This window comes from Indicator indicator, chromosome 1 (assembly GCF_027791375.1).
Source record: "Indicator indicator isolate 239-I01 chromosome 1, UM_Iind_1.1, whole genome shotgun sequence".
In the NCBI taxonomy this organism is placed as follows: Eukaryota; Metazoa; Chordata; class Aves; order Piciformes; family Indicatoridae; genus Indicator; species Indicator indicator.
The window spans coordinates 116,826,484-116,898,267 of NC_072010.1; the positions used below are offsets into that span (position 1 = coordinate 116,826,484).

The window sequence follows — 71,784 nt, forward strand, 5'->3', positions numbered from 1 at the left end:
CATGTGTGTGCAAGGGTTGTAACCTCAGTAGAGCTGAGAGATCTAGACAAGGCCCAGCGGCCAGGGTCAGTGCACCCTCCTAGCGCCTTCTGAATACAAGAAAAGAAAAACTGCAAGTTGCCTGACGGTGAAAAGTGTTTTGTGACAGTTTTGAGAACCAAATACAAACTTGGCCAATGTCTTCCTTAAACCCTTAAAAGCATATTTTAGAAGTGCTTTAGGAAGCTTGCACTTTAAGCAAAATATGAACCGGACATTCGTTGCTTTTTCTTCTACTTAGGTAAAAGGCTGCACTGTTGAGAAACAGAGTTGCTCACTAGTTTTGATGCAAAACAGGGCAAAATCATTGTAATGATAAATCTACTAAGCCAACAGCAGAAAAAACAATCCCAAATCTGATGGTCTCACAGGTCTTCATAATGCACCTCACCCTCAAAAAAAAAAAAAAAAAAAAAAAAAAAAACAAACAGAAAAAAAACAAAACAACAACAAAACCCCCCACTGAAATTTTAAATAAACATGCTGTAATTTTCACTTAATTCTTCCTGAATTTTGTTTTTGAAACTTGTTACTTGGTCTCCTTTACAAATTATATCTATTTTATGTATAAAAATTATTCTTTTACTTATTTAAAAAAGAAAAAAGCAAGGTGAGTTAAGTTGCATTATGCTTGGCTCCTGCAGCTTTCTTTTTTGTGCATGTGAACTTTGTCAATGTAATGTTTGCATTCCCCATATGAATGAGATGTTGGAATAATTGTCAATATTCTTTTAGTGCAGGTTTGCACTACAAGTAAGTGTAGAGTGGGACATTTCTCTTAGACTGAGGTAATAATTGGGAAATTTGTTTCTCTGAAGATCTGTTATATCTTTCCCAATCATTTGAAAATACAGCATGTTTCCCATGGTATCTCCCTTATAGTCACACAAATACAAGCACAATTCCTAAGTACACTGACACATAGCATTGGTTTATTGTCGTCGTGTTGTGTCCCCTCCCCTATTTTTTTCTTTCTTGTTTATGGATGCGGGAAATGAGAAACTGGGATTTTTTTTTTTTTTTTTTTTTTTTACAGAAAGGTTAAAGTATGACTGTTCTTCATTTAGGGAAGATGATTGAGAGGGCCCCTTATTACTTTTGTTGTAATTATAAAGAAAGGGGAGTTTAGATGGTTGTATTGCTCAGTGTTAGCTTTACTAGTCTGTGTTTGCTGTAGTGTTTTGTTAGACTTTTTATTTTTAAAGCTAAATAGAATGCAGGAATGACTGCCTGCACAAATACAGTATAGGGAGTAGCTAAAGAGGTAAAATTCTTTGCTGGAAGAATGATCTGGTCTTTATGGTACATTATTAACAGAAGCTAGATCAATGAATTTAGTCCTAATACCAAAAAAAAAAAAAAAAGGCACCAAACTTCCTTCTAACTTGAATAACCAGAAGTAGAGCCGTCAGAACAGGTGTTTTAGTCTAGCATGTCCATTTTGCATTTGGACAGAAATCACAGGAGAGTGATGCGACCTGCAAAAACGGGACCCGAGGAGAACAACTGAACAATTTGGGTTTAATTCTGGAGAAGGGATAGGGCAGAAAATATTTATAAAAGGCAGTTCCAAGAAGAAAAGTAATGTTGTCTTGAGTTCAAACTGTTATAAGGGAGATTTATTCTAGATAATACACAATATTTTCTAGAAGGTTGGCAAAGTGAACATACTGGATATTGTTGGACATTGGTTCTGCTGCACTTGTTTTTTGGGACTATGAGAATAAAAATTTGTCTTTTTCATTGTTACAGATATTTATGTTCAAGGATATGTTTCTTTACAGATCAGGAAATACCTCATGATGTCAAAACATACGTTTCACAATTGCACTTTGATATTTCCTTGTTTAGCACCATAAAGCTAAATAGTACATTTCTTCTAGAACAGAAACTCATGTTAGTGTTTCTGTTGAGCAAGAGGAGATACCCAGTACTAAGTTTATTTCTGTTTTTTCACAATCAGGAGAATTGTGCATCCTGTTGATCTCATAGTGTGTAGATGTGCTGCTAATACCATCTATGGAAACTGTGATATAACTGAGAGAAGGTGAAACAGTCACTTTAGTCATGTTTGAACACAGACAGAGCTCATTGTGTGAATGAGATGATAAGGGCCTTCTGCACTTCTTTTTATCCAGCATGTCAAAAGGGTGGGTGGAGGGAATTCCCTGTAAGATCAGCATTTAAAACCATTCCTGTAGTGCCTGCCTATATCAGAAAATCAGTAATAACTGCCTACTAACTGTATAATTGTGTGTAGTAGCTGGTACTTAACTTTTCAGAGTCAAAATTCTACTAGGATTAAGTTGAACTTTCTTTTGGGTATTATGGATGTGGTTTGAGGTGAGTCTTAGGGGGAGTTTTCTGCTTGAAGATCAAATTTTAAAAACAAAAGGGACTGTCAGAGATGGGAATGCAACAAATACTGTCTTGCCACATCTCTGAAGACTGTTGTTAACACAGAGTCTCGGAAATAAAATTGCCAATTTGTATAGCAATGACAGAGAAAATGTAAGATTTTATGTGTTGCTATGAAAACATCTTTATATCCCTGTGGGTTCTTTTCTTCCTCTGCAGATTTTGTGAAGTTTGCAGGGCTGCTGTTGGCATCGTCAGCTAGTTTGTACCTGGGATACTTAGTTGCTGATCTTGTACCCAGAGAGACGGTAGCGAGATCTCTTGCTAATCTTCAAGACATTGGAAAGAAACCAGTGTTGAGGGGTATGTAGTTGTATTCCTTTCCTTTTTTTCTCCTGTTGTACTCTATCTAGTGTTGCATATTTATGTGCCAAATGACAAATGGCTTATAATCTAGTAAATTAGTTGGTATGTGCTATCGTAAGAATGAAGTTGGTTATGTAAAGTGAATTAGTGAAACTCTGAGCTATTTCCTAGATGCTGTCTTTGAAGAAAGAGAATGTTGGCCTATATTTGATAGTATGCAAATAAATTGATTGAATAATAATGGAAGAAAACTGTTTGTTTGCTGGTGTATAAACAAAGGTGCAGCTGCAGCCTGGTTCTGTCACATGTACTTTGCAGTTAAATTGTTTAATGACTAACCAAACTCTGTGATTACATCCTTGTTATTTCATTTCTCTGATCTGACTAGGTGGCTCAGTATATGCATTTTTCTCAAATCTATTTTCTCATTTATTCATTGACTATGTTATCATCATGAAAAAGGCTTAAAATTAGAATGATAGCCAGTAACTTTAACCTATTGGTAGGCATCTTCATGTCTTGAGCCCTTGTTTCCTCTTATGAAATAGCACAACGTAATCATAGAATCATTGTGGTTGGAAAAGACCTCTAAAATCCTTGAGTCCAATCATCAACCTCAGAGCACCATGGCCATTAAACCATGTCTCAAAGTGCCATGTCCACACATTTCTTGAACACCTCCAGGGATGCTGACTCCACCACCTCCATGGGCAGCTTATTCCAAAACCTGACCGCTTTCCATTCTAAACCTTCCAAGGCACAATTTCAGGCTATTTTCTCTCGTTCTATCACCTGATACTATTGAGAAGTGACCTTTCAGGTAGTTGTAGAGAGCCATGAGGTCTCCACATCTCAGCCTCCCCCAGACTAAACAATCCCAATTCCCTCAGCGGTCTCTCATAAGACTTGCTCTCTAGTCTCTTTACCAGCTTTGTTGCCCTTCTCTGGACATTGTCCAGCAATAGTATCTCTAGGTTGAAATCGGATCATACCATATGGGGCGTTTTCTCCTATATAAACCTTCTCTTAGTCCCAGCAGCTGTTTGTAAGTCAATGATAATTCAGCTCAGGCACATTTGGGATACTGTCACCAGAATACTTGAAATCTGGCAGGGTTGGCTTCTGTGTATATATGAGCTTACCATGTCGATGTTAAGTGATTCTTTCCATGGAGAAATTGTTTATGCAGCATCCAAGAAAACATTTTCTCATCTTTGTTATTGTAGCCCCAGTCCCAAAAAGGCAGAAGTGTGATCACTGGTCTCCCTGCCCACCTGGGAGCTATGCCTATCGGATTCTTAGTGGTGTTGGCAGAGAAAAGCCGCCTAAAATTTGTTTTGAGGATGAGCTGTGAGTACCAGTCTAACTTTAAATCTAAGCAAGTGCTTTGTAGTGTGAAGAAAGGTGTTGCATTTTGGTTCACTGTTGGCAAGTAAGCTCCTACCAAAGGGATTCTATTCTGGTGATAAACTTCAGAATATCTGACAGTATTTTAATTCTTTTTTTACCTTTTTTTTTTTTTTTTTTTTTGTAAATACTGAATCTCAGGTTATTTAATTTGTTCCTCTACATAAGCTGCATTCAGCTGCTAGTTTCAAGTACAATTTCTAGTTTTCATAGTACAGAATAGCCTATTTTTAGTATGTTCAATGGTCAACACCTTCTGAAAGTCAGGTTCTTTCATGGCTTTTCAAACTGGACAGTGTGACTCAAAGCCTTGCAGTGATCGTTTTGTTTAGTATGGTCTATGCACAACACTGCCACAAACACACATTTTGTCTTAGTTTGTTACTATTGTATCTTTCTAGCTGCATTTCTATTAAGTATTTTCTTGACCTAGCTCATTTTGAAAGGCTCATTGTGTATCATTGAAGGACTGATATAATGTGCAGGATTTTTAAGCTATAGCTCTTGTTTACTAAAGTCTTGAATTAAATAGCTGAAGAAAACATGAGCATCAGAAAGTGACTTAGCATTGGTAAATATAATTTTTGCTAAGAGTTCTGGACAGATGCATTCTGCTGATACTGTATTTATTTTAATTCCAGACTCATAAGCAGAGAGAAGGGTAATGCTGGAAGAGGTATAAATATTGCCATTGTGAATTGTAAGTAAGAAAAAAAAATTTACAGAGAGACATACTTTTGTACTGCAGTAATTTACAAAGGTCCTTAGGCGGACTGAGTTTTCTCTTTTTGTTGGTTGGTTGTTTGTTTGTTTTCCAGTATTCCAGTATTTTTTATTAGCTAAATATGGAAGGAAAAGGAAGGGGAAAAAGTTCTAAATTTAATTCATGTTATATGTAAGAAAAACAAATCTGTGTTTGAGGGAAATAGTCCTGGATAAACAAAAGAAATGTGTTCATAACCAGTATAAGAAAATAAAAAATGTGTACATGGAAACATATGTATATTTTATTAGATGAAAGAACTGCTTCTTATGTAGCATAGCAAAAAATATCTCTGATCTCCAGCAGAAAGACTGGAATTTCAGGTTCAGTGCTTGATAAAAGGTATCTACTACCCTACAGATAAGGAGCAGGCAGTAACTGAGGATTGCAGTTCTGCCCCAAGATACAGCCAAGGTACAAATTCCTTTTCCAGACTTTGTCAGTACAGAGAAAGACAAACTTAAAGCTTGATCAATATTAAATTGCCATTATATGTCTTTACTTACAGTAGGAGCTATTGGAAAGGTGATGGTGCAGTTTATTCCAGATTTGGAGGCACCATTATAATTTAGATGAATGGGAACAGTGATGAAGTTCAGTGTATTCAATAATGAAGCCTGAGAAAAATCAATGCCTAAATGTTGTGGGGGGAGGGGAAGAAAGTGAGTTCAAATGCATAGTCAGGTTGACTTTGATCACAAAACAGTTACATTCCATTTCTTTGTCTCAGTATTGCTAAGCAAGATCTTGACATTGTCTAAGCCTGCATGCTGGGTTAGGTTAGTTTAGACAGGAATTTGTTCCATGTTTTTCCCCAGTTATCTACTGCATTTTTTTTCCAACAAGGAATCATGACAACTTTACTGATTACAACAGATAAACAGTTAAAAATGAGTTTTCACCATACAGTTGTAGAATAAGAGGACAAATACTCATCCTGGATGCATAAGCAAGGCTGTAGCAAATAGGAGCAGGGAACTAGCATTGTCTTTGCATATTAATGAGGAAAAAGAAGTGGTAAATCAAAATTTACACAATTTTAAACAGCCATTTCCTTTATCACACATAGTCATTTTAGCTACACTTTCATCTCCACCTGCAAGTAAATGTGTCCATGATCTCAGACTAATTTGTAGTGAGACATATTTTCTACATGTTCTCTAATCAGATCAATCAAGCTAATGACTGTGCCCAATAAGTTTACCCTGTTTTATTCCACAACTCTTTCTTTGAATGAATGAATACAATCTTCTGTAAAAAGGAAGACAGAACTATTAAGCCCAAAATAACAACATCAAGGGAGAAAAAAAGAATTTTGGTGACTTCTGCAGTCCTCACCACAGTCTTTGCCATCTCTTTGTGATCATTGCTCAGAAGAAGACCCATTCTAGAATGTTGTTTTACCACTAACAGGTGTTTGCCACCTTTTCCACTCAGCAGTATGATAAACGTGCCATTTAGAATACTATGCTCAAAAGATTTTTTTCTTCATAATTTTTCCATATGTGTATCAAAGATAAGCCAGAAATGAACCAGGAACTGGTGAATCTTTCGGTACAAACAAGCTGATGCACTGTAAATTGAAAAGATACACTCACATAGCAGGGATATGGGTCTTGGATAATGAAAATCATTAATTAATGTTAATGTAGTTGCCATGGGTTCAGAAATTTGAAAAGCATACCCAGTTGTGCATGGCTTGTTTAAACAAAGATAGCCAGCTAAACAGCTGCAAAATTGATGAGGAGTATTAACCAAAATGTTTTGGAATGACTGTCTGTTTCTGATGTAGTAATGATGAGTGTTGAGTTTCTGTCCACTGAGATTCAAGTGGTATGAAAGCTTGCACAGAATGGTGTTGAGCTCGTTCAAATAGCCTTAGGCTTAGCCAGTTTCCCTGTTTGTGGTTGTGACCTGTTATAGTATATATAGATACAAAAACGTGGAAGCACAGAGGAAATTGAATTCCTACTTTAAAATAAAAAATAATAAAAATGTTTAGGTCACATTTGACAATTCAGAGACTATATGAAAGAAAACATTCTCCCCAAATCTTAAACTTACATTATTTCATATTCTTTCCAATTAAAAAAATCAAACAAAAGAAAACTCAGAAACCAAACAATACACAAAATTAAGAGATACCTAGCTTTAGTTGAAAATGCTGTATATGGTGATTTAATCATTTTGCTCATATTTACACAACTTTTTCTTTTATTACAGATAAAACAGGAAAAGTTACATCAACGAAACATTTTGACATGTGGGAAGGAGGTAGGGAAAAGAGTGCAACAGAGCTTTTCTTAGTGTTTCAGCATTAAGAAAGGACTTATGTCTATATAATTATTCTGTTCTTTCTAATTACTATGCTTGTATTACTGACAGGGATCAACTAGAAACAAACAGTTGTCTTCATAAAATATGCTCTGGCCAAATCTGATGACAGATTTTGACAGAAAAACTGAATTTCTCCTGTTTTTTTAGATAATTGTCTCGTTTGTTGGTCTTGTTTCAGTTTTTACTTTAAATTTCTTGCTGCCTTTTTTTAATTTGAGGGTGGAGGGGGGTCTGGGGTTTTGTCATCATTATTTCAGTCTTGTAGGAGTAGCACTTAAACAGGTACCACATCCAGATACTTTACTCAGCAAAATTCCTTTTCCTGACATGAGTTGAGTTGAGTTCAGTTGTAAAATCATCATAGGAAATACGCCAGTCTGTCTCTTACCATCCTTCCCTATAGCTACTTTAAGAGAATAGTTTTTAACACACTTTTCAAACTTTGAACAATAACGGTTTCCTTGCATGTTAGTAAGGAGAAACAAAATGCCATAAGGCACTGGAAGCCAGTTCTCTGACCACTTAAGAATGCTTGTGAGCTTACACACATGAATGGAAATCACATTGGGTCTAATCATGGGGCTAGAAATACACTAGGTTATGTACACTGTAATGTCTCCAGGGTGCCTGCTACATTTTTTTTTTAATGCGGAAAGCCAGTGTCTTCTGTAACTTCAGCAACTGTGAAAACAATAAACAGCTTAGTGCTGCAAATAGGCTGCTACTTCATGAAAGTAGGTGCACAGTGGAGTGTGCAACTCAGCTCTGCAGTTGTCATGGTAGTAGGAAACCTACAGAATGACAATGACTTATGCTGGGCTATTTCATGCTTTGCTTGCATGTATAATACTACGTTAGGTAAACATAAGAAACCCTATACATGCTTATTCTGGGTGTAAATAGTTTTGTAGAAATTCAGAAGTATCTATTTACTACTGAGAAGTACAGATCAATCCCTGCTGTCCTAGCTTTCAGGGAGAGGTAACAATTTTCTGCCCTCTTCAGAATGAGGTACTCAGCCTGCAAACGGAACAATCACCCAGTCAGACCTCGTTCTGAATAGACAAGGCAAAAAAAAAGTGGAAACAAATTGAAGTAGGTGGTATGTGATCTGTGTTTAATGAATAATCAGTTGTGTAACTAATTCAACAGACCACTCAAGAGAGATGATGACTTTCATTAAAAAAGCACCAGAAGGATCCCTTCTTTTGATGACAACTTACTATGATGGAAGCGTCAGGTAAGCAAGTCAGTCATGATAGGCTGAGGAACAGAGACAATGAAAAGCTTGCAAATCACTGCTGCATAATGGGGTAAAGGAATGATTTCCTGCCTACAAAGATTTTGCTTCCACATTCATTTGGTGCTTGCTCACATCATGTGTGTCAGTGCTTCCCAAGATGGGTACATGGTGTTGTATTTGTTTAAAAGCACCAGTTGTCATTATAAAGGGCACTGCTGTTACCACTGGGTCACAACCTTCTATTAAGAAAGTATCCATTCCTCCATTTATAATTTATCTAGCTTGCATTCTTTGTTATATGTTAACCTGATTCTTTAAGTGCTTTTAAATCTTAGGGGCTTTTTTTAAGCTGAATTCATGGTATGATAATTAGACAGGGAAATTTAATTCAGCTGGTAAACATTTTATGTCCTTGTCCATATTTAGGAAGGGTTGAAACATCAGATAGCATTTGAGACACATTTTTCTTTCTGCTGTGCTGTTGCAAACAGGTTTTATTAACATCAGGAATGTAGAAAGAAAAAGAATTTTGCCCTGTGAGTTTAATGGCATGCTACTAAGCAGCTCTCTGAATTTTTTTAACTTCTCATTTTTGTTTCTGCTGAGTTACTAATGAAAAGCATGAATCAGTTGTGTTCTTTTTCAGCATTTTTCACCTACTGAACTTTTAACACATTTTTTTTAACTACATTTTTCTAGGCTAAAGAATGACACCAAAAAATTAGTGAAAGAGCTGGGAAGTAAAGAAATATGGAACATGAAGTTCAGGTCAAGCTGGGCTTTTATAGCTGCCAAAGGCTTCAAGCTGCCAGATAATATCCAAAAAGAAAAGGTCAGGTTCATTTTACTTTCACTTTATATTTGTCTGTGTATCAGATACAACCTCCAGGTGCAGCTTTTGTGCATTAGGTATGATAACCATAGTCTGTTCAGTAAGCATCAGTTGCACAAAGCTAGTTCTGTAATGTATCATCATTCTTTACTTTGGAATTGGGCTGCAAACAGTACTGAATTCTACCACACCAGCACTGAATCATCTCTAGACAAATTTCAGAAGGTACCAGTGACTCTAGAGAGTCTGTTTTGCAAGGTCCAACCTGACATGCATTTTCTTCTGCAGGCCAAATTCCAGCGTCTTCCTAAAACTAAAAACTGGTTTTATATGAAAATTGGGCTGTGCCAAATAGGCCATGCAAATACAGAAATGGTTACATCACAGACCTTTTCTGAATAACTCTCTCTCAGGCTTCAGGAGAACTAAAGCTACCATTTTTGTATCAGATTTCTGTTTCATCTGTGACCTTGTATTCACTATCTGTAAAGCCCAGTAGTGCTCATCTGTATGACAGACAGAAATCAGAAAACCCAATACAGAGATCAGTTCCCTTGGTAATACCAACCCTCTCCAAAGGCATGTGAAACTTCCATCATTTTGGGGGTTTGTACTCACTCCAGAATATTGTTGAAATCTTCCTTCACATTACACAGCTTCTACAGAAAAAAGTTACTCAGTTTGGTGTATGTTATGACAGACATCTGGAAAATAAATAGAGCACTCTGTGTAAGAAACTGATGGAATCTTCACCCATTTTGTTAATAAGCAAGATGTGTAATATGCTACTTAGCTTCCCAGTCCTTTCCCATTGCTCCCTCTGTTGTATGAGGTTTGACAAAACCAGTTTGTAAATGGAGAAGCAAATACTGATTTTTTAATTATTTTTTTTTAAAACAGATAAATCACTCTGACAAGAAAACCAACAGATATGATGGCTGGCCAGCTGAAATCCAAATAGAAGGCTGTATCCCAAGAAACCTTATCTAAGCAAATGCATACCTCATTAATAAAGATGGATCTATATTTTTATTTATTTAGTAAATTTTCTCCAGAACCAAATAAGCATCTGACCACTAATTGTGAAATAAATAATTTGCAATTTTTAACCTTTCTTTCCTTTGTGAGGTTTTACTGTAATCAGTAAAATAGATAATATAGGATGACAAGTGGAAATAAAATACTCTGGTTTGGAATTACAGTGTTCAGGAAGTCAGTCATAAAATACCAGGATTTTTGAAAGTGAGCATACATTGTCTTTAGTAACTTTAGGGGGGTTGGTTCATTTATTTTTAGTATGTGTTGTCTTTTGTTGCCTCTAAAGACTGATTTGGAAATAGAACTTCGTCGAAATTGTAGTTTAAAAGCACTAGCAATGAAGCAAATTATTTTGCTGACAAAATGGAGTAGCAATAACTTATAAAGATCAAGTTGCTATAATTACTGAAGACAAGCTGCAGTTTTTCGTGGCTTGTTATAATTATTTTTAATTCCTGTAAGTTTAACTTACTTCAAAAAATGTCATGACTTCATGCAAGCTAAGTGTTATTCGTGCAGAATGTAGAATCAGAGAGTGATAGGGGTTGGAGGGGACCTCTGGACATCATCTATCCAGGCAGGTTCTGAATTACTCAAGAGATGGAGACTGCATCACCTCTCTGGGCAGCCTGTTCCAGTGCTCTAGCACTCTCATGTTTAGATGGAACTTGCTATGTTAAATTTTGTGCCTGTTACCTTTTGTCCTGTCACTGGGCACAATCAAACACATGATTATAAGGAAACTGTAGAAGCCATTTTGTCAATTTTCCTTTTCTGAAGCACATCAAGTATGTTGGGACCTTTTTTAGTTGGTGTTTATTCTCCTGTTGTCCCCATGTGGCTTAGTTGCTTCTTGTAGCATTTTACTGGTAACTTTAGTTATTCCCCAAAAATTGAATTAACCTAAAAGGACCAAGCTGAGAGAATAACTACTCATGCCAGTCTGTTATGTATCTGAAGACTGTCCTCATCAGCTCATCCCTGGTCTGAACTTAACTTCATATATTTTAATCTTCCATTACATTTTTCTTGACATTAAACACTTGTTTAGCATCAACTTACCCTAACATGCTGTGCCTTTAATGGGTCACAGCACTCTATGCAGCTACTTAGGAGTGGCCTGGTCTCTAGACTTTGGTCAGGAGAAAATTAGAAGTTTGTCTGACAACAGTCAGGTTCAATTTGCTCTTGCTCTCTGTGTTGCCTGGTTAAAACCCTCTCAGTGGTGCTTAAAACATTCACCCTTGTCACAGCTGCTACTATCACTCCTAGTTGATGCTGTGATCCCAGCAGCTTTCTGGTATCAAGTCTCCCACCAGTCCCTAAAGCTAGTTTCCAGCTACCGTTTTGCAAGTGTCCCTGTAGCCCAGGGATGCTGCCTAAGAAAGCAGCTAAATTAGTTTGACTCAGTTTGACTTTGGCAGTCATACAATGATTGCTCTTTGTAAGTCACCTTGCTACTGATGAGGTGGCTACAAATTGAGTCCTTAAGGAGCTGTTTTGATTCTTTTCCACATTCTTTTGTTCGTTTTGCTTGTTTATCGCACAGGTTGTGTAGGTCAGGGGGCTTATTTTGGTATTGTACACATCTAGCAGTAAATCATGTGAACTGAACTTGGCCTCATTCTTGAAACCTAGGGAAGACCCAAGGTTTGATAGTAGTTGCAGGCTACATTGCAGTTAAAGAAACTCTGCACCTCCCTCTGTTCCTTACACGTGTTTTTGTAAATGAGTGGAGCTGTCACAGACATCTATCTTCCCTATGTGCCTGTGATGGAACACGGGTTTTTTTGAAGATACTTCAGTGCTTATTCCATGAGAGGTTTGAAGCAGTGGGTTCCAGCTGCCTTGTATCATAAAATCATAGGATGGTCCAGGCCAGTAGGGACCTCCAAAGGTCATCCTGCCTCGACATCCCCACAGTCAGCAGGGACATCCCTGTCTAGATCAGGTTGCCCAGGGCCTCGTCAAGCCTCACCTCAAATATCTCCAGGGCAAGGGCCTCAACCACCTCCCTGGGCAACCTGTTCCAGTGTCCAGCATGCTTGCTAGAAGAACTTCTTCCTGATATCTAATCTAAATCTGCCCTTCTCTAGTTTGAAGCCATTGCCCCTCGTCCTGTCACTGCAGGCCCTTGTAAACAGACTCTCCCCAACCTTCCTGTAGGCTCCCCTCAGGTACTGGAAGGCTGCTATCAGGTCTCCCTGGAGCCTCCACTTCAGGCTGAACAATCCCAGCTCCCTTACAGCACTGCAGGAAAGTCAAACCTCTTGTGTGCTTTGGATAAAGTGACCTAACTAATTATACATTAGCATTCCTGTCATCCAGATCAATACCAGGACATTATGACTTGTGTGTGTCTATTTTCTTAAGGGTACAGCTTCATGTCACCAATAATTTACCCAGGCAGTGTGCATGCTAGTGGCAGAGCATTTCTTTCTTCACATTGTAATTACCTTTTGTTACATGTCTGAATTATAAGAATAGCATCATTAACAGCACATAACGGTTTGCAGCCCTCAGAGTGCCAAGCTCCGAGACAGTCCTCCAGCTCTGTGTGGTTGGGCAATCACTTCCTTCTACTCTAGGCCACAATTACTCTTATATAATTTGCATTTAAAGTTTACATCAATTTCTGTTTAGCAGTTACCATGAAATGTACAAGTACTCCACGTACTCCATGCTCTGCATGCATGTGCTCCATTCTTCGCGTTCGTTTCGTTTGCTCTGTTTTTCTTCACGGTCTGTGCAAGCATTCTGTGCTTCACAAGTTGTCAGCTGTAAAAAGGTGCACACCCCTGAGGTGAATCAAAGGTCAAACCACCCCAGAACCTTTCATGGCACAAGTCCCTGCAAAACGTTCTTTAACTCCCTTGTGTTTTCACTTTTTCAGAGATACCATTGAGTCATCCTGACAAGAGTGTTAGTCAGTGGTACTGAAAAGCTACCCTCAGGTTTGTTTTCCTTTGTTCATGCCACAGTGTTTAAATATAGTAGGCAGAGGAGCCTCGAGTACTTTGATCTCAAGAAATCGTGGAAATGTGGTTGCTTGAGCCAGAAGATGCCACTTCTCCAATAATTTTTTAGATTAGAAGCACTTTTACAGGCAGTTTGAAAGTGGGATTTTAACTTTGCTCGCAGAACCTAAACACTGTTAAATGAACTGCTTTTTAAGGAGCCTTGAAAAGCTTTTTTCCTGAAACTGTAGCTCTGAAAAATTGATCTAGGGAAATGTTAATTAGCTTTGGATTTTAAAATAAGCAAAATATCATGATGTTAAACATGTAATGTTTTTGGGGGGGGCAAGGCCATAAAGTGTATGATCCCTGCTGTAAATCTCTTTCCTTACCCTCTTTGGTCATGTGTTCTAGACCACAGGCAGATTCCAGCCATGGAGGTCAGTGCTGTCAATGCCAGCATTGGTGTAAAAATCCCTGGATCCCTGGCAGTCCAAATTGATAGCAGCAATAAGAAATATTGATCAAATTAGTAACATTTTCAGTTTCTCACTGGTAGCTGTTTCTTTAGGTTCTTTGTTTGATGTTATCTACCTCAAAGTGGGAAGTTTCAAGGAATAACACAAGAAAGGAGAAGTTCTTCAGTGCCCTTTCGCAGGCAGGCTGCGCTTAACATAAAATTCCTACTGACTGCAATCCACTCCGATGAGCAAAGTGAGGTTTAATTGGACATAATGCCTGCTGGGGAGTAATGTGTGAGTATCGTCTCTCTGATGTCTACAAGTGAAATGCTGAATGATGACTAGAATTCAGGTGATTAAGATGGGTTGTTTCAATAATGTTTAGCAATAGCACTTCCTTATTTCCTGGGACCTCAAGTTTTGATTTCACTTCTCTGCTGGGTTTGGTTCTTTGTGGATTTGCAGTGGTGCAAGAAATGTAAATACTCCACTTTCAAACGCAAACTTTACACTAGCAAACCAAATATTACTGTTTCCTTCTTCCAAACATGAGAGCATAGAGACAGATGCTTTATTCTGCCCCAGTCTTCATTGCAGGGCTCTTTTTTTTTTTTTTAATTTATTAGTCATGTGTCAGCCAAAAGCAATACACATTGCAGCCTTGTACCCCTCGTATACATCTTTTGTCGTTATGCTTTATACAGCTGCTTTCTATTTCCTGGGCATTGCCTACCAGAGTTCTCAACAATGAGACTGAATTTCTGCCTTCTCCCCCAGGGTCAGGATATTTATGACAACCTGGACTGGAAAAGAGGAATGACACCTTGAATTAAGACTTTCCAAAGGGTTATTAGTTCTTTGAAGTCACATCTGACTATAAATTCTGGGTTTCTTCCCATCCTGATTCACTGAATAGCATTATGCTACCTGTTCAGATTTTGTTGCCTTCCAGGACTAGAAGTGGGAGAGTTAGACCTCAGAAATCACTGGATTTTGGAGTTAGAACAGAAAACAGCAGTTTCTGATTCTCCTTTTGATAACATATAGGATAGAAATGAAGCCCAGTAGCAATGGTCTACTTTCTTAAAGAGTTGTGACCTTCACAAAGATTCAAATCTCTGGATGTTTAGCTAATTGATGAAGCCTCTACTTGCCCAGTTTCCACTCACCACTAAGCAGGCATTCCTTGCAGCAGAAGAACCCAAGCTCAACAGCCACAAATCAGCAGTCTTTGGACTGCTAATTGCAGAAAATACCCATTGTAACAGAAGTGAAAGAGAGAGACTCTGTCCTCACCTCCTCCACATTCATGAGGCATATTTCCCTGTTATGTGAGCTATTCCTGCCCACTGCAGGCACAATGTGGTTTTCATGGATTCCTTCCTTCCTTCCACAAGAAACCTTCAGCTGTAAGGGCAAGTCCCTTCTTCAGGGACTGCTCTGCTGGGGCTTCAGTAATTTCCTTGCAAATAAAATTTAGAAACCCAACATTTTTCAATTAAAAGGAAAGGGACATAAAAGACAAAGGATTCTACAATTTACAAATTGATTTCTACTTAGAAACTTTACAAGCCATTGGGTGGAGATACAAAAGCATAGCTAACAAAGATAAACTGCTGCTATCCATTCACTTTCAGCTCTAAGCTAACCAATTTGGGCAGGTTGCAGAAACCAGCTATAGCAAAATGGAGCTTGGCAGGCTGATGTAGGCAATGCTTGAATCTCATGCTGCTCCAGATCAGCTGCCAAAGTTGATTTCAAGTCAGCCCCTGGATTTTCTCATCTGCTAGTGGCTTTTTGGCATTGCAGCACAGCAAAGCTCCCAGCAGTAGCATAGCACCCTGCAACTAGCTTTGCAGTTTACTAAAGAATCATAGAATCACCCAGGTTGGAAGGAACCTCTAAAGGTCATCTAGTCCACACCCCACCCTGCAGTGAGCAGGGACATCCTCAACTAGATCAGGTCATCGAGCCTCACCTTGAATATCTCCAGGGATGAGGCCTCAACCGCCTCTCTGGGCAACCTCTTCCAATGCTCAACCACCCTCATTGTAAAGAACTTTTACTTACCATCCAATCTAAATCAAACCATTGCCCCTCATTCCATCACTGCTGGCTTTCTTAAACAGTCCCTCTCTCACCTTCTTGCAGGCCACTTTCACTTACTGAAAGGTAGTGAATAGGTCTTCCTGGGGCTGCCTTTTCTCCAGACTGAACACCCCCAGCTCCCTCAGCCTGTCCTCGTGGCAGAGGTGCTCCAGCCCCCTGATCATTTTTGTGGCCATCCTTTGGACCTGCTCTATCAGATCCATGTCCTTCTTGTGTTGATAGCTGGAGCCTTAATCAGTTTGGAGAAGTATGGTTCTTGAGAATACAAAAAATACCATACTTTTCCCTCATTTCTCTTACTACTTGCAGGTAAGCATTGTCCTAGCAGTAAATAATCTCGTTTAGTCTGAAATGTTCATTGATCATAATTGTAGTCCTTTCCTCTTGCTTACTTTTTAGGCCTATAATTATGCTTGATTGTTTTTTTAAAAAGGCAAAATTGGACATATGCCAGCTCCAACATTACTCCATCTGGAAAAGCTTTTAAACATAGAGAAGCACTGCTGCCCCAGTTGGTACAAGTGTTAGCCCTGATAATCATCCACTCCAGGAAATGGTGTAACAATATAAAGGGTAGGAGTTCTCTCTGAGGTGTCAGTTGTGCTGTTTACTAAAGGCAACAGCATTTTATGTCTTCATCTCCCCTAATTTTTTCCTATGGGTTTCACTGTGCTCTGATTAACACAGTAATTCTTTTTTTCCAGGTTATGCACAAATACTCAATGTTTTAACAAAAAAGTGTTTAAAATCCTACTGTTAATAACGCCTCCCACTACCCCCCCTCTCTGCTGAGTGTGCCTGGCTTCATATAGCCAGGTGGCAATCAGGAACTTGTTCCCCAGCCAACTCACTAATAGTCAGTTTAAAAACAAACAAAAAAACCCCAAACCTCAACCTGCAGACCTGTAGCTGGACAGAACTGGGTTTAGTAAGACCAAAGAGTGCAAGGAAGTAGTATCTAATGTGTAAATGGCACTGTATATAGTAAATCCAGCTGTAAGCTGGTGCTGCAGACCAACAAAAAAGAGAATGAGAAGATAAAGTTGTAAATATGTGTTAGGAAACACTTGTATGTGATCCTAAGTGGAAGGAGGAAGAGAAGAGGGTGGGAAAAAAAAAAAAAAAAGAGGAAGAGAGGGGGGGAAAAAAAAGGAGGAAGACAAAAACCATCAACATAAACATTGTGAAAGGACTCCAAGTGCTGACAACTTGCTGTAATATCCCACCATGAACACTGCCAGCATGAAACCACTGACCTTAGGACCCAGAGCAGCAGTGTAGGAGTGAGCTTTTTTTTTTTTAATTGTATTATTGCAATCAGTGACTCTTCCTGTATGCACACTATTTGCATTATTGTTCTTTGTTTCTCTATCATAAATTCAATCATATAATAATGACCCTTTAGTTAGGCTGTTAAGATTCCCGCTAACTAACAATCAATTGATGGCTTTATATGAGGTGTGCTTGGGTTTTTCCCCATAAAGACGAGTTTGAACACAAAGGTGCTCCAGCTCCCTCTTGCAGTGCACTTCCTCACTGCTGACCCAGCAGAAATGGAAATTTGTGCCTCTTCTACTACCAGCTAAGTGCTGCAAGTGACAACTCCTCAGACTCTTTTATCATGACTCACTTTCCATTTCCTAACTAAGGTACTCCTTCCCTTGCATTCTGAGTGACCCAAGCCTCTTGCCTATGCCAAAATCTTGCCTGTTCTCTAGGCAAGCTATGGGAGCAGAACATGAAGATGTACAAAATGGCCTTACAGCTATTTGCTTTCCTTCAAAGCTGGAACCATATGAACCTTTTTTTTTTTTTTTTTTTTTAATAACAGACTTGGAAATACTCTATTTTAAACAGGGTTTCTCTCTCTGTATGAGGTGATTACTCTCAGGATTATGGGTGCATATGCATGCCCTGAGTATGCATCTTCTTCATGTTCAGAAAGGGATGCTACCCACTGATTTATTTAAAGATATGACTTGGCAAAAGCCACTGAAAGGCTGTTTAGGAACACCTTCACTCCTCACTCCCTGCACAACTCTTTCCTTTCCTGGAGAAAATCATGACAACAAGGTTGTGAGAGTAATTTTGGCAGCCCAGATTTCAGTTTCATATCTATAGCAGGCTAGACCCTTCCTCTCTCTGCCCCCACATATGTAATAGAGAGGTATGGTCTGTAACACTCTTTACAAGTTCTTTTGTTCTGCAAAGATACCTAGCAACATCGGGGGATTTCTAACACTTTCCAAAGTGTGAATCATTTAGGAATAGCAAATGGACCAGCAAGGTCTTGCATACAACTAAACCTCACTGATCTTCCCCATATTTGCATGGAAGAATGGACTAATTGCCCTAGTTTTCCAAGGAGCAATGTGGAAGTGATATTACGAAGAATGGACTCCACTAGGCAGGAGACAGAGAAACGATAGGAGGAATTGAGAGCAGACTGCTGATGAAATGAGGAGGCCACCTGTTTTGGCACATGTCTTAGCTGCCCTAAGCTCAGCTTCAGTGAAAATTGCCACTCTCTGTCAGCAGAGCCAGGCTCCCCCTCTGTCACATGTGCATGAGAATTCCAGACCCTCTGAATGATCAGAGGCTTTCACATGATGATGGCAGGATCCCCGGGATACTGCAAGCAAGGAATCAATTCTCTCCGTCTCTTTCTTTCAACTGTGTAAGGGAGGGAAAGAGAATAAGAAAGTTTTGAGGGGTTAAATGGAGCTGAGAAAGAAAAAGCACAACCCTAAAATAGGAGCCTCCCAGGGCTACAAAACTCAAGCATGTGTTCAAAAGAAAACCATTTCACACAGTCCTAATCAAAGTCTTCTTGTTACCAGAATTGTTATGGCCCTGTCTACAGAATTATGTTGTTTCCCTCCACTCAAACCTGATGACACACAAAGGTCTTTGTGCTAAATTTACATTTCTTCACTTTCCTCTGTTCTCTGGGGAACAAACTGCACCTCTGCAGGGACCAGCCCATAACACTCCAACCCACCCCCAGCCAGCAACAGAAAATCTCTTCAAAAACCAGGATGCTTTAACTTTAAAAAATATGCCAGCTTCCCAGCTGGAGCCCTTTTTGGTTCACCATGTAGTGGCTGATCTCCCACAGCTTATCCAATGGACCCTGGCACTTGGAAAGCAGGGGACCTGATTTCAGTGGCTATTCATGCTTGGCTAAATGCATTTTCCACTAACAGACATTAAAATCTGGTCTAGAGACAGGAGATCAAATGCTCAGTGTATCTACAAGGGTATTTATTCAGATAAGATAGGAAATAAATAAATTAACTAAAATAAAAATTAAAAATAACCTTTTGTTCACTTTGCTACTGTAGCTGATGTGTTCAAGGAATGAAAAACTAACATTCACTCTTCAGGAACTACTGTTGTGTGATTTCTCTGTGTGTTGCTCTTTTGCAGCCAGTGGCACTACTCGTAACTGCTGTTCCATTGCCCAGTGTTAAAGATCAAGGAATCTAACATTTATTGCAGTAAGTGCCTTCTCCTGATAGAGGATTTTCACAATAGGCTTTCAATCCCCTTCTCTTAAAACGCCCAGTGCTCTTTACCATCATATATGTGCATGTGCAAGTACATAGTTAGATCTGTTTCATGAGCTCAATTTGACAGCAACCTTTGGAGGGTAAAGCTATTCACAGACTGGCTCAGCTGAGAACATAACACGAGTTTACCTGTCCCTGAAATTGCAGATGCTGCGTTGTTTCCTCTCCAGCTGGCTCAGATCCTGTCTGGCTCCTTCAGCATAGACCAATGCAGACAGGTCTGTGGGCAAAATACTCCCTGCCAAGGTCCCCTTGGCCTCATTGTACTTCTCTCTTCTGGGAGAGAAGTAGGTTGCTTTGGACAACTGTTCTATGAAAACATCAGGAATTAAGAGCAGCTGAACAAGGCAGCAGCCAAAACCAGAGGGAATGAGAAGTAAGGACTGATTGTGAACCAGATTTGCAAAGCCCCTGCCTGTACAAAGCAATCAGATTTTGTTTGATAGCTTAGAGCCTATAAAAACAGAAATTGAGGGCAGGAGAGAAAAGACAGCAGGAGAGGGAGCATCCTGACAGAGCAATGTTGCAAAAAACACTGCAAGGACCTGAAAACAGTTGAAGACCTTGACTGCCTTGAAACAGAGCCTAACTGATAAATCACGTGTCACTTTGCTTTGTTGTTGCCCACATTCGGCAACCTCAGCTGCACCCTGCAGCCTTCCACAGCAAAGGTGCAGCCTATGTGAGCAGTGGTAAGGTTTGCCACCCTGGCTGAGCTGGAAGTCCCACAAGGTGGAAAAAACCACTCCTTCTCCTGTGGAGGTGGCCCTTACTCACTTGCTTTTTGTATGAAGGGATAAGGAGGTTGAAAAGGTCCCCTGGATGGCACAGGGCCAGCATTCCTAGAGGGCAGTCCCAGTAGAAGTGGGGTACAGCAGCTTGCCCAATTGCCCCATTACCCAGCTGGTTTCACCTGACATACAAGTTAGCTGACTCAGTGATCTGACTTTTGGGGGAGAAGAAGAAGGAGGATGTTGCTTCTGAGCAGTATTTCCAAGTACCTCTGCCATTTATCCCTGTCACCCCTGTACTGGCAGTGCAGTACAGCCAAGCAAGGAAGTAGACAGCTGTGTTCATGAAGTGTTTCATTTCTGTCATCCCTTAAGCAACAGAAGGGAATGAAAAGTGAAATCCATTATGCTGGTGTTTCCAGACCTACCAGGAAGTTCCTTTTTTTGTCAGAATTGGTTTCGTTTCTCCTGGTTCTTGTTATATTGTGTGGGTGGAGTCTTCAAATATAAAACACCAGGGGCTGAAAACAAGTTCCTGCTTCTCATTGCTTTGGGACACTACAAAGGTAGGAGTTTTTCTTTTCTTTCTTCTAAAAATAATCGTGCCATTTTTGACTCTTACCTTCATTCCTTTTAATAGCTGCATGTGAGAAGGCTGCATAAGAATCTAGAATAAGTATGATCAAACAAGGTTGCCAGGAGTAGGCTTTATTGTGTTCTCAGGTGGAAAAAAAGAAAATAAAGATTATTTCTTCTCTCAAGAAGAGAAATGGCATTGAAAACGAAGTGTGTTTTGAAGTCTGTATTGTGGGAGGGCATTGTTCAGCAACCCATTCTAGCTGGTGGTGTTCATGGGTAGCATCATAAGCTTTGCATTGTTTCATTTTCTTCTGAGAAGACAGAATTAATATAGGTACAGCCCAGAGGCTGTGTAGTTTACCCAAATCTCCTGAAATCACAGCATATGTCAGACAGAAGTGGGTGTGCTCCTGTGGCTGGACACAGAGTGAATAAATGCAAGAGCTGTGTGGATTCAGTGCTGCAGCTTTATGGTTTGGTTTGATAGCAATTTTATTAGCCCTCGAGATGCAAAGCCAGGATCTTTAGAAGAAAACAAGGCAACTCCTCTTCAGGACCAGCACAGGTTGGTACTTCATGCAGGTGTGGTTATGTAGTGCAGAGTTTCACGTTGTGCCAGGGAAACTTTCCAACACACAGGCAGGCAAACGTCTAAAGGTGAGGTTCAAAGAAAAGAGTGTTTTTCCGGTGACAGAGGCAGGGGCAGCTCTTTTGAGGAGGTGTTACCAGGCTTTCAATACCAGCACATCATCCAGGTATCACATTTCACCTCTGGAGTCTCCACAGTTTCAAAAAGGCACTTAAAAACTGCATTCCTCTTTTAACTCTTTGTCAAGGGTTAGGGCTAGACTGGCCACTAGAGGAATGGCTGATGCTCTCTATTAACACCTCTCCCTTCTCAAGGAGGAGAAGATAGAGAATAAGAGAGAAGCCTGTGTTTTTGGGGGGGAAAGCAGCTTTAATGGAACAATAACAATAAAATGAAATATGAATAAAATGAAAAGCGAAATTAGTGCAAATATGTATTAAACCAATAATGAACCCAACACACACCCTACACACCTCCCTTCATGGCAGTTATATCACCACTGATACTATGGACAGACACTGGGGAAGTCCTAGACCAGACTCAGTGTCAAATAGGAAATGGATTCAGGGATAAGACTCGTGAACTGGATTCAGGAGCACACAGGTTTGGACTGAAGGCAGAAGAATGGATGCCAGCCATTGAAGAAGAGAGCTTAATCCTTGTGAACCCTCAGCTTTATACTGAATATAATGTACATGGAATGGAATAGCTTGTTGGTCAGTGCAGAGTTACCTGCCTTGTGCACTCCTCCCCAGAGGTTAATTTTTTTTTACATACAACCCTCTTACTTCCAGCACTCCAACATGGCACACAAGCTCTATCAGTGACTTTGGATTTTATAGGAGCAAGTATAAGCAAGAGCCTTTCTGCATAGTAATCCTTGATAATAACTAGAAACATCAAGTGCTATCACTTCTAGAAGCAGACACTGTCTGAAAATTTTGCTGTTAACTTTAGAAAGTGAAATGTTAACTTAGAGAAAACTCAGCTGAAAAGTAAAAACACTGAACAGAATTAGCTCTATTCTAATTCAAACCAGGACACTCTCCTCCTTTCTTTCTTTCAGCTGATGTTGTCAAAGCTCAAAACACAAACAAATCACTGTGCCTCCAAGGCACGGTGAAGGGTTACACCAACTTATCTAATCTTTTTCAGGTCCAAGTGGAGAACAGCCAGGTAGCCCCAGAAATCTATGCATGCCGTATTACTTGGCTGCTTACCGTAAGTATCTTTGTTAGCCTGTGTGTTTGTATGTTCACACTATGGTTTGCACTGCAGACCTAGCTAAAAAAAACCCTTGTAAGCACATGGTAAGATACAGCCCTTGCTATATATTTCAGAGTTGTCACATATTTTTTGTCAGACTCTTTAAGCCACAGTTTTCAGATGTTGTAAGTTTATCTTGCAAGATCTTTCTTTTTGGTTTTGTTTCTGCTCATTGTATTTTCTTTTGGTTTGGTTTTGCTCATTGTATTGGCCTTTTTGCATTTCATCCTATTCATTAGAAGGGTGAGTAAAGCTTGCTGTATAGTCCCTTTCTGAAGGAAATTCATCCATGTTTAGGAGGCCATGTGCTAAAATCAGTGCATGAATAACTCTGAACACAGCTCAGTGAATACAAATAATAATGTAAAAGGAATGGAAAATTGGTCCTGGGTAATATTTACATTCAATTGAAAATCTATAGGAAGTGTTCATTCCAGTAAATTCAAAGGCAGATAGAGGATGGGAGAGGCGATAAAAGAGATTACTGGGAGAAACATTATTATCAGTAAATTATTATCTGTAGGAATAGAAAATCACAAAAGGATCTGGTAGCCACTGAATGGGGAATGCATGCACTGAGTCCTCATTCAAGGAAGGAAAGTTATGTAATTCATTAATAGAAATAAATATATATTAAAAAAAATTAAAAAACAGAGGCTTGGGAAAAGAGGAGTGAAGTGTAAAATTAATGCCTATAAAGAAATTAAAGCAATTAAGTCAGATTTATTGCTGGTCAAAATTGAGAAGTTTCCCCATAGTAATTTATTTTGCATTTTTATGAAGGGAAACCTTTTTTTTTTTTTTTAATTAAAAGCAAGTGTGGAATCTGTATTTTTCTAAACTTGTTTTACACATTGGAAGTGCAGCTTACATTGTGTCTGATCATTCTGTTTTAATTCAACCAAAACATTAAAAGAACAAGAAGTACTTTCAAGCAAAAGAGTCTTTCTGCCTGTTAATTCCCCCAAATGTTTGAGTTAAACAGTTCTTGATTTTGTCAGGGAGAAGTTTAAAAATATCCAGCTTTGAAAAAATACTGTTGGGTTTTCTTTGTTTAAATTTTCTCTCTGAAAATCACTTTCCCTGGAAAACAGCACATCAAAAAACACCCAGTGTCTTCAGTCACCCATAGAAAATACTGCATCAAAATTTTTACATGAAGGAAAACTGAACAAGAAAACAAACATTTCCTTCAACACAGTGTCAAGCAAAGTCTGCTGTTTGGAGAGGGGTTTAAGCTGAAGAGGGAGATACTGAGAAATTGAGCTTTCAAAAACTTTCCTCTGACAAGTGTCTCTACTTCAAAAGAAGCCAACTGGCCACACTGCAGACTATGGCTTGGTGTGTCCTGCTGTCATTGCTGGTGGCATACCTATGTACACCCTCCTTGTGCAGCCACACAGCCCTGCACTACCAGCCCCAGGTGACTGAAGTTAAGAGTTTACCCTCTCTCAAAACACCTTTCAGCAAAATATTTTCTTGAGGAAAACTGGCTTTTTGCAGAAACTGGTATATCTTTTTTCTTATCCTCTGTCCAAAATATTCTTGTTTACTCTGTGGCAACTACCTTTATTTTGAAAATACAATTAAAGCATAAGAGAAGTAGGGAGAAGCATTCCAAGTCTATAATCTCTTGAGAGCAATTTTAATGATTTGGAAAGAACTGTGGCACTTTGATTATCTACTGAAGGTTTGAATCAGTACGTAAAAGTGGTGTTTGATTTTCTTTGCTATGATCACTGCTGCAAGCTGGAGTCACTCAGTGCCCCATGTTTGATTTCAGAAGCTGTATGCAAGAGTGACTGAACCAGACAGTAAGCACTATTTGGTGAAACACTTGTGGGCAGCCTATGTGGTAGGCAAAAATATCAGCAGGCCATGGATAATAAGAGTGTAGCACACAAGAAACATCCTGAAAGAACCAAGCTTACCCCAAAGAAAGATGTTTCTGCATCACCTTCCTTCAAATCACCTATAGAAGCTTTTGCAGTACCTCTCCCAGAAGACGTAGAAAATGATGATCTTCCAACACCAGAAAACACAATTGAGAGAAAGCCTAACTACGAGCAGAAGGAGCTGAAGAAACTGTATGATGGAGAACAGAGCAAGGTAAGACAGAGACCACAAGGGGCCATAAACCCTTCTCATTCTTACTCCTGTGTTACACTTTGTGCCACAAAAATTAATTCCCTTGTCTCTTTGGGCAATCTGCTGTTGTGAGGTATAAGCAGAGGAGTACTTCTGGAATCAGGGCCAAGCAGTCATTTACATAACTCAGAAGATGATAGGTATCTGCAATTAATCTGCAGGCATAAAAAACATGCAGGGGCGACAAACAGGATGGCAGCAGCCTAGAAGCCAATCTAATGTGCAACATGTATCTGTTTCATGGGTAAGAATTAGCAAATGTTGGACAGAAATCCTAAAATCTGATATATGTATATGTATATATATTTTTAAGGCTTTGCTATCTTCAGTAGAAATACAAAGAAAGGTTAATAATAACCTGTGTGTAATACTTGACACTGAAAACAGATTGCTTTTAAGTCTGTGTCATAGTTAACAAAGATGGGAATGGTTAGGATTTAGTAGCTAGTGAATGCTGAACTGAAGACAGTGGAGAGGGGTTACTAATAAGGTATTAAAATACCAGTCTCCGCTAATGTGTGCTGTCTTTGTCATCTTGAAAGGCAGATGTGCTCTTTTTGATTACATCTGATGGACAGGCATGTTTTCAGAGGTGGCTTTCTTAGACAAAGGTGATGGTGGAAGGCATCAGTCTTTCCTTTACAAAGAAATGAAGTATAAGTGTACCTGGCCTGTTAGGGAGTTAAAAATATTGTATTTCTAAAAGCAACTGTCAGACTGGAGCATGGTGAGAAGAACATAAAGAAACCAATCTGCATGTTTGACAGCAGGTGCACTAACTTTGTAAAGGGCTGAAAATTATTTGGTTTGTTTTTATCAAAGTGAAGAGCCTGTGTTAATATCTGGCATGTGTGTCAAAACCCCAAAGTGACAATAAAACCTACAAACCAAATCACTCATATTAACCTGTCACAAAATGAGGCAAAGAAAGAAGAGCCACGAAGAGTTAAAAGATTTTAACCACCTGTCAAGGATGCTACAGAAGAACACTTCTGGCATCTGCACGCAAACTAAATCTTCAAAACAAAGATTTAACAAGCTATTCTGTACTAAATTCTCTTATTATTGAGACTACTATACATTTACGTAAACATACTTCAGTACATCTACACATGAATGGAAGAAAATGGTAATTATTAAAAACCAAAATTAATTGAGCAATGAGGTCTCCTTTTACTCTTTACCTTCTTAGGTTAGTTTACAAAGATTGATGTTTTTAATCAGGATGGGCACTGAGCCACCCTAACTTCTTTCACCCTATTTACAGATAACCTCTTCATACCGTGGAGGTGCAGGGATGAGCAATAAATGATGAACTGGAAAAGATGCCTTAGAAGGGTTTTGTTGCTTTTTGTTTGTTTTGTTGATTGAGGTTTTTTTTTGCCTTTTTTTTTTTTTTTTTGTTCTTGTTTTTGGTTTTGGTTGGTTGGTTGGATTGGTTTTGGGTTTTTTTGGTGGAAACAACTTATTTAAAATTAAGGAAAAGTAACTGTAAAATTAACTCTAGAATGCAGATGAACACACCTTGTACAATCAATATGAGGAAAAGATCCGACCCTGCATTGATCTCATTGACAGCCTGAGAGCTCTTGGAATAGAAAAAGACCTGTCTTTACCTGCGATCGCAGTGATTGGAGACCAGAGCTCCGGGAAAAGCTCTGTCCTAGAAGCTCTTTCAGGTGTTGCTCTTCCTAGGGGCAATGGTAAGAAATGACTTTTCAGGTTTGCACCTGAAGTTCCCTTTAATGAGACAGAATTTTTTTCCCCCCTGTGTTTTGCTTTAGGATTGGATACTTCCATGACTGAGACTGTATCTAAATTGTGAAACTTCAAGGGCCTTCTCAGCTCTCATTTCCAGTCAAAGAAATGGATGTGCAGTTGGGGCACTCCAACAAGGTGCATGTTCTGTGTTGTCAGGAGAGCAGGAGTAAGAAGAGTATAGTGTAGTGTGTTTGCCCCAAACTGTGAACAGAATGAAAGGTAGCATCAGCTGACACTGTGCACTTCCCAGCAAAGAGTACTGCTGCAGCAGATTATCAGTTTCACATGGAAGACTAATTTTGAAATTTGTTTTGGGGATTTATTTGGGTTCTTTAACAAGATCTTCTTGCAGATAGCTTTTTTTTGTAGTGGGGGAAAAATGTACAAAGATTCTTATTTGCCAACATGTGCCTTGAATGCTACTTAAGTTAGAGGACATTTGTTGCTCAAGGTGATTCACTTTCCAGCTCTGTGTGTGGGTGTACACACACATGTAAATTCTGTATGAGTTTGCAATATAATTTAGTCCTTCAGGCTTAACATGAAGAAAAGATTTTCATAGGATGTCGCTGCAACACTGAAACAGATGACCCAGAGAGGTGTGAATTTGCATCCTTGGAGGTTTGCAAGACAAGATGTGGCTGGACCTCATTTAGTGTTGGTAACAGTCCTACTCTGAGCAGGGAGTCAGACAAGAGCCATTTGGCAGTGTCTCCTGGAGGATTTCTGTGTCTCTACAAAAGGAATTAGGCAAACCCATGTACATCACACAGTCCATGGTTGTGTATCATACATAACATCTGCTGAGAGTTTCCTCTGTCTTTAAAACTGCTTCAGGTATTGTTACTCGATGTCCCTTGGAACTGAAATTGAAAAGAGTACCTGCCCCCCAGGCATGGAAAGGGAAAATTTCTTTCCGAAACACCAGCATAGAGCTCCAGAATGCCTCTCAGGTGGACAAAGCAGTAAGATCTGGTGAGTTATAATGCATTCAACTCTGATTTGGCTTGCCCAATCTCCTTTTAGTCCTTTCTCCTGTTTTCTTAGGCTAAGCAGCAATCCCTAGGCTAGCACAGTGACTGTAGTCACAAATAATACCAAAGGCTGAATTCAGGGCATAAGAAGGTGGGGTGGCATAATATCATTCTCTCAAGAGTGCTGTGCTACTTATGACTTCAGTGGTGAAGATGACTCATGATGTCCAATAAGAGCTAAAGCTGCTTCCTCAGCTGGATGCTCTCTGCCTGGTGTGAGAAGGTTATCTGTCAAGATTTAAACATGCAAACCCATAAATTATTCCTGTCATCAGTCCAAAAACTCAGAAAATTGTTGAAGTGTCTGTGACTGGAAATCCTATGATTTTGGAGAAAACTGCAAGAAGGCAGAATGGAGAGCATAGAGAGCTTTTGCCAGCTAATGTATTTCATGCTGTGTAAGGAAAGATTATTCTTACTCAAAGGGCAGTAATCACTTGCCCTAAGTCTAAAAGTTGCATTGCCCTTACTTTCTTGACTAGCACAGCTCTATTTGTCCTAATGTTCTTTTCCTTAGCTTTCTAATATATCCTTTGGATATTTTCAATATACCCTTCTGATATTATCAAAATATCCTTCCACTTGTCTTGGTGAAGCTAATTAGAGAGCTGAAAATCTTTCATGAGAATGGCTATAAGAATCCCATGTTTCTCTGTACTGTTCACAGTTCAAGCATCATTACCTTGTAATGTAATCATTACCTTGTAAGATCTTATCAACAGGGAAGATCTATCAGGGTAAAATCATTCTAGATGTTTAAATCTTATCAATGTCTATAAATATCTGAGAGGTGGGTGTCAAGATGAAGTTGCCAGTCTCTTTTTGGTGGTGCCCAGTGATAGGACAAGGAACAACGGGTACAAGCTGAAACACGGGAGGTTTCACCTCAACATGATGAGACACTTCTTTATGGTGAGGGTGACAGAGCACTGGAACAGGCTGCTTGGAGAAGTTGTAGAGTCTCCTTCTCTAGGGACTTTCAAAACCCACGTGGATGAATTCCTGTCCAGCCTGTCCTGGGTGACCCTGCTTTGGCAGGGAGGTTGGACCCGATAATCTCTAGAGGTCCCTTCCAACCCCTAAAATTCCATGTTTCTGTAATCTGGGACAAATTACTCGATCTATCAATTTCTCTATTAAAATGTAAATAACACAGCCAAGGATTGATTAACGCCTACAAAATGTCTTGATGTTGAGGAAGTATTTCTACAACTGATAAGTCTTTTACCCAGTCACTTTCTTTGTAGATTATTTAGAAGGACTTTGTCTGCATATATGACAGTTTATACTGCATGCTCTGTAAAATGTTACAGTCCACATATCTAGGTGTTGAATCATCATTTCCTTAGATTTTTGCATAAATTGATTTATATGTGTGGCTGGATCTGAAAAACAGCCAAACCAAGTCTCTGTGTTCTGTTTCACTTCAATGTGTTGTTTGAAGCTGGTATTTGTTGCCTTGATCTCTTCTTCTTGCAGCCCAGGATATTGTGGCCGGTACTGCAGGTGCCATTAGTGGAGAAATAATTTCCCTAGAAATTCATTCTCCACATGTCCCAGATCTGACACTAATTGATCTTCCTGGAATTGCCAGAATGGCTGTGGGGAATCAGCCAAAAGACATTGGGGAACAGGTAAAATGAAGTCTCATGTGCCAACCTGTACACAGGGTCACTTCTGTAAGCTAGCTGCTGTCCAAGCTTTGGAGTCATTATTACTGAGCTAGCACTAGAGCTACACTAAGAAACAGGCCTATTTTTCAGACAATTCCTTAACTGTAGGAACAGTGAGGTCGAGAATCCCCTGTCTGTCCTGTCATGCAAGAGGGAGCTACCTATGCTAGCTGTGAAGGAACCACCACAGGTGCCTTGACATATCCTATCCATGGAAAAACCCAGGCAAATGGACCCTGAAAACAGTTCTGTCCCTGTGTCCCTTGGCTAGATCACAGTCTGGAAGCTAGATACATCCCAAAACACGTCTGTGGAGGTGGTAATACGTCAAAGGTGAATAGATCTGAGTTCTTCTAAGTTCTCCTGGAGCAAGGCAGCAAACCAGCCCTCTTACAGGTTTGTTGTTCTGTCATCCCTTACTTAAGTACAAGAGCACATCAGAATCAGACTGACGTGTTTTTTGTCCCATACCTTAAGGGATCCCAGTAGGCCTTTTTTTGAAGTAAACAGAATATGAGGAGGTCTCTTCTCTTCCTCTGGTTGCTTTTAGAAGAAATGCTGGGAAATGCAAATAAAGCTCTGGTTGGACAAGGCCAGTTATGAGAGTGATGTGCCGGAGCTGAGTGTATTGTTTCTCCTAAAATACTCTTGATTAAGACTTTGGAATAAGAGCAGCCCAAACTAAATTAGATATGCCTATGAAAATTACTGTCAGAGAAGAGTAATTTATTTCACAATTAGACAGTAATCTTTCTATTTTGCTCAGAAGAAAGTAGCAAATATCACATGATCTACACATTTGTGTAATCCCTAGCTGCCTGCATTCTTCAGAGTTGGAAGCTATAGCATTGTAGTATGTCAGGTATTTGAAATCGATAGGAAGTAGAAAAGAGAGAAACTAAATCAGGAAAAAATCATGTCAATGTAAGCACAGTAGAGTTGTGTGAACCTGTTGCAATAAAGCACAAACTATGAGATACTCCTTTAGTTTGGCATTGAAACATAGAAACAGCAACAACTAGATGTCATATATGACTTGGTTTTGGTTCACTTTGTGAGTTTATTTTTCCACAAATACTCCACTGAAATACAAGCTGAAGACATTTGTCCTCCTTTCAGAGACACAAGTTTGAGAGTTATCATCATAATCTAGCTTGCTTTCTTTCCATAAGTGTGTACCTAAATGTCAGATTTTGTTTCTCTTACATGTGATTATTTATGAAGTATCTGCAATATTTCCATAATGAAAGGTTACATGCATGAGAGGTTAAACTTTACATAGCTTTCAGGACAGACATAACAACAGTCTGGTCTCATTCATACTAGATGTTTAGATTAGTATTGAAGTAAGAAAAGAAGCTGCATTCTTCTGCTGACTCATTTCTGTGCCATTCTTTAGGATGCAATACATTCCTTAGTATATGTGGTATTTAATGTCATGAGACAGTGGCTCATATTGCTAGAAACAGTCACATCCTGCATGCAAGCTTCTGATTTTGCTCAACTTCATTACTGTTGTATTGCATTACAGATCAAAATGCTACTTAAAAAAACAATAAGCTGCAAAGAGACGCTGAATTTGGTAGTGGTGCCATGTAATGTGGATATTGCAACAACAGAAGCACTGAAAATGGCTCAGGAGGTGGACCCCAGTGGAGAAAGAACACTAGGTGAGGTGATTTTTAAGTTACACATTGAAGAGAAGTGCAGAGCATTTTTTCCATGAAGGTCTGATGTTCTGTATTCCGTGCCAGATCTGTGGAACTGGCAACTGGAAGAAGACAAAAGAAGAAAACAGCCTCTGATCCAGTAGCTATAAGAATTCCTCAGTTTTGAGTCTTGCTGGTATTCATGTTACGAATAACTGAAAATTTAAAATCTCAGATTTAATGGTGGGAAAGCTTTGCTGCTGCACATCAAGAAAGGTTTGCAAGGCAAAAGACATGGTAGGAGGCCAAGGTTTGTATTGCAAAGCCCAGGAGCTGAGAGCTTTCTGGGAGAGGGAAAACAAAGCACAGAGAAGCTGCTTTATAAAACATGGTACAGACTGTGCCCACTCTGGTGAGGAGGTGTCCTACTGCACCTCTTATGCCTTTAACTTCTGTGCTCAACTAACTTTTTCTTTGGGTATCCTCACAGGGATCCTCACAAAACCTGATCTGGTAGACAAAGGAACCGAAGAGGCTATCATTAAAATAATACAAAACCTGGTCATCCCCCTCAAAAAAGGCTACATGATCGTGAAGTGTCGTGGGCAGCAGGACATCTACAATGAACTGGACTTGGCCTCTGCAATTGAGAAGGAGAGAATATTCTTTGAGAATCATAAACATTTCAGGTACTTCTTGTAGAAAGGACCTAATTAAAACTACATTAAAATCACTTGAAAGCTTCCTGCTAACTTGCTGAGATTTAAGTTAGGGTTACAAAGAGGTATTCATTACACTCACTGTTTCTCATTGCCATGTTTCTCATTGCTGCGTTTCAGTATGTCAGAAGAATTTTATATGTCAAATAAACTCTCACAGTGTGTTTTGGATACAAGTTTGATATAGATTTCTCCTTAATCCTGTTAAGTGCAACGAACCTCAGAAGTTCATAATAGTTCCAAAGTATTCCAGTTAAGCATCTGCACGCTTCACATTGAGTACAAGGCAAACAGTGAAGTATTTCTGTTCACTGGGAAACAGTGAAGCTCAGCCTGAGAAAGGAATACTGCCTTTGCTGAGGACAGATGTCCCCAAAAGATGACTCAACAATGATTCAATCATAATATAAAGAATGGCAGATGAAAAGGGTTTTGAATAAATGTTCTTAGCACGTAGAGAAATAATACAGCAGCACATTGATCTGCTGTTAGATTTTTAGATTCTTCTGTTTCCCTTTGCTTAGCCAGTAGCAATAGCTGTTAATCCCTTGCATAAAAGCTGTGGTGCCCAGAGTGCCAGGCTGCTGCTGCATCTCTACTGGCTCTTCCCAGGGGGCCCTTTCTTTACTCAGTTTGTGTAGTTGAACTAGGAAAAACAGAGTGGAGTGTCAATGCTGTTTCCCTCCTTGCCCTGCACCCACAATCTATCCTCTTTTTTTCAGCATTCTTATGGAAGAAGGAAGGGCTACTATCCCTCGTCTGGCAGAGAAACTCACAAGCGAGCTCGTGAGACACATTATTGTAAGTATCAGAGGTGCTGTACTAACCTGTTTGTAACAGTGACTACCTAAACATTAGTTCAGCCCTTCAACCTTGGATTGCAATTGATTGCAATTGGATTGCGTCTTTATACGCATAGATAGCACTTAATTGTCCTTCAATCTGATAATCTGAGAACAAATTGAGCTGAGAGTAAAGAAACCTACACTCTCTCCTCAGATATGCTCTTAAGATGAAGACTGACCATAGGCAAATCATTTCATCTATTTGTCACTCCTGCCTTTTCAATGACAGTGATGATGTTTCTTTTTGTTGGCAGAGTATGGATTGACTGGGTGATGAGTTACTGTTATGACCTTGCTAAAAGACTGCTATGATCTTACTAAAAGACAATAATTTCTGCTTAACTCTAAATGTCCTCCAAATCTCAAGTAAGATGTAATTGGTTTTTTATATCACTGTACCAATATATGTATATTGGTGTTTTAATTTTATATACACATAAGTGATGTATCTTATTCCATTAACAGAGAATGCTAAAATTTGGGGAAACTCTAAATTCAGTCCTAAAGAGAAAAAAAAAACAAAAACGTGTGTAGCCTTACATAAAACAAGCAGCTAAATGGTGATGTTCAATTAGGTATCCATCAGGAATAGAGGGATCACTGCATTCCCTGCATCACCACTTCTGTGGCACTACCTGTAAGGACAGTTTTTTTGTCTAACTGTAGATGAAATGTTGCCCTGGAGTGCAGCTACTCTGCCTGCCTTGCAGTGAGGTCCATTTTTTTCCTCAGGGAGATCCTAGTCCCCTGCCTTCTTTCAATGAAGGCCATGTCTGCACTTTTACTGTCACTCATGGGATGCAAGGACAATAAGTTCTTGGACTCCTAAACCCAGCAATGACCATATGAAGGTGTACATCATTCTTAGAGGGATTTTGTTTTCCTTCTAAAACCAGACATGTTGAACCTACCTAAATTCCTTCTTTACTCTTTACCTCCTAGAAAACTTTGCCAACACTGGAGAACCAAATACGTGAGATACTCCAAAAGTCGTTACAGAATCTACAGAGGTATAGAAGAGGCACACCCAGAACAGATTCTGAGAAGTTTTCTTACCTCACAGATGTAAGTATCAGCATTGGTTTGGTCACAGAGCAGAGCAAAGAGCTAAATGTGGGAGAAAAAGATACCACCTAAAGTAGTCAAACTGTCAGCATGAAGCACCGGGAAGCTTGTGGTAGCTATCACTGAGTGTTTTGAGAGTCAGACAGACAAGCACAGCAGGAATACATCATACCTGCAAAAATAATGGAGCACAGGAGCTTGTGGTCCCTTCTCCTATCTTTTTTTTCTGTTAATATATGACCAGATAACTGAATAACAGCTCAGCTGATTGGTTGAAATCAAGTATCTCAGAGAAGGAAAACTTTGATTCCTGCCTGCCTGACATTTTGAAGAGTTTCCATTGTTTACAGCACTCATAAGATCAAATGCATTTCTGATAGCAAAAGATGGATTGTAAGTCCATCTGAGTGACTCAGTGTCTCATCTTTGAGGGCTAATCTGTCACAGTAACCTTTCACCAGGCCCAGCAGAGGTGCTTATGAAGGCTCATCAGCCCTCAAAGACTTCATACAAGTCTGGTCAATTATAATTTAGTACATGGTTTTAAGAATCCCACAGGAAAACACAAATAAAATAAACCAAATTGTTTTTAAATTAAAAAAAAAAAATCAAGTTTGTTCTCCTCTACTTGTGCTGGTTTTGGAAAAAAGAGAAAAACAACAACCAAACACTCAGGAACCAAGAGTGTAAAAGATGTAAGGAAAGGATGCTTTCAATGAACCATTTCCCTGCTTTAACATCAAATGCCTACAGATTTACTTAATATATGCAAGTTAGCCTAAAGAAATGAAACATTACTAAGAAAGCTGGGGAGGGACTTTTTAGGCTATCAGGTAGTGATAGGACTATGGGGAATGGAATAAAGCTGGAAGTGGGGAGATTCAGTCTGGACATGAGGAAGAAGTTCTTCACCATGAGAGTGGTGAGACCCTGGAATGGGTTGTCCAGAGAGGTGGTTGAGGCCCCATCCCTGGGGTATTTAAGGCCAGGCTGGATGAGGCTCTGGCCAGCCTGATCTAGTGTGAGGTGTCCCTGCCCATGGCAGGAGGGTTGGAACTAGATGATATTTGTGGTCCCTTCCAACCCTGACTGATTCTATGATTCTACTACATTGCTTGCACGTTCTTTAATCTATTACAGATGGTCAAACTCTTTAATCAAGACATTTCTCAGACAGTACTTGGAGAGGAACAAGTGTTTGGAAATGAAGCTAGACTGTTCTCAAAAATTCGCAGAGAGTTTCATACATGGGCAGCAATTCTCCAAGAGTGTGCTGCAAGGGGTAAGCATGGAAAACCAGCACCTGGAGGTAACCTGAGCTTCCATCACCTTGCTTTTAAATCTAAACACACCATCATCGATGGATTGTTTTCAAGAAGGTAAAAAACAAGAAGCTAGCAGCATTCGTCTGCTGTAGTGCTAGGCAAGTTGTGCTTTAATGCTTGGGGACAAAGACCCAGCTTGCATTAAATGCTGCTGTTACAGAGATCAGCAGATGTCTCCTTCTTCCAGCAAAGTAATAACATCTAGAGGGTGGACACTGGTACCAAATTAATTGGTGATTCTCTGAACCATTCTTCTAAATAACAGCAACAAACCCAACATCCATAAATAATAATATCCACAACATATTTAAACTATAAACCAAATTTGTTATAGTTCTATTATTATTAAGAATGTTTTGGAATTTTGGTCTTTTTTTTTTTTTGGTCTACTGTAGCAGTGTGCAAGGTGTGGAGAAAATAATTCTGAGTCTGAAATAACCAAAACCTTGTAAAGAATACTCCTTTCTGTGCACCACCCACCTTGCTAATTGTTTAACTGAACTCAGTTTGAAACTGAGGAGCAGGGGGGCTACACGCTCATTGAACTCTGCTGGACGTTCACTGTCTTCTGCATCATCTTTTTCACATCCATCAGAGATCTCATCATTTGCTTCCTAGAAATGAAATAGCATCAGCTGCCAGTCAAGCAGTAGCTCTTGAAACAAGTTCTTTTAGTCTTTGATGCGCAGCTGCAATAACATCATTAGTGGCTTTAAATGATAAGCACAAATACACTGCGAAGGTTCTGTCAGCCAGAGACAGAGATATGTATATATACACATGTATGTAGAGACAGACAGACATATGTCAATACCTCTGATGTCCCATCTGTGAAATACCAAGGCAATTGACATGATTTTATCAAGAGGGATAAAAGAGGAAGGCAATGATAGGAAGAAGCAATGGATGTAAAACCAGCAGAAAGCGCTAGCAGAAGGATGCAGCTTCTTCAGAGGACAAAGGGCAACTGAGATGCAGAAAATACAGAAGGCATCACATGGCAGCTGAACCAGAGAGGGGAATCCTCTGGGCACTTTGGGTTACATCCATTGATTTAATCAGATACATCTAACTTTACAGTAGGATGAAGGTAGCAGCACACAGCAGCTCTTAAAACAACACAGCTCTTGCTGACAAGATGCCACCCCAAAATCAAGTACATACACTCAGGTGTGCAGCAGAGTAAGTTGATTTACGTAGCTTGAAAACTAGAGGTAGCTGTGGCAAGCCCTTCTTCAACCAAAAGCATTGTTACTAGCCACTGCCTAGGATTTCTGAAGGCATACCATTGCATGTCAGATGATTCTCTTTAACTTCAGCTTTCTTGTGAGGAATGAAAGTATTAAAAAATAGTAGATATTTTAGATACATGAAGCCCTGAACTTTCTGATGCAAAGCTGATAAATGTTCTTGTGCTACATCTTTGTACTACCTTAACTGTACAGTTATGTTTTCAGACTCTGAACCAGGTACTCCACGTCTGCTTCTGTAATGTTTTTTTTTGTTTGTGCTTTTGTTGTGTTGGTGTTGTCCAATGATGGACTCATGTATCTGAATGTTAGCACTGAATGCATTCATGGCTTGACTTCCATGCACTTGATCCATGATTCACAATATTGACTCCAAAACCAGGGCAATATCAAAATCTTTTAAAATGCTTAGAAACACCCATTTACCTGAAAATGTAAACTAATTCCAAGGGATATGCCACCTTTAAGATGGCAAATTCACGTGTCAGCAAAGAAATATTTACAGTGGTATTGTGAATAAAAAATAGCTAGTCAAGAGTAGATTCCCTGGAATTAGAGTGTTTAGTGAGTTTGGAGTTTTGTTTTATTTTGGGCTTTATACAATGAAGAAGTAACTGGTAATGGCCACTTCTGTGAGGGTAGCATTTCCAAGAAGAACCAGGATTTTTGAGCCCCACCAGAATTTCTGGTTTGCTTTCTGTCAGTTAGATGCCTGATCCAGCATGTGAGGCAGCTCATTCCAACTGATGATGCGTGCTAGCTCAGTTGTGTTTCATACAGCTTGAAAGACCATCTCAGTAGCTATTCTTCTAAAAATAATTTCAAAGAGAATAGAAATACTTCCTTCTTAAATCTGAAATCTATAAATTGAGTGATTTAGTACTAAAGCAATGTTATCTTAATATTACAGTTAAAAATGTTGTACCAAATAAAGTGTGGAAATACGAAGACCAGTATCGTGGACGGGAGCTCGCAGCCTTTTCCAATTACAGGACATTTGAGGACATCATAAAAGAGCAAATCATACAACTGGAGCAGCCAGCCATCGAGATACTGAACAAAGTGATTGGTATGTCTCACAGGCCTCATGAAGCTGTCACGTGGCAGGCATGGGGCTGTCCAACAATATTTTTTTCCTGGATAAGCTGATGTTTCCCTGCTGGAGCATGAGCTCCAGCTCCAGCTGGGATACTTCAGAGTGGAGAAGTGAATCTGATTCATCTTGGGGGTTTGCTTCTTCTCTAGGGCCTCCAAATTCTGCATGTGGTCTCTAGCATTTGTTAATACTTTCGTCAGTGGGTGGTGGGAGTTTGACTATAGCTATGAGTAGTATAGTAGAAGTACCTAGTGCCAGTGGTATTCCCAAGCCCAGGGAGTAGCATTCACAAACCTGAACTAGGAACCCAATTTCTTTGCCAGTTCTTTACAAGACATTTTAAGTATTACACAGTGACTTCTGGGGCTGGGGGAAAGGGTGCATAGTTATCCAGTAAAAACACTCAAAAAAAATGGTGTCATGATGCTGTCTCTCCTATGTTTACCTTAGAAGGCATCTGTGGTGCTCTGTGCTATATGCACTAGTCACTCTTCCAGTGGAAGCCACTTGTGGGTGAGATGCAGATGTGTTTACTTGACCAAGTGATGGTACATCTGTCAGATACAGCTGTAAGCACAGAAATGGCTTTATCAAGGAAATCTCAGTAATAGTCCATCTCTCAGGTGCTAAGTGGTTACAGGAGGTCTGTAATGGGTCACACTCTTGGACCTAGAAATCTAAATTCTTCCTCATTTGTATTGGTCATAGGGCATCAGTACAGCTGTTCAGCTATTTCTGCATGAATATAGGAAATAAATAGTTTGTCCAAGCCTCATATTAAGAAGAGCTTAAAAAACCCTCACTTGTTCAACTGACTTTATTTTGCCTGTCTGTTCTTGCCTTAGGACTGGTCGAAGAGAAGTTTATGGAACTCACTAAAAGGCATTTTGCACATTTTCCCAACCTAAACAAAGCTGCTAAGGTAAGCCACTGTCTATAACATGAGATAAGAGCAAGACAGAATGGCATTTATACATACATCCATGCTTATAGTATTTATTCCATTGCAAGCATGGAATTTCTTGCAGGCCTATGGTTTTTACAAAATAAGGAAGAGTTTGAAAATTATAGCATGTTTATAATGGCACTAATGAAAGTGCATTTTGCCTTTCAGCAGAACTCTGTCAGGACCTGAAACATATATTCCTCATTTATTCTGTTCACATCCTTGATGCATACAACACAATGCAAAGAAAATTGGCTGCCTTGGAGAGTTTATAATTCATTCCACATTTAAGCCCTACAGTGGTTTGTAAGCATGTGGGCAGCCTCAGAGCACTAAACAGTGCTTTTCCCTCCCTGAAAGGCAAGTCAGGATGTTAGCCAGGGCAGGAATATCATCTTTGATAAAAGGAATCAGGAGCATACAAGCTAAAAATTATTTGACTGTGAGAGAGTTAGGATGACTGATCACAGTTTTGGTGCTGCATGTTTTGGGCTAGAGTTAAAAGATATGGATGTCATCAAAGACTTTTTCTTAGGAAGAGCTTTGAGGAAGATGAGAAGCAATGCTGGGCAGCTGGAAAGCAGAGTCATTCACAGGGTACTCCTTGAGAAGGAAACTCATAGGCAAATGTGAGTGAAATTGATGGCTTGCTATTTGACTTCGCAGTCAAACTCTACTGAGCTCCTAGGCCAACCAGGCAGCAAGCAAATCAGCTATTTCAGCCAAACACAGAGGTGTTCAGGGAGGGTCTTTAGGCATAATATGGTGAGAGGAATAAAAAGGAAGTTCTGGTAGGCACTTAAAATGAGAAAAAAGATGGGATGCTTTCTTAGGGATGCTAGGAAAGTATTTTAAAGAAACTTGAGGATTACTAAGGGACTTCTGCTGCCTGCACCAGACTTTTTGGTGGAAATATCAAAAAAGTCAGAAAGTATCAGATTGCTGGTGAGGGGTTAGACAGAGTTCATTTGGTGACAACAGGTAGAAGACTGCAGCTTTTTAGAGGGAAGGAGGGGCAATGAAGTTCACATCAATGCCTGCTGTCACTGCTTACTGCAAGAGGTAGTCACAAACAAAATGCATGCAACAATTCAGCTGAAGGCTGAATTCACGGCTGGCCATCACTGCTTGTTCCCACCAATGTTCTATTTTCCTTTGGGGTCCAAACATCAGGTTTTAACTGAGACCACTCATGTTTAAGGAGGGGACAAAAACACCACATTTTTCCTGCTCTTTCACAACAGAGGAATCAGACTCTGCAGTATTATTCTGTGTTCCCAAGAGCTGGGCTGGGATTAGGCATACTGCAGTAAGGACTGTTGAACACTGTGCCAAACTTGCTGTTCCCTGGGGACACTGATAAGCACCAGAACCTTTACAGAGCAAACAAATGTCTAAGAACTTGTCATTCTTTTCTTTCCTAGATCATAATTGAAGACATTATGATGAAACAATCAGCAGAGACTGAAAGACAGATCCAGGCACAGTTTAAAATGGAGAGAATTTTATACTGCCAGGATGGCATTTACTTTCAGGATTTAAACCTTATTAGGGTAGAAAAGACTGACAAAGTTGGTGGTGGGAAAGACCAGGTTGGATTTGGATTGAATCAAGATCCCTTCCTTGTCAAGGATATGGTTTATCACACGGTGGCCTATTTCAATGTGAGTTTACAGCCTCCAATACCACACTTCCTCTGCATTCTGAATGATGTAGCACCTGCCCCTCATCCACATCTCACTGTAGTCATTCCATACTACTGTGCATGGAATAGTAGCCAGAAGGTGTGAGTGTCTCATCTACGTACACTTGTAGCTTCTGTAGTCATTAATTGGAGCTTCTGACCAGTGATGGAAGTGCCAGGATAAAGCTGGTCTGTCAGGCTGCATCAGCACAGTCACTGGGAGAAGAAGTGCACAGTTCAGGATATGGTGATTAGGAAAGCCTGCAGGTTGTTAAAATGACACCCAGCTCCTAAACCACTTGTTAGCTACCACCCAGCCTGGCATGGCTCCCTGCTGCAGGTGCCCCTTGCTCAGGGAATATGCCATTGCCAAGTGAGTCCTTTTTTCACCTTTCTCCAGCCTTTCATGGAGAAGTGGGTGACACCCTTCTGCCTACACAGTTCCACACCAGTACAATGCTCTCTTTCTGGCTTTCCTATGAAAACAAGTGTTAGGGAGAGCAAAGGACAGTCACTTACAGAGGAGAGGATAGGATGGGGAAGAGCCCTTGTCCCTGTAATTAAAAGTTATTGATACTCCATTAATGGCAAACCACCACCCCCCAACAAAGAAGGCAGCAGTTCTAGGATTACTTTCCCCACTGCAAGTTCATCTCACAGTTTTCATATAACCCTAACTTCTACAAGCTTAACAACATTATGTACAGCATTTCAACACTTAGCAGTGTCTGAGAGCTCAGGTCAGCCTCGAGCCCCTCTGCATACTCCTGCTGACAGCAGAATGTAGTACCAGTGGCTTGCAGTCAGAGCCTAAACAAATGTGGCAGGAGGAGCAATGACAAAACATTACATTAAAATAGATTTGGCTATCTGTAGAGGTCAGAACAGGTATGCTGTATGGCAGATACCTCCATAGAAGTTAAGTCTCTGAAGACAAATGTGGTGTTTTAACAAAGGATTATGACAAAGAAAGAGAGCAAAGAGAACATGCAGTCTCAGGATTTTCTTTTGATTTTGTTTTTTTAAACTTACTCAGAAAGCAACAAGTTCAATATCAATAATGCAGTAAGGTAGGTGGCAACTCACCTTGAATTTCTGTAGAAGTGTTTTGACAAATTCCTGCAATAAAATGCTCAGGCTGATGGAGAAAAAACCATCAGCTTTCAGGGAACAAGAGGCAAAGGCAGAACTGCATAATCTCTTCCCTCCCACCTCACTATACTCTCTGCTATAGCACGTCTTGGACACTATGGCACATTTTTAAAATGTATTAAGTGACATTTTCTTCAATAACAAGCACCAGGGCATCATCTCTCCAAGGAACTTACGCAAAACCAAATACATTTTGAATGAGGTGGAAGCTCTTAAGTGTCCATGACTTTTGGAAATGACATGCATGAATCTGTGTCATCTATAGCAGGACTATCAAGATTCTGGGTAGAATTGGCCTCCAGAAAAAAACCTACATTTATAGCACCTAGAATTCCTCCCACCATGGTCAGCAGTACCAAGAGAATGCATAGGTCAAGTGTTTTAGCTGACTCCTCAGACAAATTGCTTACTCTTGTCTAGATCTTTGCAAACTAGAAAGAAAAACTAAACATGAGGTCTTGGGCATTTTTCAGCTTGAACTCAGCCCCATCCTTATCCACAAGAGATTTGCATCCACTGAGCTCCAGAGGTATCTAAAGGCAGAAACAGCTTAACTTCTGTACCTAAAGCCTGTATGACCTACAAATCAAATTTGCCTCTAACTCGTCTTCCCACCATCATTTTTAAATCAAGTGTCACAAAAAGAAAAGGAAGATGGCATCTCAGCTGCAGTCAGTCACACAGACATAAACATTCAGCTGGCTACAGGAGGTCTGGACGCAGCTCCCTCCCAGCGTTGGAGAGGTTGTAAACCTCCCATTGCCCAAGAGCACTAGGCAGGCCCTGAGACGATTCAGCTATCTCTGGGGAAAGGGTCCCACAAGGTTTTCTAGGTCAATCTGGTTTCATTTGCATCAATAACTAGACCAGACAGCTTGTCAGGTTCGGCAGAAAATTATCTCATTGAGGTATAAATAGAAGTAATGCAGACCCAGTCTAGTCTCAATACTGCTGAAGACATTTTCCTTTAAGGCTAAAGGTTACTCCAGGAATTTACAACCTTTTGGAAGAAATCAGTTTGATTCCTGTACCATAAGAGAGTAGAAGCATGCAGAGCACATAAGTGTGATGCCAGAAATTGTTCACAAGTACTACTCGTTGGGTATGTCTTCATGTGACTCTTACCAAGAATAGCTGGCAGAGCTAAGCAGGGAATGACCTGCCTTGGATTTAGTTTGCCAAAGGAAAAAACTAACTGCTGACATTCCTGTAACTCTTAATGTTTAGATCTTTAGGCACAAAAGAGATTAATGGCAAACATTTTTTAGTTCCTTCTTGAAGAGTGAGTCAGTACAACATATTAAAAAAACATGCTGCCATGTCTTTCCTGATTATGTGAAGCCCCTTCCTCTTTCAGTTCTTTATGGAAGCCTTCTACTTTTTTTTACTCTTCTTGCAGGGAGCAAGTAAACGCCTCTCAAATCAGGTGCCCCTGATCATCCTGTCTTCTGCCCTTCATGACTTTGGGGATAACTTACAAAGTGCCATGTTGCACCTGTTGCAAGAAAAAGACAAGGTAAGCTATCTCCTTCAGGAGGACAGTGAAGCTGCTAAACAGAGGGACCGCCTCAGTCAGCAAGTTATTCGTCTCACCAAAGCCTGCCAGTACCTGAGAGACTTCACCTCCATCTAGATTCCTTCAGTTTTTAGGAACATTGTTCTAGCTTTATTATCTAGCATTATTGAAGAACTTTGCAAAAGCCACTAAAAATGTGACATCAACACATACCTCACTCACTAGGGGTTGTCGTGGTTTGAGGTGGGTGCCTTTTTAAAAAAAAAAATAAAAGAGTTGAGTCTTCCAGGAAGACCAGAAAGGTCCAGGAGATGGACTGGGAAATTGTAATTTTGTTATTCAATTCCATAATTCTGCTGTCTCTTTATAAATTGGCAGCAAGGCTCTCCTTCCTCCCTCCCTTTGGCTCTCTGGAGGGAGTTCTTCCTCCAGCATCTTTATTTTACTTCCTTTGAGAGTAAAATCACTTCTGTCCACTCTTTAAACCGAGAGGGGTGCTGTGATTAAATAAATGTTACCTTGTTTTAAAACATTTACTTTATGAACTCTGTATAATCATTGAAATCATTATTAAAAAGCTTGAGTTCCAAGGATTGTCTTTTGTTGTTTGTTTGGGTTTTCTTCATTAGGCTGAGGGCTTTCAGTTGTACAACTCCCAAACTGTAGAAATCAAAATTATCTGACCAACTTTTCTATATGAAGTTTACTCTACAACCCCAGCCATCCTGCTTTCCTTTGTGGTTTTGTGCCTTGCTGAGGTGGTTGTCTTTCCTGCCATTGCCTGAAAGACGCCTCTTTAAGGTGTCACTGCTCTAAAGTCCCAGCTAGTAGGTAAAGAGGGTGCACTTGAAGGCCATGAAGTGTTACAGAGGGAAAAGGAAATTAAATTAATCTAGGGGACATCCACAGGATGCCATTGGCTCCATTTCTCCTTCAGTTCTCTGATTTGTAGAGAAAGGCTGAGAGGCTTTCTTTTGGATGTCTGAAATTTTGGGCCTGATAAGTAATTCAATAGATGGCAGGATTTGGACACTCAAAGGGATTAAATCACCCAGGGTGCCAAACATTAGAAGAGTATTTTACAGTTTAGCTTGCTTCTTTTTAACTTCCCTAGGGCAAGGAGAACTTTTCCAAAAGTTTTTTCATTTCTCACCAGACAATGCAAAATATAATAATAATGCATGCTGTATTCATGACATATTTCACGTGGAGTATTTATTTTCATGGGCAAAGTTGTGCTTTGTGTAGCAAGAGTAATATCTGCATTCAGCTAAAAAAAAAAAGAAATATGTGTGTGTACTAGTGTGCCATAAAGCGATTTGCAAGATGCTTAGAAAGGAAGCCTTCTCTTCAGGCTCAGAATGACAGAATGTGTTTGACCCTCTGACATGGAACTGCAGTAGCTGACATCTGTGACCTAGCATACAGTTTTCTTAAGTGTGTTTTAGCACTACAGCAAATTTCCCACGTGTCAGTATAGTGGTTTGCTACCACTGACTTGAAGTGCTGCAGGACAGAAGTCATTAAAAAAAAAAAAGTATGATACCCTAACAACTTTAACCTCTATTTTCAAAGTACATTTTGGCAATTTCATGGTATCCCCTAATGCACACTTGATGCTCATGTGCTATTGAAAACACCCAATCTCACATCTCATGTGCTATTGAAAACGCCCAATCTCACATCGGAGAGGCAGGTTGACGTTGCTTCAGGCAGTATAAGATGCAACAACAGAATGATGCACTACCTTTAAGTTAAACAAGTCACTAAAGACATCCAACATTCCTGGACATCCAGCTCCCTTTCCCTGGGCTCATTCAAAGGTCTGAAATATTGGAATTAAAACAATTCTTTTGGCTTACCCTGTTGTGATGTTTTTCTTTTGCTTTTTATTTGTTGGGGCTGGGGTGGGGGGAGTTGGTTGGTTTTGTTGGGTGGTTGTGGTTTTTTTACATCAGATTCTCAAAGCACTTCAGACACTGAATCCTACAACCTGCTTGCAAAGAACAAACAAACAGAAACAGATCACTACCACAGAAAACTATTTGTAAAAAAACCAAAATATTTATTTTTTTGCAGTGTTTATATGTAAGATTGCATTTCAGTACCAAAAGAGAAAACGAGACTAGAGGAGTCATTTCATTCAAAAGATTTATCCTTCTTAACAAAAGTCACCTGGTATGGCTTTTTGATCCTCTGTAGTATGATTATAAATTATTTTTTAAATCCTAGTTGAGGTGGCATTAATCACATTTTGCTAAAAGCACACATGTAGATACATAAAAGAGAGCTCTAAGGAGTTAAAAGCCAAATTTAACAAATGAGGTAGATCATCTGGTTACACAGAAAGGCAGACTTGGGGTTTTTTTGAATATGCATGTCTGCCATCAGAGGCCTATCACCTGCAACACAGCTTCACTGGAAAACTTTGCCCTTTGCCTTACAGCAGGGACAGTTCAAGAGTCAACCTTGATGTGCACAGCCAGGGACCTCTCCATCAAAACACTTAACTCCCTTCTCCCTTCTACAGCTCTGGGGCATCCACCTTTCACAGCGAGAGTGACTGCAGGGCTTGCCCTGTATGGGTTCAGCACAGCTTAAGGTGGAATGGCACTTGTAATTACTAAGTCAGACTGGTCTCACTTGAATGATCTGACTTGGATGACTGTTGTGTTGAGATCCTGAGGATTTTTAACGACCTGAATATACAGTAATTTTTTCTGTGCCTCTGCCATAGTGCATGAAAACTTCCCTTCACATGTACCAAAAAAAAAAAAAATTCTTTTTAAATTGCCAACCAGCAGCTTAGAGATTGAACATTCACATTACTTAATATTTAATTTAAAACACTACTAAACCAACTGTTGTAGCATCCTGCTAGGAGAAAATCTTAAATTAAATTGTGATTAAAATTGCCATTATAAGCCTGTGCCTGATTATCAAGTGAAAGTTACTCAACTAAAGAGAGACATTTCAGCAAGCAGTTGACAGACTCGGCTAGGCACCACAACAACAAGAAAGGTGCTTGTTGTGATAATCCTTCACTGATTAAAATCAGTCACTGTAGCCAGCACAGAACCAAGTGTGCAATCCTTCATGTCATTTTTAGGAAGCAAATTCAATGAGAGAAAAAAAAAAAAAAACAAACAAACAATCATTTGCAAAGTGAATAAATATCCCAGGCACTCGTGGCTTCATTTACTCTCGTTCTCAGAAACATCAATCAGCAAGAAGGACTGAAAACCTTGTCATCTGTTTGCCTGTTAAAAAAAATAAATAAATAAATAAAACACACACACAAAAAAAAAAAAAAAAAATCAAAGCTTCAGGTTCTGCTGAAGACTGACAGACTATCTTATCAAGTACTTGAATGCTTCTCAACAGAATAGCTTCATTAGCAGACAGGTCACATTTATTTATTTTTATAAATCAAATCAAGATTGAGGATTTGGACCATTTAAAATTATTCAAAACATCCAAATATTTTACCTGCATGTTTTTATATATCCAATCCGTAAACACAGTCATATTTCCATACACTCCAGGTCTATTGGGACTAGCACAGCCAGTTCCCCAGCTGGTATCTCCAACCAGCCACCACACAGAGCTTTTGTTAGTTACTAGTGGACCTCCACTGTCACCCTGCACAAAACACAAGCATATTATTAAGTGGCTTGGACATCAGGAAAGACACAATTCAGGAAGATACATTTCAGGAATACAGGTTAAGTTTCAAAGCCACCATTTTAAGGTGGTCACTGAGACAAACTGTGAGGGCAATGACAGTATTAAATGAAGACAGCTTGCAATAGCGATAAAAGTTGTTTGCCCAGAGCACCAAACCACGCAGGCATTATTGAGTTCTTTGTTCACAAGCACAACATAAGGTATGACCATGAATATGATGAGCAGTCATTCATTTTCAAGTACCAGATATCCCTGAAACACTAATAAGGACTTCCTCACCCTCTTTGGGTATATAGCAAGAACCTACCACTGGCAGCCATTCAGAAGATGAAACAAAAGCTCTCCTTTTTAAAGGAATGCACCATAAAAGAAACGAAAAGCCCAATTTATTCTTTTAGCCATAGGAGCTGTTTGTAATTAATAGATTATTAATAAAGCCTACTAATAAGACCACAAAAATAATCATTATTAGGTGTGAATTAGGACTAATTACCTGACAGGAATCAAATCCTCCTGCTAGATATCCAGCACAGATCATTGTAGGCAAAATCATTCCATTGTAGATATAGACAGAATTACACCTGGAACGTTCTATTAAGGGCACCATAACATAATTCAAGTTATTTGATGTTTTACCTAAAATTGAAACAAAAACACACATATAGAGACAAAATTAGAACAATATCCTATTGCGCTACTGTTACAAATCTCAGCAGCTTGTACTGTTCACAGGATGTTAGGTTTGGAAGGCATCTCCTGCAATCGAGTCCAACTCCCCTGCCAGAGCAGGGCCACAGAATCTAGCACAGGTCACACCAGAATCCATCCAGATGGGTCTTGAAAGTCTCCAGAGAAGTAGACTTCACAGTCTCTCCAGGGAGTCTGTTCCGGTGCTCTATGACCCTCACAGCAGAGAAGTTCCTCCTCACATTGAGGTGGAACCTCCTGTGCTGTAGTTTATATCCACTGCCCCTTGTCCTGTCACAGGGTGTGACTGATCAGAGTCTGTCCCCTCCCTCTTGACACCCAGCCCTCAGATATTTATAAACATTTATTAAATCCCCTCTCAGTCTTCTCTTCTCCAGACTAAAAAGCCCCAGGGCTCTCAGATGAAATACTTAGTAGAAAAATTAGGAAGGACAGTTAAGCTATACGGTCCTTCACACAGAGACAACTGTGACATTGAAATTCCCTTGCAAGCCAATCAGTTACTCTGCTTTGCTGTCAGTGTACTGCAAAGCAAGACAACATGGCACCTACTGGCTTACTCCAGCCCAGATAACTGTGTTATCTACAGGGCTATTAAAAGCACATGAAGTCTCCAAGAGGTGAAGAGAACCTCCCCACAATTTCTCAGTCCAGCACAAGCTGCTAGCAATTTCCATATTCAGGGTTCAGCTTCCTCAACACCCCTCTCCCTGCCCAGAACCTTCTCATACTGAAAGAAACCTTTCCTCCCTTTCCTTTTCACTAGTTACAAATGTACTTGCATCACAATAATTTAGCTTGAGGTGGTGGAAAGGATAAACCCATGTCCTTTCCCAGTCTTGCCAGAGGACTGGCTTGGCATACTGCTGTCCTTGTTACACCAGAAGTGTCCCTGCTATCAGGGGCACAGAATTATTTCCTGTATGAATATTTCCAGCCCCTGATTTGGGGTTCCTTTGCAGTCTGCTGAATGCAAGACATCACAACTTGCTTTTTGACAGAACGCCCTGTGTAAGTATTAGGAGCTATGAAGTGGGTGAAAAAATAGTGAAAGAACTGATCTGGCTCAAATTGCCCCACCAGCCTGTGCAATGGTTATTTGTAGACTGAAGAAGACAGGAAGAAGGACCAATTATTCCAGAGTTTACCTCCTTGGTACTCTGCTCCCCATCCAGATATCCAGCACTGCTGATTAGGCTCGAACAGCATTCCCGGATTAGGGAGACAAACTGGCCGTACATTTTCTACAAAACAAACACAGTAACATCTGTAACCTCACATGTCCAGGCAATTCAGAATAAATGAATATGAAAGATCTTGGCATGACCATTGCTTAAAAACACACACACCATGCATTTTCTCTGCACTTCACCTTCCTTGCAGACAAGCAATACCGTGCACTGCATGCAGCAGCAAGTAAGCTTGCCAGCTGCTCTGTCCCAGATGGCTAGCTAATCTTCACCTCAAAGTGAGGAACAAGCACGGATAAAGGTTCTAGCTCAATTCATCTGACCAGCTAGGACAATTAAGACCAGCTCTTCTGATCAGTAGGGGACAAAGCAGAAAACCTTGACAACTACCTTCTTGCATTCTCTCTGCAAAACCCTGCTGAAAATAATCACAATGCAAGTAGGATTTAATGCCTGTATACAAGAAGCACGAAACAAAAGCCTGGCAAAGAGACAACCTCTCTGCTCTCAGGAGAACCACTCCGGGTTACTTCTGGTAGCTTTAAGTTGATGCACTCAAATATAAAGGCCTTGTACACAAAAAATACTTCAAGTTTAAGCAATGGTTTAATCCTCTTTTTTTTTGCTGCTTGCTTACAAACAACCTAAATTTACTTCTAAGATAGGAGTTTCTTGTAAAATTTGATTTTGGAGTTGGTTTGGATTTTTTCTCTGATTATTATTTAACGTAACTTGATTTAGCATTTAATTAGCTGTTCTGCTACTACATGCTGAGTCTACACATGTAGGAGTAGGAACACTTCAGTATCATACAGCATTTTGGGGTAGAAATATATTATTGAGACAAGCCCAAACTCCCTTACTGTGTACTAGATTCAAATAAATCCTACTTAGAAAATCACAATGTGCCCTCTGTCTCTACCTCTACCCTGTTGTTTCTGTCTCTAAGGCACCAACATTCTGTATTATTCCCATAGGTATCTACAAGGATCCTTAGAATCATAGAATCAGCCAGGTTGGAAGAGACCTCCAAGATCATCCAGTCCAACCGATCACCCAGCCCTATCCAATCAACTAGACCATGGCACTAAGTGCCTCATCCAGTCTCCTCTTGAATGTCTCCAGTGATGGCGACTCCACCACCTCTCCAGGCAGCCCATTCCAATGGGCAACCACCCTCTCTGTGAAGAACTTCCTCCTAACATCCAGCCTATACCTCCCCTGGCACAACTTGAGACTGTGTCCTCTTGTTCAGGTGCTGGTTGCCTGGGAGAAGAGACCAACCCCCACCTGCCTACAACCTCCCTTCAGGTAGTTGTAGACAGCAATGAGGTCACCCCTGAGCCTCCTCTTCTCCAGGCTAAACACCCCCAGCTCCCTCAGCCTCTCCTCATAGGGTTTGTGTTCCAGACCCCTCACCAGCCTCGTTGCCCTTCTCTGGACACGTTCCACTACCCCAACATCCCTCTTGAATTGAGGAGCCCAGAACTGGACACAGTACTCAAGGTGTGACCTGACCAGGGCTGAGTACAGGGGAAGAATAACCTCCCTTGTCCTGCTGGCTACACTATTCCTGATACAGGCCAGGATGCCATTGGCCTTCCTGGCCACCTGGGCACACTGCTGGCTCATGTTCAGCCTACTATCTTGATTTCTTGATTAACTCCAGAAGTTTTAAAAGATGTGTTCGCTGCCATTGGATTTTTGCCTTCAGAAGAGCAGAATACATACCAGTAAAACTCAGTGGTGTGTCTAACTTCATAAGAGCAACATCATTGTCTTTAGAGTCTGTATCATAATCTGGATGGGAAATTATCAGTTGCACTCCGTATCCATTTCTGAAGAGCATCTCATCCTGGTTCAGAATCCCAGCATAAACTCTCCAGCTGTAGGGGTCAGAAAATCGTCTACAGAAAAGAAGAAAGGTTCAAAAGTTTTGCTTCTCTGGCAATGAGTCACAGATTATGACCTTCAAAAGATTATGTCCTCAGAAATTGTAGTCAAATGCATGTACAACAGTGCATTCAACTACCATTTCTAAAGAACTAGGTAAACAAATTGCAAGAAAATTGGGAAAGTTTGACTGATCTCATAAATATGTTTAAAAAAAAATTCTTTGAAATAGATTAAGTATCACTGTCTATCTCCTTAGTCACTCAACACAGCAAATTATAGTCTGAGACTGCAACACTGAAGTCTATTGATTTCCACGGCTGAGGGATCAAGCAGTTATTTCTGAGGTCTCACATGTCAGTGAGCTACAGCTTGGTTACCATTCCTAAAGCATACTACAGAGCTCATATCAGAAAACAAAGAAAGGATAAGATCGTCATGTAAAATTAAGCACTTGCATTCCTTTCTCAAGGTTAAGGACAAAGTTATTTTCCTTTGGCTTAGACTCAAACTGTGATCCAACCCAATCAACCATTAAAATGTTTTTGCTAAGTGAATTTTCCCTCCAGCAGAAGCAGCCACCTTTCAAACATCCTGCCACTCCATGCAAGGTACCACAACACCCTCAGCTCTCCTTTTATAGGTTAAAAACATACAAAGCACCAGCTATTTTCCTCAGAGATGCCCATGTAAAGTGTTCCTTGGATAGGTATAAGCCTACATTTAATACTGACTTGGCCTTTGCATGAAGATACAGGGAAATACCCTGTAGCATGCATATACAAGGAAATAAATAGTATAATTATCTTTAAATTGATCATATCTGCAGTTCTGTGATACTTAAGAGTTGGGGGGGGTCCTTTTTTTTTTTTCCCCCTTTTCTTTGCTCTTCCTCAAAGTGTAATTCAACACTTTCATGAAAATATTGTCCCATCTGTCATTAAGTTTGGTGCCTCGAGTTTACCTCTTCAGTTAGGTGGATATCTGTGCCCAACAGCACCACCTCATGTAATTTCCATCTTTAAGGAAAAAGAATTTTTCTTCCTGCAGAAAGCAGACAGATGATCTGCAGCCAGCCCCCTCCAGAACAGATATTCCCTTAACACTTGAAAACTATAGTGCTACATAGAAAATACTCTACCTAGCACCTGCATGCAAGGCAGGGGGTAAGGGGAGGAATGGTATTTAATTCAGTTTTAAAGCAGAAAGTTTAGGAATCTTCAGTAAATTTAAGCATTTCAGCCTGAACAAACAAAATTGCCATTTGAGAAACAAAAGAGCAAGTCAGTTGCTCCGATGACCACATGGATGAGACTCACCCTTCAACGCAGTGTGCTGCTGTCACTATCCACTGGTGGGTGATGATGGAGCCCCCACAGACATGGATGTCCTTCACGTGGAGGCTGACCTGCCATGGCCACTGCCCCAGTACTGCCCCACTGCCACCCACGATTCTGTTCATAGTGTTCGCGCTTTTAGTGGGCAGGCCGCACGCTGAGGAGTTAATTACACACACATGTTAGCTGAAGACAAGCTGGTCTGAAAGATAGTTTCTGCACCTCAGGCTTTGCTAGCAGAGGGGAGTACAGACTGTCTGACCTCTGCACTGGTGGCATTCTGCAGCTCAGGCCCCTGACTTAAACACTAAAATCCCGAGTTTCCCGCAGCCTCAACCCTCTTCACATTGCTAACGTCAAGATGAGTATTTGGTAGCTGCTGCCCTCGGTTCACCACAAACCATAAACCAGTGGTTAACTACACTTTTCGGTGTGGTTATTCGAGCATCTCTGGCAAGCCACACAGACACAAACCTTTGTGTTGTGCAACAAGAAATGATGGCAACGGCCATCGCTGTCAGGAAGGCACTGCCTGATGGCCGCACACTGGAAAGCGAATACACCACAGACCTGCTGCTACTGCTGCCCAGTGAGGGCTAAAAACTTCACTACAGGCAAGTAATTTAAAGGCATCAGGGGCACAAAGACAAAAGCAGCCAGGGATCCATCATCCTCCTTGTCTCCTCTCCCACTCTGCTCCTTAAATTATACCTTTTCAAACTAGGGAACTAGATTTAAATCATTTGCCCATCAAAAGAGGGTGATTACTTATTCAGAAGGATTTCCCAGCCAGCACATTTCAAAGCATGAACAAGGAGAAGTTTGAGAACCATGGTCACTTACCGATGCAGCGCAGAGAAACCACGCTTCCCGATGCACAGGAATCACTAAGATAGAAATAATTTGAAAACAAAACAAAACAAAACAAAACAACAAAACAAGGACATTAGGCACACAGTGAAGAAAATGGTGGGAAAAGTTCAACCTCTAGCTGCTTCCTATCTTTTCCATCTACCTTCACCCTCATCCTCCTGCTGAGGGTTCTCTCCTTTCTTCACTTACTCTAGCTACCCTACCAGCAACCACCTAACTTCCACCACTTCTTGCATTCACCAAAACTGTCCTGTGGAAGACTGCAGTCACCAGTACAAAAGGTTTGTAAGCCCATTAGGGAACATGAAGAGCAACATCAGAAAAAATTGAGCTGATTTAAGAACCTAAACAAAAGAGCCATGGGAACTTTGCAGGCACACTACTCCACAGGTTTAGAAACTAGATGCTTCAGAGTTGCTTCATGAGCATTAAAAAAAAAAAAAAATAAAAAAATTATATTTTCCACAGTAGAAGATCCATTTTTACACAGAATCACAGAATGCTAGGGATTGGAAGGGACCTCTGAAGATCTAACACCCCTGCTAGAGCAAATCACCCAGGAATGCATCCTGGTGGATTTCAAATGCCTCCAGAGACAGAGACTGTACAACATCTCTGGGCAACCTGTTCAAGTGCTCTGCCTTTTACATGCTGTATGTTCATGTGAATGAAAAAATATATATCTATGCATCTCTCTATATATCTGTACCAGCTGCTGTAAATGTGTTACAACTATTCTCAGCATACAGAAACTACTGTGGATGGTCAAAGAGCCTTAGAAACATCTCTCTGACACAGCAACCTTCTAGAAAGCATCAAGGAACAGGATAGGGCATCTTCTCCTTTAAAAGATGAGAGAAAGGATGAGGAAATAGCAGTTGTGTGTGCAAATAGAAGGGAGAGCAGGTGTTGCCATCAGATTAAACACTGAAGTCTCTTTTCCTCTAACAATCCCCATTAAAAGATGTGCCTGTATTACGTTACAGAAGCTACACCTCTTACAACAGCTCAAAAGATCCCTGAGGAAAGGAAAGAAATTTGTAATAAACAAAGATACCTGCTATACAGCTTTTTGTACAGGTCTATATTCCCAGCACTTGTGTTCACCTTCATGTAAGTTTTAAAGCTGATTTCAGTTGGTACTCCTCGACTATAATAATATGTATCTCTGCAAAACAGAAAGTCCATTGTGAAACCACTAGTTTCATTTTTCAAACAAGCAACAATAAACTGTGCCAAGATATCTATCTTCTGACATGAACAGCACTAAATATATATAATTTTTTCATTATTTTTTAATTAAACACAGGACCCCAGTGGTATTGGACAGTGCCAGAGGCTCAAGTTCTTTAAACATGTGCCAAGTTCCATTTCCCATCCAATAGTTACTAGATTGAAATAATATTTTTGTCCAACATGGATAGGAATCCTCAGCCTCATTAACCAGGGCAAGATGAAAAGAAGCCTTTGCTGATACATTTATACAGTATAGCAAAGTCCAAGAAGCTGTGACAGCCATGTTTCTGTGGGACAATGAGAGAGGTAGCACATGTTGCTCTTCTGCCGGACTTCTTAGCTGAGGACCAGCTCTGTGTAGTTGCTGCTGGGCTGGAGCTGGAACTACTGGGGTCATTGTTGGTTCAGAGATCAGATTTCAGAGTGCCATAATGCAGCGTGGGCACACATAAGTTCTACCTGCCTGGGCAAGAAATTCACTCCATTACTCCACACACAACAGAACACATTATTTGCCGGCTGTAAGAAAGAGAGGCAACACCAACCACAAAAGAATTTAGGCTATGGTGCTAGATGGGGAGACCTTTGACAGCACTCAGGGCCACAAATGTTTATGGAGAGCTGGTGTTACTTGCATCCTCAGAAGAGCAAGACTTTCCATGTAATACTGATGATAACGAGTTGAGTCAGACTGGATGTCATTGAGAAATTATGATGAACTGAAGCGAGCTCTGGAAGATGGTTGTAAGCGAATGTACTGGATACCAATGACCCCACTGGGTAACAATTGCAAAGGTCCCAGGCCTCATTAGTTTTGGGAGCAACATTTTGTTTTGACTCTATAATAGCCTCCATCATTAAAATCAGACCCACCTGGGTTCACAAGAACTAGATTGTCAGTTGGGTTTTGTTTCAGATACTCATTCTTAAGAGCAGCAAGACAGATGTTTTAACCTTGCGTGTGCAAAAGCTGATGAGGGTTAGACTTACACACTGTAGCCCATGTCTTTACATGCAGTCTTCCCATAATCATCATTCCAGCCATCTTGGCAAACAGGATACCACGATTTGCTGACAGGTGAATAGACTTGCAGAATAAAGTTTGGTCCAAAAAGTCTAACTGCCAGAAAAGGAAGAAGGGAAAAAAAAAAGAAACAAACAAAAAAAAAAGAAACAAAGAACATCACACATTATACTCCTTTTCTTTCTCTACTTAAAGGTACTGTAAGCCATAATATTTTCTTGTATGTAGGAACTGGTATGAATTTACTGCTGCCCTCTACTCAAATGCTGAGTAAACCTCAAGTAGATGGAAATATCACAATGACTTTAATCTGTTGTGTGAGGCAATTTAAAACTACCACTTTGAAAATGCAAGTGTACAAGATAGTGTTCACCTTTCCATTTCTGTGATTCTATGATTCCATTTCAGCTTTTATGCTCAAAATTCACTTCACATTCTACCATTGATAAAGATTACAATAGCCAGTCTTTTTTTATTTCTTATGTATTTATTAATATATCACCAATTGTGTATAAGTAAAATATAATCTATTGTAATGCATTTTATATTTTAACACACAAAATTTCTTCAGAGAAATGCTTGCAAAACAAGAATGTAACAAGAAGCAATTACATCTAACATTCCATGCTCCATTATGCATTTATTTGTGCAACAATTTAATACAAAATATTCCAAGCAAAAGAAGAGATTGAACAAGCTTCTCTGAAGCCTCATTATTCAACCAAATGGAGAGGAACAGCCTTGGAGCATATGCCAGTAAATGCTAACCCTGCATGAGGCATGTGCAGAATGAAATTTCCCAGAGAAAGAAGAGCACAGTGAGAGTTTCAGAGTGCAATGGCACAACGAGTCCCTGGGTAACCTGGGCTAGTTGGGGATGTCCCTGCTGACTGAGGGGAGGTCGGACTAGAACTTTGGAGGTCCCTTCCAACCCAGACTATTCTGTGATTCTATGTGTTAAAAACAAGATGCCACATCTTTGTAATGGGCAAATTGATGATGTTTCCACCTTTAGCTCTGTGCTGATGATTCCCTTAGCATATTTTCAGATAGAAACACTGATTAGACCAGACTTTCTTACACAAAGGTGTTATGAAGTAGTTGAAATGTTATTGGGGAAACAAGAAATGCAAACTATGTGGAAAAAAGACAGGTCTGAGTGAAGACCACTGGATTTATATTATCATCTAAGAAGTGAAGGATAATTGTTCAGTCCAGAGACAATGTTGCATTCAGTTTTGCACAAACCTCAGTCAATTCAAAAGGCAGTATTTTAAAAACTGATTCAAAGCTAAGCAAACTCAGCCCCCCGAGTTTGTCATTTTGTTTCATCTTTTCAATCAGACTGGAAATAAACTGAGTGTCTAGATATAGCCTTCAGGGCTAAAATGGTCCTATTGTAATTTAAGCAAGTATTGGACAAGGCAATTTGCTCCAAAACTTTTGCAGCTGACTGAAGGTCCCTCCCTTGATTTTGTCAATACTCACCACACCGGGTTTCATCCTCCCCACTGGGGCAGTCGTTCACTCCATCACACCACTGTGAGGGTGGAATGCATACTCCTGAAGATCCACACTCTATTAAGGACATGAGACAATGATTGTCCACTGCAGAAAGAGAGAGCAACACAGCCAGTAGGCTGAACATCAGCTTAGCCTCACGTAATTACTGCCAACTCTCATTTTAAGCAACATTCTACTTTGATAGAACAAACTGTCAGGGAGAACTCAAACTCAGAGATGGAAGGAGACCTAGCCTGACTCAACAGAAGATGTATTGCTCTGTCCTTCACATCACTTGTCACATTGCCACTGATGCAACTGATTGGATCGTCTCTACTACCTCCCCTGAATAAGGACGCACCATTAAGTTGTCTAAAAGTAGTCAGCTTCACACTGACAAAGCATAGAAACAGAAAAGGAGGAAGAAAGCAATTACTCCAATTACATCCTTCTGCTTTTGCTACCACTTGAAACAAGATTGGTTTACACAGGATGAATGGAAAGTGAGTAAAAAAAAAAATGTAAAAGGAAAAAAAAAACAATGCTAAGGACTCAAAGTGTCATCCCAAGAGTTTGAAATTAACTCCCTTCTCTCTCCCTTTCTTTTCTGACACAGAACAGAAAAGAGAGGCTTCTAAAATCATATCTTTTTTTTCCTTTGAAAAGTGGCTTTTATTGAAATGGAAATTAGGATGGCACAAGGCAAACTTCATCTAAACTGAACTGAATTGCTCTGGCTCAGTCTCAGAGCTCAGTCACCCCGGTTGAGGTTAACTTCCCAGGTGAACGTATCATCTGTGGTATGGCTGACAGTGGAGAGACAGGCTGGACTCTCATGACATTAACACACCTTTCACAGCAAAAGCCTCACAGAAACAAACAGACAGTAACTATTGCTGACAAGAGAGATCTCATTTTACCAAAATAAAATGTATCTTGACGGTTTACGCTCTTGCAGTTAAGGTATACAAATTTACTTCAGCCTCTTTCCTTCACTTGAAATTACTCAAAGTTCAAATCTGGAACAGAGTTCCATTTTAGAGAGGATGCAGAGCAGTGACTTCTCTAATGAAAAGCACTGCAGAATATGATGGCCACACACAGTCATGTGCCAGCCATCCCCCAGTGCAAACGCCTTGGCAAGAGGTCAAACTACTGTTTACTAATAGCTGTAGCACTGTACAGTTGTACTGCATCAACTTCTGCCAGATAGATTTGAGCTTTCCAGAGAAGCCACCTGAATAAGCTGCTCCAAAAGAGTAAAATATATGATGAAATCATTTAACAGCAAAAACATATTTAATTGATGAAAGTGACAGCATTAAAAAAAAGCAGCAAAAATACCCAACGAACCCAAAAACCCAACCCAAACAAACAAAAAAAGCCCTACCACCCAAAACTGAGCTATTAGGATCCCATATTAGTTCTTCTTTCAAGGGAGAGGCAACAAAGACTTCCCTGTCCTTAATTCAGCATAAAATGGGAGATAAGAATGTATACCTAGAAGTTTAACACATCTTTTCTATCATAACAGAACAAAAAAATTCTTACCAAAATACCAAATGAAGAAAGCAGCAATTGCACAACAAATGACTATTAAAATCAATATTATAGTGATTATGATTTTCTTTATGCCTGAAACGAGAACAAGAAGAAAGATAAATTACGTTCACAAATAAGAGCCTCCAGTACTATCCTTGACATAAAAAACAGACATTTTTTGCTAAGCAAACTTTTCTCCGTTCTACCATTCTTCCGCCAAATCACCCAGATTCCTACCCAGTTACACCAACATCCCAGCCTGCTATTACTGCTCCATCAATAGGGAGATGGCCCCCTCAGTACAGGAGCTGGAAGGCAAGATCCCTTTTATTTGTTATCTTACTTTGGAAAGCCCTGATTCTAGTATTGAAAGAAATCCCAACAAAACTTACTTGATGCACACATTCTGCCAGATGAAGGTGCTACTGGCCTAGTTGACTGGCTGGTAACAATGGTTGGGACGTAGGTTGGCACTGATGGCACATTTGTTGAAAAGTATTGTGGATATTGGTTAGCACCAACTGGCTGCCTGGCAGAGAAGACATGTTCTGCCTGAAAGCCATGATTTTCATAGTATGGCAGTGGACTCTGTATGATAACGTTGAGGGGAAGGAAGTAGGAGAAAATTAAAAACAAGAGCTGAGACTGCAATTAGGACAAAATAAATTTCAGATGCCATCTGCATTCGAAAACTCTACTAATTCTGCCAATGCAGAAGCACACCATGCATGCATGCATGTGCTACTGACTGCAATTTACCAGGAGAAAGAGATTTACAGTACATGTCTTATACCTCACATTTTGAATAAGAAAAAGAACAGAGTGAGGCTAGAAGGAGTATGAAGAGATCAGTTTCCTGATCCAAAGTAATTCAACCTAAGAAGGATTATTGAGCCCCGTCTTCCAGCTGGCCACAAAAATCATTGCCCTGGAACATCTGAAAAGGCAGAAATAAGTGGAAAGGACAGTTTGAAGCAATACTGCCATCAAAAGAAACTGACATGTAACAGCCTTTGTGTATGCAGTTGTCCAGGATAAATGCTTCATTTTGTCCTAAGACAACACTAGGTATGCCTAAGCTATTTCTGAAAGACACTGGCCTGCAACATGTTGTGGAATATTTGTCCTGGAAGAGTTTTAAGAACTAGTTACAAACCATTCCAAACCATCCCTCAAAAATAAGCTTTAAAAAGCATAAATCTCTCACAGGTGTATCTGAGCACTTCGAATGCTGGTTAAATAAATCTCTTACACCTGCCTCACAATAGATCTTTCCCTTTTTGCAGGAAAGAAAATAAATAGTGCACACTTTAAAATGACTCATTAGCCAGGACATCACTCAAGAGGCTGTTAATTGTAAAGAAATTAAACCTTGTTAAAAATAAAATCAGAGACAAATATTTGGTTACTTACTATGGTAGAGGTCATCTTTGTCAGCAGTAGAGAAACAGTTCAAGTGTTTGGAAGTAAAGCACAAACCTATATAAAAACAAACAAAACCCAAAAGAAGTCACAAGCAGTAACTTTGTCTACCTTTCATATCAGTTTTTCCTTTGGAAAAAAGGCCAGATCTGAGGAAAAGGGGAAAAAAAAACCAAACAAAACCAAAACCCAACACAAAAGCAAAACAAAACAAACAAAAAACCCCAACAAAACAGAAGTGTTTCAAAGAAGATACAAATTAAGGTGCAGCATGAAATCAGATCTCAATTGCTTCTCAATACAGCCTTGAGGATTACACAGTGGCAACTATTCGTTAAGACGAGTGCCACGCAAACCGAGAAGATTAAGTTAGTGCTCACTCTGGCTGACTAAATGAGAGTTAAAGAACATGCTGGCAACAATCCCACACAGTGTCAGCACCAAGTTCAGGTCCTCCCACCTCTCTCAACACTTACTCATGTATCGGTCTGAAGTTTATGACACAGAAAAGAGAACACGAACAAAGCATCAGAAAATACAAATTCAGCTACCTCATTTGATAATGCCACAGCTACCAGCCCCACAAGCCTCATATTTTCCACTCTTATCCATTGCAATTATTTCCTTGGTTGTGTGCTGTAGCTACCACACCAAAACCAGGGAGAGAAGCATGCCAGGGATACAATATGTCAACATGTCACACCAACACAACAGTTTTTCCAATAGAGCAGAAGAGAAGAGCTGCATCCAATGTTTCCAGCATACAGCAGTTTATTTTAAAGTTAAATATTAACATTGAGTGAAACCACAGATTAGCAAAGACATGAGAAATACAAAATGTTTGCTGCCACAGTTCTGAAATCAGCAGTTATACACCTTCACAAGCAATCATTTTAATAATTTATTTCATCTGTTAAGTCTTCTCATAATGTTTCTCTACATGGGAAAAAAAAATGCTTAGGAAGTGCCTCAGTCATGCTCTGAGAAATACCTTTCCCCAGCTTGCAGAACAGTACCCTGCACACAGGCACACTGCCATGACCCCTGTTGAAAGCCACAACCATAAAGAGTAGCTTTATGAGGACACAGCATAATTCAGCCTGCACTACAAAGCTATGCTTTAGAATTTGTACCACGGTGCCATCTCAGCCCAAACAAAACTGTATGTGCCTCTGAAGCAGATTTCAACAGCACCTTGAGCATGCTAATAATTTGTGACATCTTCGGAAGGCCAATTCTGGGATTTGGTTATTTGCAGTAGCAAAAAATTAAATAATAATTTACTGTTGAACTGTTATTTGCATAACAGACAGGTGAAAAACAAGTCTTGAATCCAACTTACAGTAAGTCCATCAGATTGGTGACTAAGGCTTCAGGAATTCCACTTTATGTCGCATCCATTCTTACCCAGCGTATCACAACAGAGTCTGAAAGTGCAGATCTGCCCAGACTCAAAGGGCAAGTAAGAAGGCACAGGAAGGTATTTTTGTTCCTTGTTCTCTGAAAAGGAACAGCAAAAAAAAAAATGAATAGGAAATTTAGTGAGAGCAGGCAGAAGAATGCAATGTGGTAAGCCAACAAATACTGTGACCAAAGGATAATGACAGTATTTTTTACATGACCGTTCGAAAGGCTCTGTAAATTGGCAAGAGACAGTCTTCCTCACTTCTTTTTTCTTTGTTTGGGTTTGGGTGATTTTTTGTTTGGGTTTTGGGTTTTTTTTTTGGGTAGGGGGGTGTTTGGCTGGTTGGGGGAACTGTTCTTGCTTTCACCTTTTTGTTTGTTTGTTTTTTAAATTCAACTTAGGAAAACAGTATCTTTATTGTTTAACTGGCTTTCAATTATTCATCCCAATTTAGTACTTGTTAATCTACTTCCCATCCAGCTTCTAATTAATAACAGTTTTCCATTAACACATCACAAAGCACAAGGAAGTCATAGGTACATACAGATTTCCATGGTATTACATGTACACATTTGCCAGTGTATTAAAAACATTGAACTGAAACCACTGGGCTCCCACTAGTTTAAATATTTAAGGCAAAATCTATGTGTAACATCCAATAATGGTATAATCTTGTTTTCTTAAGCACTCATCACTAACACTTTGAAATGTTTTACAGCACATCCAGGGTATGGTAACTTTACAGATAAGGAAGCTGGGTCATGAAGAAACAAACCTGTCAAACATTCTCCATCCCAACAACTACAGAGCTAGGAAAGAATGATCCATGTTGTCTCAGTCCTATGCTTTGGCCTCTAATTCACCTCACAGATTTAAACAGATCCCACATAAAAGCATCATAAACCCTCTCTGGTGCAAAGAGTTCAGCAGGACTGCATAACTATCTTTCCCTCCTATTGCCAGTCCTGATGTTTGCCAAGCTATAATGGCACTTTACTGCCTACATCTGAAGAAACAACCTCAAGAGTCCTTGAAAAAGAGTTGGTGGAGTTAAAGCATACAGATCCCTAGGCAAGGAAATAGGGATGAAGCTCACTCCTGCTGTGGGCTTGAAGGTATGAGACAGAGCCCAGGGAGCCAGAGCCTTGCAGGTCAGCTTGCTAACATCTTCTAGCTCTGGGAAAAATTATACCCAGATAATGAAAGGCACTTGTCACTCATGTGCAGTCAAGTCCTTGAATTTCAAAATGGATGGAACTTCAGAAATGGATGGAATTTCAGAGTGGATGGAACAGAGCAAGGATTTGGACCTTCAGCAGCACAGAGGGTCTAAAATTTAGTGTGCTTTTGGTTTGTAACTCTGAAAGCAAAGAAATAATGGTATTTTCCTAATGACAGGCTACAGTAAGAGCATAAAACATAGAGCCATCACTGACATAGTATACTGATGAATACAGTGAAATATACTACCTCACACCTGACAGCTATTTCTTGAGTATCTTAACTTCTTCTCACATATGCCTTAGGAGTAGTGTAATCAAAGTTCTGTTTTGGACCATTACGATTCAAAAAATACATCTGTTTTTCCAGCAAATGGTGTCAGAATGAAAAACCAAACCAAAACAAAACTGTTTAAAAAATACAAATACTGGATTAATAAAAATAAATTTAATCCAATGTTTTGGTTTTTCTAGAGACAAATCTTTTTATTATTATTATTATTTAAACAAAAGCTTCAGTAGAGTGAGTCTGTACTTCATTTGATAACCTACTACTTTACTGAACATAAACTTCACAGACTATTAGTCCTCCAGAGGCTTGTCCTTCTCCCTACCACAATGATAGACATTCTGTTCTATGGACAGGAAAACCACCAAACAGAGTAGTCATGCTGCTCAGCTATTAAGTGGTCCTCACCACCACATTCTCCTAAGCTGCTCACTCCATTACTGCTGGGCAAAAGTGAGCCTCCACTTTTGCTTCCTTACAGCAACATCAAGGTCATGGCTCCTTTATGCTGCATGCGTCTTTTGCTAGACAGGAGCCAACATCCCAAAAAGACAAGAGAGAGAAAGGCAAAGAAAATCTGAAGATTTAACTATGATTGTGTCAATGAAACCAGACTTGCCAGCTTTCACCCTAGTTTTCTGTGAGAGAAACAATATTGGTGCTCCTTTAGCATGCACCACGTCGTAACAGTGAATATTGCTGCTTTGGAGGCACAGAGCTTCCACAAGCTTTTACAAGGAAATGACTATATGTTATTTCCATGCCTAGATGCCTAAGTCAATAGGATGAAATAATTACCTTCAGGTATGCTAATACAACACTGTGAATTCAACTTAGCCAATGAAATCAGAGCTCCATTTGCAACAGAACGCTTCCTGCATTTACATATTACTTCAATATGTATTTTGTGCTATTTCCTGAAATAGAAATATCATTAGTTGTTTGCTAAGCTCTATGATAGGCATCAACAATTGCAAAAGAACAACCAAAACAAACTAGCCTTTCACAGCAAGCAAAAGCAGCCACAGGGAAACAAGAAAGGAGAGGACAGAGCAACTAAAAGCCAAGTGCCTGAAGTCAAGTTCAGCTTCTAAAAGGAGAAAGCTTAACGGTATCCAAACACTCTGTATGAACACTAACACAGTGTTCCCTTTATCCAAGCAAAGAAATACAGCACATGGAAATTAACAAACTGGCAAAACTCATCAAGATAGCAAAGGAGTAATTCCAGCTAGAAAGGAAGCATTCGATCATTTTTTATATTCCAAATTTTTATGGCCACCTAAAAGTTTTGGTAGCATAACTTTAAATGCAATACAACCATGATGGGCAGGTAAGGATGAAAGGGAGCAGGGTTGGAGAAATAAATAAATAAAACAAGTGAAGAAGTGGTTACAGATTCATTTACATGATCTTTTAACATACTAGGTGAATTCCTGACTTTGCTACCTGGACAAGAGAAAAGAAACATGGTCAAGATTCCTGTTTAACAAGCAGTATTAAAAATTATCATGAATTGCAAATGAAGTACAAAAAGATTAAAAAAGGAGTCCAGCTATGTATGAAAAGGGAAAGTAACTAAATAAGAATTTTCACCTTGTTTTGTTAACAAGATTTCCTTCATACTTCTTCAGGAAGTAGTACTGAGGTGGTTTTTTTTTTTAATTATTGGGAAAAAAAAAGAGAGAGAGAGAGAATGTAATTTACTTCACAGGGTAAATTTTATCCTCTGGAAGGGGTCAAAGACAAATCGACTGTCAACTAAATGTCTAAAAGTCATTAAAAATAGATTCTTTTAATGTCCTGGGCTTTTAGCTAATCTTTTCAATAAGGGTAAGCTCTACTTGGCATGGCCATGCAGTAACATTACATGCCTGTAAGAGAACTACAGAAAAACTAGTGAAATGTTGCAACAAATAAAGCCTCAGGATTCTTAGACCTCCAAAGAAATAACTTTGAAGCTATTCTAGATTGGGTCCTAATTATCGTTAAACTGTAGAACAACTTATCAACAGGTGTCAAAACACCAGTGACTCTTGATAAGCACTATCATCAGCTAAAATAAAGTCCACAAAATTTCCCAAGGCCAACAAAACAAGACTGATTAAAAAAAAAAAAAAAAAAGGGGGGGGGGGGGGTAATTTACAAAGTTCTGAGTGTAACAGTCCCATTTTAAGCAGTTATAGGGCAGTATATTCATACTACAAATAGTCATCTATTTGTTCTCTGAAAACAGACGTCACCATGAAACTCAGCCTGTCACAAGCAGTACATCACATGCTTTTGTTAGGAATGGGGAGGTGAGAAAAAAGGGCTGAGAAGCTGTTGCCTAGCTGAGTGGATGGTAAGTCGCAGAGGGTACTGTGCCAAAAAAGGGGAGAAACACAAAACACACACCACCACCACCCCCCACCCCCCCCCCCATCTATTTCTGAAAGAAAAGGGATCAAGAGCCCAGAAGAACCACATTTTCTGGCATGGGAGGAGATGAACCATGGCAGAGGTAGCCATTGCCCACAGAGGTAGCTGTGGCACTGACCATCTTATGTGCACAGATCACAGTGCTGCTAGAGGATGTGGCTACAGCCATCCTGGCTTTTGGATGCTTTCCTCCCCTACACTACATTCCCAGTTCTGCTTCTGCCCTTCTCTTTCCATGGTAAAAGAAAACAACTTCATCTTCTGGCAGTAAAATTCAAGTCTCTGTCTGCAACACTGAAAGTCTCTGGCAAGGGAAAAAAGTCTCTGAAGAATACTTTTTTCACCATACTCTAGTTGCAAGTCATTGTATTAATCTGGTACCAGTATGTACTCACTGCAGAAAAATTAAAACTATCAATGTTAACAAATCAGACTTATTTAGGTATTTGTCCAGGTCAGCTGTTTTCAACCTATGAACTACAAATTCTGTAAAGCATTTCCAGGGAGTCTAGGACAGATGAGAAAGAAAAGCAATTCTGCTTGCTGGAGATTTAAATTCACTCCACTAGGAGGCTCATATTGCCAGAAACAAGTTTAGGGGTCCACACATCAAAGACATGCAAGAGGTTCTGATGTAGAAGCAGAGACACAGCTGAGCTACCTTTGCAGTACTAGAACTACTCAGTGTGGACCAACCCTTGACTGACACAGAAGGAAGAACTCATATCTCCAGGAACAGAAGCTCTAAGAAAAATATTTTTACCAAAATCCTAGAATACTGTTTCACTTTCTTTCCCTTTTTTTTTTCCATTAAGATCCAGGAATATAGTTTCAAATTATTTCAGTTTTCAGGCTAGGTTTGCTCTAGGCTGACTTTCCTATGTACCAGTATAATTTTTTTAAAGTTTGAAAATTAAAAGAAGAAGGGAAGAAGACATTTTAAGTCTTAGTACAACATCAAATTTTATCTTAGCCCACCTGTCTTTTGGCTTTACATTTACGTTGTAAATTACATTGTTACCGATGTAACAGCCACAACAGCGATCATTTCCTAGTTTCATTGATCTATGCCACACACAACGTCCATCACTTCCCCAGCATAACCTTGCCTTAGTTGACGCCAATCATCCTTCAGAGGTGAAGCTGCTTTCTTTGGCTATTTCCGAAGCACTAAAGGCATACTCACTTCACACTCACTTCACTCGTTCAAACAGAAATACGTAGTAAAAAAACACGATGTGAAAATGTTCTTTTAAATTCATTGACACCCTCCCTCACCCCCACCCCAAAATCTGAAGTGAAATTCGAGGTCCAGATAAACTATGCTCCTCAGTAAAACCACCCGAGGGGAGGTCCAGATCAGGGTTGACTTCAGTATTCAAAGCTTGGGCCCAGAAGTTTCGATGTCACGGCTCCCGTGGGATGGCACTCTATGAACAAAGTTTCTCTTTTCCAAAATTGCTTGACAAATTGTGACAACTGTAACCAGAAATTTGCGCTTTTGCGGTAAGAAATCAAAGCAGCAGTGACATGAACACACACTGAAGAGACGCAAGAACTAGATGCTACTGTAGTTTATGCTCCGTATGAGTGCCTCCTCACTACGTGACCTTCACAAAGCTGCCTGCTCTCGCAGGGTCTCTCCCCCCCGCCCCTACATCATGACGGCGAGGAACAGGCAACCTCCACCTCCAGAGACGCGAGAGGTGGGGCAGTGTAGAGTGCTCCTCACCTTCCGTCCTTTATCTCGTCGGATCGTGTTATTCACTTCGCAGCACCCATTCACCCCTTTTGCGCTAGTTTAGCTCCCAACTTGCCTCACCCAGCGGTCCGCGGGGACGCGGAACTTTTTCGCACTACGCGTACCAGTGAGGAGCAACCGGGTAAAGCAGAGGCAAACACGGCTGAAAGGGCCGATCTCACGGTTCCCCCCCAATTTTATCAGCCGCCGCCTCCTTTTCTAGCTCTTGGGAGACGCCAAAGCCGATTACCCAGGCATCGGCAGCGTCCGCGGGGCTCTGCACTTCAGGCACCGCCTCGGCGAGATCTTGCTTCCCTTACTCCCGCGGGACGGCGACTTTCAGATGCCTCCGGGGCACCTCCGCAGCCCACCTCTGTCGCAAAGCGGAGCTGAAGTTCCTTAACTAATACCCAAAAACCACGGGCACGACTCGGAGCGGCGGGACGGCCCCGGGCAGTGGCCGCCGGGCCCCGGCGATGGCTCCGCTCGCCTCGGAGAAGAACCCGTGCGGAGCGAATTGGCCGCGGCTGAGTGGAAGAGAAAGGAGCGCCGCACTTACCTTGGGCTGCCTCCGCTGGAGCGGAGCTGAAGCGGGACGGGATGGAGGGCACCGAGGCGGGACCAGCCGCTGCGTCTGGGGAGGAGTCACCGAGGAGGGGAGCGGCGGGGAAGGGGCAGGTGCCGCCAGGTGGAAGCGTCGCCCGGCCCCTTCCCCCCCGCCTCTGTAGAGGAGGGCACTGCCCGCCTCGCAGGCAAGAAGCAGGCCCAGGGACTTCGGGCCGGCGCCCATCAGCCCTCCACGGGGGCCCGGCTGTGGTGTGCCAGCACAGGGCACGGACAACCCTTTCTGCCGGGGGGGGCGGTCTGCCAGCCGCCTCCGGCCTGATCACACCGGACTGAGGTTCCCCCTTCCCCCAGCCTTCCTCCTGTTTGCAAGACATAACAGGCTGGAAGGAAGCAAAGAGAGCCCCAGTGAGAGCCCGCAACACCCCGATGGTGCCTCTCGGTGCAAGGAACCCCGGGGGGCGGAGGTGCCGCAACTCCTCCTGGCAGACCTGTCCCAGGTTTTGCTTTTGCTGCTTTAGCCTACATGAAGTGTAGAGAGGGGCCCATGCCTTTTCTGGACATACACAATCAGCTTTCATTAGCCTGCATTTCAGGGTGTTGTAGGCAAATAAGTCACAACGCTTCCCTGAACAGGGCAGGTCAGAAGCTGATAAAGATTGCTCATAAAATAGTCAGCCTGTAGAAGTGACTTCCTTTTCCTTTTGCCTTTTAGAGCCATTTAATAGAGGGCCACTCTGAAATATTAGTGCAATATAAATTGTCAAGTTGCTTAAAACACTCTGGTGACTTGTGGTAACTCTCCTATAAAGCATATCTACAAATGAGCAAAGTATTTCTCTGACAAAGCTGAGCTCCACTGGGAAAAAAAAAGTTAAAAATCCACTTATATCCCAAAACCTCAGAGTATGAGTGCATAGGTGTTTGAAGAAATTCCAGTCTCATTTAATAACGGCTCCAAAATAGCTACAATATTGCTACATGCTACAATTAGCATCTCTGTACAGAGACTACAGATAAGCCAAAGTACACCAGTTTGGCATGACAAGTATTTGGGGCTTACTTTTATTTTCAAATGCATATCAAGGAATTCATATCAAGTGCACCACAAAGCCAAGATCATACTTCTAGTATTTTTCTAGCTCTATATGTTTATTCAAAGAGAGATATACATCTAGGGACCCTTTATTATAAAAACATAAGGAGTTCCGTTTGAAACATCTTGAACTCTGGCTTTTCAGATTAACCTATTTGTATGACTATTTTTGCTCCTGCTCTCTGAAAAGGAATCAGTGAGATTCAATGATTTTCCAGTGTGGATTCAGTTGAAGGAACTGGACCTCACATTTCACATGGAGAAAAACATAAAATGATCCCAAATACTCTGCTTTGTTGCTTTTTCTCTAACATGTGTGCCTGTTACATGTCCTTGTCTTTACAGTAAATCTGTCAAGGGCCTTCAGGATCTCAGAGATATTTTAGCTCTGAAGTAGGGTATCCTAAGATTTTCCTCTTTCCTTAACAAGATGGAGAGAAATGTCCCTGCGAAATTGCCATAGCCACAAGAAGAGATCCCTCAAGATCCGTTCTGCACTACAGAAGAACCTAAATATTCCTCTACTTTGGAAATTCTTTTTTTTTTTTCTCTGAAAGTCATTTGGAGGCTATGTACTCCCATATGAGTGGTGTCTAGCTCCTCTGTCAACATAAAACTCATTTATTTTTTTAAAAAGGTATTCCTTTTAAGTTTAAGAATATCCTGGATTTCCCTTTGAATTTGTCCTAGTGTTGCACGATGTCTACAGATAAGGAAGAAACGAAACGTAAAACATAAAGGCTGATTCCTCTGTAAATTGATGTTGTCTTTATGTAGCCACTTCTTAGTATTACAGCGATTCTTCAGCTGTTACAACCGAAACTGTGCAGGACACAGTAGCAGGTAACAAATACGCTGTGCTGAGGAGCAGAGCGCTCCTCTGCCAGACGAGTTTCAAACTCTTTTCGAGGACCCACCTTGCTTTGTGCGCTACAAAAAAAAGTACTAGGCCTGCCTTGGGGAGGATTCAGGTTAACTCCATTAAAGCGAATGGCACTCAGCTTAGTTACAGACTTGAAGATCTGGGCATGAGCCAGCAGCTCGTTGATTACCGCTGTTAACACCTTTTCTTCTCAGAGAGAGGGCTGAGCTGGCCGGTGAACTGTACCTTCCCACCCTCTTTTGCCTAGTTCTTCCCTCCCTCCCTTCAGGCTGGCTCACTGAACGGTTTGCCTTTCAGATCTCTAGCTTTTTTTTTTTTTTTTTTTTTTTCCTTTAAACTGGGTTAATATTCCCCAGGGTTAACTCCGCTTGCTAACAAAGGTCAAAGGAACAGGAGAGCTGGAGTGGCAGGGGCAGCAGAAGTAGTGAGTGGCACACTGCCTCCTCTTGGCACCAGGATCTGTCAAGTCTGTTCAAATTTTCTAGTTGAAGACTGAGCTTGTGGCCCTGTAATCTCTTCTAAAAGAGGCATATGGATGTATTATTATGTTTTAATTATGTAACTTGGCTTTTTCTGAACAGGATGCTGAGTTTTCATTTTATTAAAGAATTATAAGCAAACTTTAAAGGAGAGATAAGGGCAGGGTTTGGTTTTTCACAGTGACTGTGTTTTAGGAGGGGCAGGTGAGTTGGAGAGGCACTTTCCTAGAGTTCACTGCCCAGAATTCCAGGTGTCTGAGAGCTTCAACATGATTCAGCCTAATACTGTTCGTCTCAACACTTACTCCAAACACTTTTCTCTTACTTAAATAGTAACAGTTAAATGTTTGGTAAACCATTTTCTTCTCTGTTTTTATGGGTGTGCAGGGCAGGGGGAGGGTGTTTGAAGGTCTGAGTTTTTTGGTGGGGTTTGTTGGCTTGTTCCTTTGTTTTTTAACAGGCATACAAGCTAACATTTCTATAGGCTAGTACCAAGTATCACCCACTATTGTACATACTACCACATGATACCTTTGTCTTCCTATGACATCTCCTTCATTCTTTAAGGTAGCTCTGCCCACCCATTAATCATAAGCCACTTTGTTTCTGCAGTGCTTTGTCATCACAGACTGTTTCCTACTCTGCTAGTAACAGAATCACAGAATCAACCAGGTTGGAAAAACCTGAGAGATCATCAAGTCCAACCTATTACCTAATACCTAACACCTCCTGACAACCAAACCATAGCTCCAAGTGACACATCCAATCTTTTCCTGAACACCTCCAGGGATGGTGACTCCACCACCTCCCCAGGCAGCCCATTTCACTGGCCAGTTACTCTTTCTGTGAAGAACTTTCTCCTCACCTTGAGCCTAAACGTCCCCTAGTGCAGCTTGAGACTCTGTCCTCCTGTTCTGCCACTGGTTGCCTAGGAGAAGAGACAAACCCCCACCTGTCTACAACCTCTTTTCAGGTAGTTGTAGAGAGCAATAAGGTCTCCCCTAAGTCTCCTCTTCACCAGGCTAGACAACCCCAGTTCCCTCAGCCTCTCCTCACAGAGCTTGTGCTCCAGACCTCTCACCACCCTTGTTACCCTTCTGTGGACACGCTCAAGTATCTCAATGTCCTTAACCAATATACTGTTTGCTCCTTTGTCTTTCACATTTTTTAATTCCTGCCCTTGTTTCTAGTGTCTCATCAAAAACCCAGAGCACTAAGGGATAAGGTCTCTCTACAGCCAAACTGCAGAGTACTTACTGAAAGCATGGCAGAATGAACTCACCCTTGCTGCTTTGGGACTACTACACAAGGTACCACACCAACAGAACCAGAATTAGAGCCATGTCCAGGGAAATGTAGTGCTAAAGACCGTAAGTGAAAAAAATAAAACAAACAAACAAAACAATAAGAAGATTCAGATGTGGAACTGGCTTACCCAACTCAACACCCTCATTTCCATACCCAGCTTTAAGCACCAGGTATCTCACTATGCCCCTTTATGCATTTTTTTTTCAACATTACCATCAGAAAGAGCTCTGTGGCTGACACTTTATGACAGATGCTGGAATTATGCACTCACCCATGAAACTACATCAAACCTGGGAACTCCATTAGTCATTTAATAACTAAGCTTAAACTAGCTATATGTTGACTTTGGAAGTACATTTGCATCTGCTGGTATTACCCAAGAGTACACAGACATAAATTTACCTGCTGTAGGTATATTTGAAAAATAAAATAAATAGGCAGACATTATCACAAATAATATTTTGTTTGTTTGTTTTCTACTTGTTGAATGCCTGTGAAACAGGAGGTAGTCCTTTGTTAGGGTACTGACTAAATATGATGGGAAAAACACACCTTAAAGCAATTACCCTGTTATTTAGAAACTAGGAGAGGGTCTCAGGCACTTGCAGATTAGAAAGGTGTGTCCCTGTGAACATTCATTCTCACTTCTTTCCCAGTCTTTCAGATTTTTTTTTTTTCAGGAGTTTCAAGCCCTACAGAGATGGAAAACCAGAAAATTGCCCTGTTTTTTTCTTGGTTCTCCGTTGTTTTTGTGTTATGAAATTCTTTACTTTTCCCAGAGGGAAGAAACTGTCAGGAATTAAGTCACCTTAACTTCCCTTTAAATGCATGTTATTTCAATGGGTTTCTTGTCTGTCATAATAAAACAAGAGAGAATAAAACTTCAAATACTGCTCTTTCTTATTTTGGGGCTTACCATGTAAATACAGCTGCATTTTCCTACATGAGAATAGAATGTGACCTACAAATTTGACCTGCTATCCACATTAAAATAACGCTACTCTTACAGCACAGAAATTGAATGACAGCTTTAATTTGTTGTACAATTTTCTCATGATACTCAGGATTCTTTTTTTTTTTTTTTTTTTGCTGATCTAGCTCTTAACTTTATCTTGCACTTGTAACACAATGCAGCCGTAAATCCAAATTACTCAGCCAGTTAAAACAGGTTTATAGTTACTCAGCAAACAGGCCTGAAGCAACTACAATGCATCAGTGAATATGAGTTTCAATGCAGACTGATTTCACTGCTCTCCTAAAAAGAAATTACACCACTACATTTTCACTTACATTTAAAATACTAATTTGCAGAAGGAAAATTAATCAGTTCTTCTGCAGTTGGCTTTAAAGAGTGAAAGAACTGTGTTTCAGGAGAATCAAATATATTTAATTTTGCTGATGCGTACATAAAAACACTGATTGGGAAAATAAAAAATGTCAAACCACAGTAAAT

At 40.3% G+C, this 71,784-nt stretch overlaps 3 protein-coding genes across 3 annotated transcripts; 2 read left to right on the forward strand and 1 right to left on the reverse strand.

The window, feature by feature from the left end:
* Positions 1-2,178: 2,178 nt before the first annotated feature.
* FAM3B (FAM3 metabolism regulating signaling molecule B) lies at positions 2,179-10,335 on the forward strand. The gene is made up of 8 exons (XM_054394276.1): positions 2,179-2,209; positions 2,617-2,760; positions 3,990-4,113; positions 4,812-4,870; positions 7,157-7,207; positions 8,423-8,510; positions 9,213-9,345; positions 10,246-10,335. Exons 1-8 carry the CDS (start codon positions 2,179-2,181, stop codon positions 10,333-10,335), a joined length of 720 nt encoding a protein of 239 aa, XP_054250251.1.
* A 14,190-nt stretch (positions 10,336-24,525) lies between these two features.
* On the forward strand, positions 24,526-42,627 carry LOC128980933 (interferon-induced GTP-binding protein Mx-like). The gene is made up of 13 exons (XM_054399539.1): positions 24,526-24,756; positions 26,303-26,498; positions 27,394-27,531; positions 29,070-29,224; positions 30,795-30,933; positions 31,403-31,601; positions 32,354-32,432; positions 33,419-33,541; positions 34,682-34,823; positions 37,027-37,185; positions 38,058-38,134; positions 39,583-39,822; positions 42,394-42,627. The coding sequence occupies exons 1-13, from the start codon at positions 24,526-24,528 to the stop codon at positions 42,625-42,627; spliced, it is 2,112 nt and encodes a 703-aa protein (XP_054255514.1).
* A 1,855-nt stretch (positions 42,628-44,482) lies between these two features.
* TMPRSS2 (transmembrane serine protease 2) lies at positions 44,483-58,931 on the reverse strand. The gene is made up of 13 exons (XM_054394399.1): positions 58,917-58,931; positions 57,896-58,091; positions 57,513-57,596; positions 55,947-56,066; positions 54,425-54,554; positions 53,256-53,366; positions 52,169-52,212; positions 51,308-51,482; positions 49,827-50,002; positions 48,054-48,149; positions 46,691-46,833; positions 46,000-46,152; positions 44,483-44,503 (listed from the first exon to the last, which is right to left on the reverse strand). Exons 1-13 carry the CDS (start codon positions 58,929-58,931, stop codon positions 44,483-44,485), a joined length of 1,464 nt encoding a protein of 487 aa, XP_054250374.1.
* Positions 58,932-71,784: the final 12,853 nt, after the last annotated feature.

Coding starts and splice junctions, on each gene's coding strand:
- FAM3B (XM_054394276.1), top strand. CDS start 2,179: ATGTCAAAAGGGTGGGTGGAGGGAATTCCCT. Junction 2,761..3,989: donor AAAGAAACCAGTGTTGAGGG/GTATGTAGTTGT, acceptor TTGTTATTGTAG/CCCCAGTCCCAAAAAGGCAG. Junction 4,871..7,156: donor AAATATTGCCATTGTGAATT/GTAAGTAAGAAA, acceptor CTTTTATTACAG/ATAAAACAGGAAAAGTTACA.
- LOC128980933 (XM_054399539.1), top strand. CDS start 24,526: ATGGATAATAAGAGTGTAGCACACAAGAAACATCCTGAAAGAACCAAG. Junction 27,532..29,069: donor GGACAAAGCAGTAAGATCTG/GTGAGTTATAAT, acceptor TTCTTCTTGCAG/CCCAGGATATTGTGGCCGGT. Junction 34,824..37,026: donor CCAAGAGTGTGCTGCAAGGG/GTAAGCATGGAA, acceptor TTAATATTACAG/TTAAAAATGTTGTACCAAAT.
- TMPRSS2 (XM_054394399.1), bottom strand. Junction 48,150..49,826: donor CACACCACTGAGTTTTACTG/GTATGTATTCTG, acceptor TTTGTTTTGTAG/AAAATGTACGGCCAGTTTGT. Junction 46,834..48,053: donor GGGAGCAGAGTACCAAGGAG/GTAAACTCTGGA, acceptor TTTCAATTTTAG/GTAAAACATCAAATAACTTG.